The sequence below is a fragment of the Oryctolagus cuniculus genome, chromosome 19 (genome assembly GCF_051225735.1).
Source record: "Oryctolagus cuniculus isolate XC-2025 breed Fujian yellow rabbit chromosome 19, ASM5122573v1, whole genome shotgun sequence".
NCBI classification, from domain to species: Eukaryota; Metazoa; Chordata; class Mammalia; order Lagomorpha; family Leporidae; genus Oryctolagus; species Oryctolagus cuniculus.
Window position 1 is genome coordinate 43,026,423 of NC_142885.1, and position 50,574 is coordinate 43,076,996.

The window sequence follows — 50,574 nt, forward strand, 5'->3', positions numbered from 1 at the left end:
GATTGAATGCTAGTGGCGGACACGTAAGCTACGCTGTGTTACTCGCGGAAGCCGCCGCGTGCAGAGAGAGCACGGGGCGTGAATAGATAGGGAACGGGGCTGGCGAGGCCGTGGTTCAGACGCGAAAGGGTTAAGTGCAAGACCGCGGAGCGCGCGAAGCCAAGCCGCGCAAAGCCAAGCTGCGCAGACGAGGCGCGGGCTGAAGCGGCGCAGAGCCGGGAACCCGCCGGCAGGGCGAGGCGCCGGGAAGCTGCGGGGATAAGAGAAACAGAAGTTTGGAAGTGGAGTGAGAGAAATGGGAATGTTGGCAGACAGAAGTAAAATGGGAGAAATAGGAATGCCCGGAGATAGAGAAATAGAGAAATAGAAAGGCCTCCCTACAACACTGCAATGTGAGAGCTTGGATTCGGTCTGCCCGATTAGTGAGGCGATGAGCACCTGGGCGGCTAGCAGCTTATGCGCCGCAGGTCACCGAAGACAGGCACGAATTAACATCAGTAAGGCTTCCCCACAATACAACCATTAGGAGGCTTGGATTCGGTCTGCCTAATTAAGGCGGTAAGCGCCAGCAAGCAGCTCGACCAGAGTATGAGCTGCAGGTCACCGAAGATAGGCACAAACCAACACTAATAAGTCTCCCCCACAATACGGCAATGAGAAGGCTTGGATTCGGTTTGCCTGATAGGTCTTGTAAGTCCCCTGCAGGCAGAGCAGAGCATGCGCTGCAGGGCACCGAACACAGGCACGCATCAGCGCCTAAAAACCTCCTCACAACATGGCGAAGAGAGGACCCGGATTCGGTTTGCCTGATAGGACTTGTAAGAGCCTGTGGCAACTCTAGCAAGTAGAGCAGAGTGTGTGCCGCGGGACACCGAAGACAGGCGCGTATCAACGCTAAAAAATAAAAAGAAAGGGGGATCTGTGGGGAGCAATCCGGACTAGACTAAGTTACTCGAATTAAGACTTATTCTATGCATCTGCTCTCCCACAATATGGCGCTGGGAGAGGAGAAAACAGCTTCTACGCAGCTGCCTCCAGTTCAACCAATAAACTGTAGGACCTACTCCTGATTGGAGGAGAGCAGCGTACTCGGCGTGTGGGCAGCCGAGTTAGGATTGGCGGAGGAGGACTATAAAGGAGGAGAGAAATGGCATGCACCGGGAACATCTATGGGGAACATCTAAGGGAACCCGTGCAGCCCCCGAGAGACCCGGCCGGCGGTGTGCCGCTCCCCTGCGGAAGTGGGGAATGCGGCCAGGGGGAACTGCCCTTCCACGGAGGTGGAAGGGATAGTAGCCAACCCGGGAAGAACCAGCAGCAAACCCGGGGAGGGCCGAGCAGACGAAAGAACAGCGCAGGGTCCTGTGTTGCTCCTCCACGAAGAGGGGGAGCGACAGCGATCCATCGGATCGGCTCAGTTCTGGCCATTGCGGCCATGTGGGGAGTGAAGCAGTGGATGAAGACTTCTCTCTCTCTCTCTCTCTCTCTCTCTCTCTCTCTCTCTCTCCCTTGCCACACTGAATAAATAAAATAAATTAATCAAAAGCTTCTGGTGAGCATGCCTCAAGCTTGTCCTGCCCCTCCTGGCCTTGGCACTCAGCCAAGTGGACCCCACCTTGTCATCCGTAAGCTTTACGAGAGCGACAGACCCTGCCCAACACCTGATGCCAAGAGGTTGACCTTGTTTGCTCAGGAGGTGAGCTTCACTTGATAAAGTGTAGGAGGGGCCGGCGCCCCAGCTCACTAGGCTAATCCTCCACCTAGTGGCGCCGGCACACTGGGTTCTAGTCCCGGTTTTCCCTCTTCCAGGCCAGCTCTCTGCTGTGGCCTGGGAGTGCAGTGGAGGAAGGCCCAAGTGCTTGGGCCCTGCACCCCATGGGAGACCAGGAGAAGCACCTGGCTCCTGCCTTGGGATCAGCGCCATTGGAGGGTGAACCAACGAAAAAGGAAAACATTTCTCTCTGTCTCTCTCTCACTGTCCACTCTGCCTGTCAAAAAAAAAAAAAAAAAAAAAAAAAAAAGCAGGAGGGAGGGCTAGGAGCTGGAATAAAAGTTCTGGAAGGTTCTAAGGGGTTACCTTGCACCTGAAGCTCCCAGGTGAGAGGTGTTAGGGATTCCTGGGTCTGCCTTTGAGGGGGTGGGGATTCAGATCTGATCTGGTCTGGGGAAGGGGATGCCTGGATTGAGTGGCAGGGAGTGTTAGTGAAGTGGGCACCTGGGTTGAAGCTATCTTAGGTGCAGAGATGTGTCAGCTGTCAGTTGAAGGACTAGGAACCTGGGACACTCAGGTGACTGGGAAAGGCCAGGCGTGTGTCGGTGGACAAAGAATCGTGACAAAGATCCCATCTGCTGGTTCACTCCCCCACATGGCCGCAATGGCCAGAGCTGGGCCAATCTGAGCCAGGAGCCTGGAGCTTCTTCCAGGTCTCCCAAGGGGGTGCAGGGGCTCAAGTGCTTGGGCCATCTTCCACCGCCTTCCCAGGGCACTAGCAGAGAGCTGGACCTTGCTGGAGCAGACCAAGGAACACCAGGTCTGGAGGATGCACTGCAGGCTGTGGACAGTGCTGTGCACCTTGAGCCTGGGTCTGGCTAGGTGGGAGCTGAAGGGTCAGGCCACCCGGAGGCCAGAGGGAAAGGGGGAAACCTCCCCCTCTGCTCTCTTCTTCCCCCCTGCAGCCTCACGATGTGGACCTTCATGCTCCTGGGCCTTCTCTGTGCCTCGGCCTCTGCCAGTGCCAGTAAGTGAGCCGCTGGGACTCTGGGGGCGGGGTGGCAGGAAGGGGCCCCTGCTCGGCTGGTGGCCAAGGCTTGCAGGGCTGCCCCTGAGCGGTGGGAACTGGGAGGTCCTTGCCTCCAAGACCCCCTTTCTTTCCACTGCAGTCCAGGCCAGGTCCTCCTCCTACAGTGGCGAGTACGGATGTGGAAGAGGGGAGCCATTCTCCCACTCCAGCCTCCAGCTGGAAGGGCCCATCACAGCCATCCGTGTCCGGGTTGACAGCTTCAATATCGAGGGGTAAGGCTCCTCCGCATTCCTCAAGCTCTTACTAACTCAGGAAGTGCTCTTTCACTCTGGGCCACCTGTGCCTCAACCAACAGGTCCCTAGTGAGGCAGGATATGGGGATAGCTGTGAGAGGACTCGGCTTCCAGAACCGTACCCTTTGGACTCCTCCCTCCCCGAATATGCCTGGTGGTGGCAAATCATTAATAACCACTAACTCTCAGGGGCCTGGAATCGACCAGCCAAGTCCACCCGCCTTCTGCGGTTTAAAGTTTCTTTCCAATATCCCTGCTGGGTGCCCTGCAACTTTGCTCAACGCCTCTCTTGAGCAGTCCCCACTCCATTGCCAGTTGGAAAATTCTATCACGTGCAGAGCCAAAGTGTGTCCCCTGATCCTGGATCTGCCTCCTGGGACAGCAGGGACAAGCCTCTTCCCTCTCCCACAAGGGAGCCACTCAGCTGTTAGAAAATCCCTTTGCTTCCACAAGTGCGGGAATGGGGGAGGGGCATCATAGGAGGCTGGACTCCAAATTCAAGGCCTGCCATGTGCTGTGTGTGGGCGACTCTGGGCAAGCTGCCTTCCTTCTCTGCACCTGCTGTCAGCCAGGCCAGGAGCTGAAGTTCTTTGTGTGGTCCTCCAGGGCTCACCCGGCCTACACTTTTGGGGCAACTAGCAGGGACTGCTCATGCTAGTGTCCAGTTTGGAGGACTCCACGTGCAGGCCAAACGGTCCTGAACTCTGATGACCTAATCAGTGTCCCCGTTCCTGCCCTCCCACCCGTCCCAGTCTCCAGGTGCGCTATGGCCAGGTGTGGAGCGACTACGTGGGTGGCAAGCTGGGAGACCTGGAGGAGATCTTTATTCACCCAGGGGAGTCAGTGATCGCGGTGTCTGGGTCATACGGTGACAATCTGAAGACCCTGACCTTTTTCACCAACTACGGTCGCATCCTTTCCTTTGCGAAAGGCAGAGGCGTAATCTTCCATGCTGTCCCTTTGCACGTGGACGCCGTGCTCCGATTCATCAGTGGCCGAGCTGGCTTATTCGTCAACGCCATTGGCCTGCACTGGGACACCATCCCAGAAACTGCCCCAGCGACTGCTGAGCCCGCCTCCTCCGTGGCAGGGCCCCGTGGTGGGGTGTGACAACTCCCTGATCACCATTCCCATACAAATGGCTCAATAAAAGGACATGGCTAAAGCTGGTGTGCATGTGGGTGTGTGCAGGCGGGACCCACTCTTGGAGGGCGGTGTGACTCTCAGCTCTGGCTACCTGCTGCTAAGAGTGGGAGCACGAGGGAGACAGGTGTTGAGAATCCTGGGCTCTTCCGTACGTCGCAAGGAGAGGAGACGCTGGTTTGAGCCAACTCTTTTCGGGGTTAGCTCTTGAGAATGTCTGTCCAAACAGGAGTTCTGAAGGGAAGGCTCAGCGGGGGCACACCGCCGAGCCCCAGGTGTGCCTCTCTGGCGCCCTCCCCGCTGAGAAGGGGCTTCTCTGACCAAAGGCTGTCCCCTCTCCCTGGAGGTCAGCTGCAGGTGGGTGGCCTGCACCTCTGTCCTCCCATCTGTCCCAGATGCGATCTCCCTGCTGAAGTTTCGCCCCAGTTTGTGCTTAAGGACTCCACCCCATTCCCCAGGCCAGTTCTTCCTCGTCTTTACCCCTAACCTGGTGCTCTTGCTTAGCCCTCTGGGAACTGGCGCTCAGGCAGATGAGAAGCCCGTGGCTGAGACACACCCATGTCCCGTATTAGAGCGAGTGGGTTTCATTCCTGACTCCACCTTCCTGCTGACGTGGCTGCTGGGAGGCAGCAGGGACGGTTCAGGATGGTTCAAGTGCCACCCACACGGAGCGCTGGTTGAGTTCTTCTCCAGCTTCTGCCCCCACTCCCACCTCTCTAACAAACAGAAAATAAAAATGGAGCCTGCGCCGTGGCTCAATAGGCTAATCCTCCGCCTTGCGGCGCTGGCACCCTGAGTTCTAGTCCCGGTTGGGGCGCCGGATTCTGTCCCGGTTGCCCCTCTTCCAGGCCAGCTCACTGCTGTGGCCAGGGAGTGCAGTGGAGGATGGCCCAAGACCTTGGGCCCTGCACCCCATCGTAGATCAGGAGAAACAGCATGCTCCTGATTTGGATCAGTGTGTTGTGCCGGCCGCAGTGCACTGGCCTCGACTGCCTTTGGAGGGTGAACCAACGGCAAAGGAAGACCTTTTTGTCTGTCTCTCTCTCTCACTGTCCACTCTGACTGTAAAAAACAAAAACAAAAACAAAAAAAAACCAAAACAACAACAACAACAACAACAAAACACCACCACCAACAACGGAGAGTCGTTCCTTAGGGACCCACCATTTCAACAGTGTGAACTTGGCCAACACCACAGCCAAAGTGGAAATTCTGGGGCAGGCACTTAGTATGGTGGTTAAGTTGCCACTAGGGGCTGCGTCCCATATCTGAGTTCCTGAGTTCAAGGCCTGGCTCTACTTTCGTTTTTTAAGACTTTTTCAAAAAATATATTTATTTGAGAGTTACAGAGAGGCAGAGGCAGAGAGAGAGAGAGGTCTTGACATCTGCTGGTTCACTCCCAGATGGCTACAACGGCCGGAGCTGGGCCGATCTAAAGCCAGGAGCTTCTTCTGGGTCTCCCACGTGGATACAGGACCCAAGGACTTGGAGCATCTTCTACTGCTTTCCCAGGCCACAACAGAGTGCTGGATCACAAGTGGAGTAGCCGGGACTCGAACCGGCGCCCATACAGAATGCCGGTGCTGCAGGCGGCAGCTTTACCCACTACTCCACAGCCTGGCTCCACTTTTGAGTCCAGCGTCCTATTAATGCCAACCTTGTGGGAGGCCTGCATTGAGTTCTGGGCTCCTGGCTTCAGTCTGGCCCAGCCTGCCTGTCGTGGACATTTAGGGAGTGAACCAATGGATGGGACATCTCTGTCTGCGTTTCATAGAGCATGAAAATAAAGTTTTTACAGTAGTAAATTCCAAAGTAGAGACATTTTCATCTTTGATTGCCCCAAGCACAAGGGGTTAGTTACAATTCAGGGGAAGCATTAGGATGGCTGGATAGAGTCAGTGAGGACACAAAGTGGCTTTGGGAAGAATTTCGAGGACTCTAAAATACTGGCAGTTTTGGTTTTGGTGGTAGTGGTGGGCAGTAACATATTGCTTCCCATAGATTTCTTTGTGTCATAGGGAATGTCAAAGACATAATTCTTCCCAAGTAGACAAAGAGAAGTTACAGACATGTAATTTTGTAAACAATAAAAATAAAAAAACCCAAACACTATAAAAAGAAGCCCACCACTAGCATGTTTTCATAACAATTCCGTGGGTGCCAGATGTTGCTGTGGATCCATTCTGAGAGGAGGATGGTGGTGGGGGCAAGAGGCGTGGAGTCACCACACAGACCCCAGGTGTGGGTGAAAGCAAGCCAGATGCGAGCAGCTGGAAGACTCATTTATTTCAGTTGGCACAGCATCTTATAGAGCCAAGGCAGCCAATCTGGTCAAGGGGTGGTCTATGCCCTAACCAATCACAGCCTGTTGCCAGGCAGTTTCCAAAGCCATCCAATCACAGCCTGTTGCCAGGCAGTTTCCAAAGCCATCCAATCACAGCGTGTTGCCAGGCAGTTTCCGTTGCCTGTGGCCATCTTGGCATGGCCTTCTCATTCCACCACAAATTCCATCACAGAATATTATGCCATTGGAATTCTTTTTGAGCTATAAATATCATAGATCTTACCCTTTTCAAGTGTGCAAGTGATTTTTAGTATATTTGTAAGGTTTGTAAAGCCTTCATCGCCAATTCCAGAATACCTAAGTAAAAAAAAAAAAAAAAAAAAAAAAAAAACCCGAGGCCATGAGTTGTCTCCCCAGCCTCCCTTGAGCCCAGCAGAGTCATGTTCTCATGTGTGAACCTGAGGAAGAATTAAATCAGGCTGATAACAAAGCCATTGCCTTACATACTCATTTGTGGTGAGAACATTTACGATCTACTTTTAGCAATTCTGACGAAAGTCACCATTCCATGAGATCTAGTGATCACTAAAGGCTGCTTCTTCCTTTCACCTGAAACTTTGTATGCTCTGATCAACATCTTGCCTCTCTCCATCCAGTGTTCCACCAAACCTCTCATGACTACCACTTTTTTTTTTTTTTGGTAAAGATTATTTATTTGAAAGGCAGAATGACAGAGAGGGAGAGACAGGGAGAGATCTTCCATCCACTGATTTACATCCCATACAGCTGCAATTGCTGGGGCTGGTCCAGGCTGTAATCAGGAGCCTAGAATCTCATCTAGGCCTCTCATGTGGGTAGCAGGGACCCAAGCAGTTAGGCCACCCTCCATTGCTTCCCCAGGTGCATCAGCAGGAAGCTGGATCAGAACTGGAGCAGCTGGGACTCAGATCAGCCTCTGATACGGGAAGCCGCTTAGCCCACTGTGTCATTACTCTGGCCCCTGCTGACGGCCACCCTGCTCTCAAATTCTGAGTTGGTATTTCTTAGATTCTACACGTAAGTGGGATGTGGTATGTATTTGTTTCTCTGTGCCTGATTTCCCTTAGCATAATGCCCTTCAGGTTCACCCCTGGGGTTACAAAGAACAAGGTTTGGGAATACAGCTGACTCAGAGGTCATTAGAACATAAATAGTGAAGTTCATGTGCTACAGTGAAGTTCATGTGCTGGGTGTGGAAGAAACCATTCAGGAAAGCAACAGGTATAGAAAAGGAGAAAGGCAGGACTAAGCGAACTGGGAAACACCAGTGTTGGTTGGTACAAAGAGGAGGCAGTTACAGAACTATAGAATGGAGGTTAATGTTGTGGCACAGCAGGTTAAGGCACCACACTGCATCCCATACTGCGGTGCCCATTGGAGACCTGGCTACACTCCTTCTGGTCCAGCTCCCTGCCTCTGATAATGGCTCAAGTGATTGAGTTCCTGCTACCCATCTTGGATGGAGCTCCTGGCTCCTGGCTTTATGCTGGCCCAGCCCCAGCTGTTGTAGGCATCTGGGGAGTGAACCAATGGATGGAAGATCTCTCGCCTTCTCTGTCTGCATTTCAAATCAATAAATAGGGAAAAAAGAACTAGAGAATGGAGTGGTATGGGAGGCAAGGAGAAGGCAAGAGAGAAATTCCAAGCAGTGGCTAAGGCCAGGAGAAATGGAGAAAAGGAAAGATCTCCGTTTCTTCCATGGTGGCCGTGAGGAGGTCATCCATTATCTTGACAAGCACAGCTTCAGTGGCCTGCAGGAATTGGCTGAAGCAGGCTGCAATTTGCTAAGGAATGAATGGGAGGTGAGGATTCCCAGAGGCGAGGGCTATTTCAAGAAGTATGTCTCCAGAAAGACAAAAATAAGCTGGTAGTCATAGCTGGGGACTGTGATGTTGCGGTGGATTTATTCTGAGAGGAGGAGCGTGGTAGGGGAAGAGGCATGGAGTCACCACACAGACCCCAGGTGTCAGGTGAAAGCAAGCCAGAGGTGAGCAGCCCACAGACTCGTTTACTTCAGTTGGTAGAGCAGCTTAAATAGCCAAGGCAGTCAATCTGGTCAAAGGGCGGTCTATGTCCTAACCAATCACAGCCTGTTGCCAGGCAGTTTCCAAAGCCATCCAATCACAGCTTGTTGCCAGGCAGGCTCCATTGCCATGTGGTTCCCGAAGCCATCCAATCACAGCCTGTTGCTAGGCAGTTTCCGTTGTTAGCGGCCATCTTGGCATGACCTTCTCTTTCCACCGCATTTCTTCCATTTCATTTATTTTTGAGCAACAGGAGGCATGATTCTTGGCCAGACCCCGTTTCCATGTGGTCTCTGCACATGGCTGTTCCTGTCTTAGGTTGTCTCCCAGGGGATCTTACCCATCATTGACTAACCAGTGCTCTAAAAGGGAGGCCACAGGAGTGCTTGCTCAGATAGGGATTGAATGAGGAACAATGGTAATCAGGAATGGCGTGACCGCACACAGGTATGGAGACCCATGAGCCGGCCATGGGCCCACATGCTAAGGCTTCGCTTGCTGACCATTGGCATTAGTTACTGTTGTGTGGATGCTTATGGTTTCCGTGGAGCTGTGATATCGGGACCGTTTCATAAGTCCAGGCTAGAGTCCAAACAACTGTGGCCTTGGGGCTTCCCATACTTCTTTTCCCACTGACCAAGGCTGAGAAAACACCAGGTGGAAGCTTGTTGTTAGCACCCGAGTTGCCTGCTACGTGACCAGGAGCTTGATTGGATGAAGGCGCGTGATCACCTTTATAGTTGGACCAGGAGCGCATGGACTGTGCGTGATCAGGCACCCGACTGGAGCACCGCCGCATGGACTAAGCTTGCTTACATGCTTCTGCAATGATACACTATATAAGCCGTTTCTGACATGGTACGGGAGCTTCCCCTTGCTTTCAGAGCTCCCCTTGCTCAAGGGTTTCTTTTTCTATCCTGTTTAAATAAAAGTCTACTGAAGACCGATAAGCTGCGAGCAACATCGTTCCTTTATGGGCAAGGGAGCGACACACAGGCTGTGGGCCGTTTCAGTGGCTGACCAGAGCTAGTGGGGTATAAAGCAGTAGCAGATGTGGCTATGGGCACTTTCTCAGGGTAGGATGATAGGGCAGGTGCATCCGCTAACAAGGCAGACTCTCAGTCGTGTTCAGCTGGTTCTGGTTGGCTGAGAGTTGCAGGCTTGATGTTTCCGGCTGGTACCCAAATGGGCTGTCCCACATTCTCCGGAAAGACACAAGCATATCCTCGGCCCTAGGTTAGCAGAAGCCTTTTTACAGGCGTTGGAATCCAGGGCCTGAATTCTGTGTTCACTTCGAGATTAATGGCAAACAAGCGGGTGGGATGAGGTCTAGCTGCTGTCCTGAGAGCCTGGGTGCCTGGGGACTGCCACAAACGTGGGGATCCTCACTGGGTGCAGATGGGATGACCTCGCATTGGTTACTGCCTGGAGATCGTCTAAGTTCATCCCACGGATATTTGGGGGTGGTCAACAAGGCATTGCTGCGTTGTTTGCTACATTGTCGTTTTCACTGTTGGATCTCTCTCTCCCTAAGTTTCAACTGTTGCCTGTGAGGCAGCAGCCTGAAGTGACAGGCTCTTATCACTCACAGACTCACTATATTTCTCCTGTGCTTAGTGGGGGACTTCCTTGATTCATTAGGTCAAGGCCGCATGCCCACACGGTGTCTCCGGAGCGTCACCTCTCTCGAGTGAGGGACAATGACATGCTTCCGAATTCTGGCATGATCAGTCCTTATGTGAATTCGCCGGGCGAACCGACAGTAAAAGGAGGAGCTGAGAAGCGGCATTAGGCTTCAGGGTGGTGTGTGCCTGCCTAACCTGGGGTGACTTAGACCGAGGACAAGGACCAGGAAAGGGGCGTAGGAGGGGGTCCACAGGAACACCTGTCCTATTTTATACACGCAAGTGTTCAGCCTGATTCTAGAATCACAGACAAAAGCCAGTTAGGATCTTTTTGATTAAACTTGTTGTATTTAGTCTTTGACAGGTGAAGGAGGCTCAGTCCCACCATGGGGTCTGGATTGCACCAAGACTCGAAAAGAGGGCAAAGGCTGCTTTGTTGTTTTCGGGGCCACACAGGAGGGGAGGATAAGGCAGGACCCAGTGACTTGGAAGCCATGGCCTCCCTTTTCTGCTGTCACTTTTGCGAAGTCCTGAGAAGAACTCCCTGGAACTCCTTGTCACACGTGACAAGTTCAGGTTGCTCTGAGCTAGGTAGCTCCACTGCCCTCTTGGTCAAAACACAACCTGTGTTGCTGGTCCTTTGAGAGAGGAGCTGTGTCATTGGCTCAAAGGAGGCAGGAGCATGTGACGGTTCCTAGCTGCTTCCCCCATGGTGTGGGGGTGCAGGGGGGCATTTTATAGATGACGTAGCTGACAGCTGGTGTGTGGAGATGCAGGTTGGGCAAGTTCTCATTGGAGGAGCTTGGAAACAGGCTAGCATGGCACTGGCTCCTGCATACAGCTGCTTTGCCAAGCAAAACACTGAAAACACAAAGACCTTTGGACTTTCATAGCCTGTAGCACTGGGGCTGGGTGAAGTTTAAGGCAACGTCCTTGACATTTTCAGGGGCAGTAGGCCGGGCCCCTGGGTTAAATGGAAAACAGGGGGCAGGGGTTCGGGGCAACGGATTAAGCCACCGCTTGGGATGCCTGCATCCCACATCAGAGTTCCCGGTTGGACTCCCAGCTGCTCCACTTCCACTCCAGCTCCCCTAATGCATCCTGGGAGGCAGCATATGATGCACAAGTGCTTGGGCCCTGCTGCTCATGTGGGAGCCCAGATAGAGTCCCTGGCTTGTGGCTTCAGCCTGGCCTAGGCCTGGCTGTGCGGGCACGTGGAGAGCGAAACCGTGGATGGAAGATCCCCATCTCTCTCTCTCTCCCTGTCACTCTACCTTTCAAGGAGAAGAAAATGATAAACACGTTTTTAAATTGCCAAAAAAGAGGACCGGCATTGTGGCACAGCGGGTTAAACTGCCTACCTGCTACACCAGCATCCTATAAATTTTTTTATTTTTACTTTTATTATTTTTTAGAGGAAGATTTTATTTAATAAATATAAATTTCAAAAGTAGAACTTTTGGATTCTAGCAGTGCATCCTGTAAGTTGAAGTGCTGGTTCGAGTCCTAGCTACCTGCTTCCCATCTAATTCCCTCGAACACGCCTCGGAAGGTAGCAGACAAGGGAACAAATATTTGGGACCCTGTCACCCATGTCCGAGACCCTAAGAGAGAAGCCTGGCTCCTGGCTTTGGGCTGTCCCATCCTCAATGTGGTAGCTCTTAAAAATATATTTATGTCTTATTTGAAAGAGTGGCAGAGAGAAAAGAGAGAAAGAGAGAAAGATCTTCCATTCCTGGCTTCACTTCCCAGATGACCACAACGGACAGGCCTGGACCAGGCCAAAGCCAGGAACCAGGAGCTTCATCCGGGTCTCCCACATGGGAACAGGGGTCCAGGCACTTGGGCCATTCTCTGCCTCTTTCCCAGGCGCATTAGTAGGGAGCTGGGTTGGAAATGGAGCAGCCGGGACACGAACTGGTGCCCATACACGGGGTGCTGGCATTGCCGCCAGCAGCTTTACCCACAACGCCACAACACTGGCCCCCTAAATAAATAGTGTTACAAATTCTAGTGTGAACAGATGGACAGGTGGAGCATGGTGTTCCACCGCCTTCCCGCTCTGCGCTGGTGCTTCAGTCACTACATGGGCAAATGTGGACTCCTGGAAAGGACGGGCGGGGCCCTGGGACCCCTTCAGGGCCTCTGTCTTAAGGGTCCTGGGCGTTTCCTGCAGGCATCAAGGGAGAGAATCAGCAGTGAAAGGCAGACAGAGGACAAGGGACAAGGCCAAGCCGAGTGGCTGGGTGAGGTGACAGTTCCGTCAAAGGTTACCTGAAGGCCAAGGAGAAGAGAGGAGACACCTTGGCATTCCCGGCCTGGGTGTACCTGTGCTCCCGGAAGTGCGCCGCCCTACTTCCGGCTCTGGAGGGCGGGACTCCCTTTGCCATTTGGGCTGAGCCCCCAGTGCCAGATGATGAGCCAGCTGGAGGGGAGGGAGTGGGATGCCCTGAGCGACGGGTCAGGAGCCACTGATAAGCGATGCTACTTACTCCAGACCCTCCATGGCCTCCATGCTTCTGTCTTCTTGGAAGACCTGCTGACTCAGAGGGGTCACAGGGGCCAGTCCTGGAGACGCCAGACAACAGGTCTTGGGGCTTGAGGTGGCCGAAAGATCCACCCTTGCGGGGCCGAAGGAGTCTGACACCCACTCTGAAGTCTCAGACCCGAGGGTGGGGGAGGGCTCCAGGACCTTTCTGCCATGGTGGCTGAGAGTCTGGGGCAGGGGCCCAGCCCCACCCTGCCCCAAGGAGGACCTGCACCCCCTCAGCCCCTCAGCTTCCCTCATGCTCGCTGGAATGACGTCTCTTGGGAGGGGGGCAACTTGCAGCCCAAGTCACCCTTCTCAGAGACAGAGATGGTTTGAGAAGGGGCTGGCAGGTTGAGGCTGGCTGGCTGGCTAGCCTTGCTAATGTACAAGATAGTCCCCATGATGTGATAGAATCCATAAAGTGGTATATGGTTGTACGGGTGTTTGCCATGCCATTCTTTAAACTTTACTGCCTGCTTGTTCTTCGTTTTTTTTTTCTTTTTTTTTTCTTTTTGTATCAAAATATCAGGAAAGAGGGGGAAAATTCTTTTTTTAAAGATTTATTTATTGGGCCGGCGCTGCGGCTCACTAGGCTAATCCTCCGTCTTGCGGCGCCAGCACACCAGGTTCTAGTCCCGGTCGGGGCGCCGGATTCTGTCCCGGTTGCCCCTCTTCTAGGCCAGCTCTCTGCTGTGGCCAGGGAGTGCAGTGGAGGATGGCCCAGGTGCTTGGGCCCTGCACCCGCATGGGAGACCAGGAAAAGCACCTGGCTCCTGGCTCCTGCCATTGGATCAGCGAGGTGCGCCGGCCGCAGCGCGCCGGCCGCGGCGGCCATTGGACGGTGAACCAACGGCAAAGGAAGACCTTTCTCTCTGTGTCTCTCTCTCACTGTCCACTCTGCCTGTCAAAAAATAAAAAAAAAATATAAAAAAATAAAAAAAATAAAGATTTATTTATTTATTTGGAGGTCAGAGTTACACAGACAGAGAAGACGCAGAGAGAGAGAGAGAGAGATAAAGAGAGGTCGGTGGGGATTCAGATCTGATCTGGTCTGGGGAAGGGGATGCCTGGATTGAGTGGCAGGGAGTGTTAGTGAAGTGGGCACCTGAGTTGAAACTATCTTGGTGCAGAGATGTGTCAGCTGTCAGTTGAAGGACTAGGAACCTGGGACACTCAGGTGACTGGGAAAGGCCAGGCGTGTGTCGGTGGACAAAGAATCGTGACAAAGATCCCATCTGCTGGTTCACTCCCCCACATGGCCACAATGGCCAGAAATGGGTCAATCCAAAGCCAGGAGCTTGAGCTTCTTCCAGGTCTCCCAAGGGGGTGCAGGGCCTCAAGTGCTTGGGCCATCTTCCACTGCCTTCCCAGGGCACTAGCAGAGAGCTGGATCGGAAGTGGAGCAGACGGGACTTGAACCAGTGCCCATATGGGTTGGCGGCTCCAGGGGCGGAGGACTCACCTACTGCACTCCAGCGGCCAGCTTGTCGGTGTTGGCTCTGATGCTGGGTTCAGGAAATTCAGCCGTCTCCAGGCTGAGGCCTATACTCCATCCTAATTCAGAAAGTCCCCGTCCTGGCTGTGTCAGGAGACAGCGCTCGCCAAGAGTGAGCGCTGACCTTCTGCTTGGAGGGGAAAAGGAGGGCGTGGCTACAGCCAGACCAAGGGTGGGCCAGAGACAGTTGGACCCTGGAACATCAGGTCTGGAGGATGTACTGCAGGCTGTGGACAGTGCTGTGCACCTTGAGCCTGGGTCTGGCTAGGTGGGAGCTGAAGGGTCAGGCCACCCGGAGGCCAGAGGGAAAGGGGGAAACCTCCCCCTCTGCTCTCTTCTTCCCCCTGCAGCCTCACGATGTGGACCTTCATGCTCCTGGGCCTTCTCTGTGCCTCGGCCTCTGCCAGTGCCAGTAAGTGAGCCGCTGGGACTCTGGGGGCGGGTGGCGGGAAGGGGCCCCTGCTCGGCTGGTGGCCAAGGCTTGCAGGGCCGCCCCTGAGCGGTGGGAACTGGGAGGTCCTTGCCTCCAAGCCCCCCTTTCTTTCCACTGCAGTCCAGGCCAGGTCCTCCTCCTACAGTGGCGAGTACAGGAGGAGAGCCATTCTCCCACTCCGGCCTCCAGCTGGAAGGGCCCATCACAGCCATCCGTGTCCGGGTCAACAGCCGCTATATTGTGGGGTAAGGCTCTTCCGCGTTCCTCAAGCTCTTACTAGCTCAGGAAGTGCTCTTTCACTCTGGGCCACCTGTGCCTCAACCAACAGGTCCCTAGTGAGGCAGGATATGGGGATAGCTGTGAGAGGACTCGGCTTCCAGAACCGTACCCTTTGGACTCCTCCCTCCCCAAATATGCCTGGTGGTGGTAAATCATTAATAACCACTAACTCTCAGGGGCCTGGAAGTCGACCAGCCCTGCCCACCCGCCTTCTGTGGTTTAAATTTTCTTTCCAATATCCCTGCTGGGTGCCCTGCAACTTTGCTCAACGCCTCTCTTGAGCAGTCCCCACTCCATTGCTAGTTGGAAAATTCTATCACGTGCAGAGCCAAAGTGTGTCCCCTGATCCTGGATCTGCCTCCTGGGACAGCAGGGACAAGCCTCTTCCCTCTCCCACAAGGGAGCCACTCAGCTGTTAGAAAATCCCTTTGCTTCCGCAAGTGGGGGAATAGGGTGGGGCATCATAGGAAGCTGGACTCCAAATTCAAGGCCTGCCATTTGCGGTATGTGGGAGACTCTGGGCAAGCTGCCTTCCTTCTCTGCACCTGCTGTCAGCCAGGCCAGGAGCTGAAGTTCTTTGTGTGGTCCTCCAGGGCTCACCCGGCCTACACTTTTGGGGCAACTAGCAGGGACTGCTCATGCTAGCGTCCAGTTTGGAGGACTCCACGTGCAGGTCAAAAGGTCCTGAACTCTGATGACCTAATCAGTGTCCCCGTTCCTGCCCTCCCACCCGCCCCAGTCTCCAGGTGCGCTATGGCCAGGTGTGGAGCGACTACGTGGGTGGCAAGCTGGGAGACCTGGAGGAGATCTTTATTCACCCAGGGGAGTCGGTGATCGCGGTGTCTGGGTCATACAGCAACTACCTGAAGACGCTGAACTTTGTGACTGACGAGGGTCGCTTCCTTTCCTTTGGGAAAGACACAGGCATAATGTTGTATGCTGTCCCCTTGGACCCAAACACCGTGCTCTGATTCATCAATGGCCGAGCTGGCTTATTCGTCACCGCCATTGGCCTGCACTGGGACAACTACCCCAGAAACTACCTCAGCGACTGCTGAGCCCGCCTCCTCCGTGGCAGGGCCCCGTGGTGGGGTGTGACAACTCCCTGATCACCATTCCCATACAAATGGCTCAATAAAAGGACATGGCTAAAGCTGGTGTGCATGTGGGTGTGTGCAGGCAGGACCCACTCTTGGAGGGCGGTGTGACTCTCAGCTCTGGCTACCTGCTGCTAAGAGTGGGAGCACGAGGGAGACAGGTGTTGAGAATCCTGGGCTCTTCCGAACGTCGCAAGGAGAGTGACGCTGGTTTGAACCAACTCTTTTCGGGGTTAGCTCTTGAGAATGTCTGTCCAAACAGGAGTTCTGAAGGGAAGGCTCAGCGGGGGCACACCGCCGAGCCCCAGGTGAGCCTCTCTGGTGCCCTCCCCCCTGAGAAGGGGCTGGCTTCTCTGACCAAGGGCTGTCCCCTCTCCCTGGAGCTCAGCTGCAGGTGGGTGGCCTGCACCTCTGTCCTCCCATCTGTCCCAGATGCGATCTCCCTGCTGAAGTTTCGCCCCAGTTTGTGCTTAAGGACTCCACCCCATTCCCCAGGCCAGTTCTTCCTCGTCTTTACCCCTAACCTGGTGCTCTTGCTTAGCCCTCTGGGAACTGGCGCTCAGGCAGATGAGAAGCCCGTGGCTGAGACACACCCATGTCCCGTATTAGAGCGAGTGGGTTTCATTCCTGACTCCACCTTCCTGCTGACGTGGCTCCTGGGAGGCAGCAGGGACGGTTCAGGATGGTTCAAGTGCCACCCACACGGAGCGCTGGTTGAGTTCTCCTCCAGCTTCTGCCCCCACTCCCACCTCTCTAACAAACAGAAAATAAAAACGGAGCCGGCGCCGTGGGTCATAGGCTAATACTCCGCTTATGGCGCCAGCACACCGAGTTCTAGTCCCAGTTGGGGCGCCGGATTCTGTCCCGGTTGCCCCTCTTCCAGGCCAGCTCTCTGCTGTGGCCAGGGAGTGCAGTGGAGGATGGCCCAAGTGCTTGGGCCCTGCACCCCATGGGAGACCAGGAGAAGTACTTGGCTCCTGCCTTCGGATCAGTGTGGTGCGCCGACCGCAGTGCACCGGCCTCGGCTGCAATTGGAGGGTGAACCAATGGCAAAAGAAGACCTTTCTCTCTGTCTCTCTCCCTCACTGTCCACTCTGCCTGTCAAAAAAATAAGACAAAACAAAACAAAACAAAACAAACAAACAAAACCCAAAAACACGGTGCAAGGAGAAGCATCAAGATTACAGAAGTTATTGCGCCAAGGAGAAGAAATAGCCAGGATTTCCATGACCAGATGTCAGGCCACAAATCCCAGCCCTGCTTGGCCTGGTCCTGGAGCTGCTTGGCTTTGTCCAGGAAAAGTACGAATTTGGATTTGTACCTGTCCAGTCTGATTGACCCAGAGACAACATTCTTCCTAGAACATGGCACAGACACCCCCCAGAACAGCACTTAGCATGTCCAATTTCTTTCTTTCATAACCTTTTGTGACTTCCACACACCCTCTTCAACTTACTTGAAACATGCCATCATTTCCATTCCAGTCTAGAGTAAACTAGCCATCAGGATTCTTACAACCATGTCCTTTCCTTATTTAAAAAGCTCTTTCCTTTTTAACCCTTCTTGCCAAGAACACTCTTTCCTTCTAAACCTTACTTACCAAGCACACATTTTTATCCTTGTGATGTTTTCCATAGAGCCTGGTTGGCTCTTTCTACCTTACCAGAAGTCTGAGGTCTCCATGCAGAGTGAAGGTGCCTTACAAATCCCCTGTGTGATCTAGAGCTCTGGTTAAGGCAATCAGTTTGCTAACTGAGCAAAAGTTCCTGGGGGCAGAGCACGCTTCAGTAACGTGCCATGCCGTAACTGTTGCATACCCGGAGAAGCAGGTCCCATCTGACAAAGCTGCTTCCATCTTGAACCAAACTTCATGTGTGTTAGTCAGGGGGCTGTCTTTTAGGTCCCTTCTGCTGGCATAGATCAAGTCTATAGTCTCAGCAGAGGAGTGGAGGGGACCACTTTCCCCCTGGGTTAGAGTAGAGCAATGCCTTATTTTTACCTGAGGGTTTTTTAGAAGGAGGACCTGATATTTTAGTATTCTGCGATCTGTGAGCCAGTGAGAGCCCTTTTGCTCTAATAGAGAATTTATTTGGTGTGGGGTATAAAGGGCGATGTCTTGTCCCACTGTAATTCTAGATACCTCCTCTGTCAGCAAGGCAGCCACTGCCATTGTCTTTAGGCAGTGAGGCTATCCTTGTGCAACCATGTCTAAGGTTTTAGAAAAGTAGCCCACAGGTTGCTTAACAGGTCCCAGATCCTGAGTTAACCCTCCTAAGGTGCCTCCCTTCCTCCCAGTGATGTGCAGCTAGGAGGGTCTCTCTGGATTTGGCAGTCCTAGCACAGGGGCTTTAGTCATAGCATCCTTTAGTTGAGCAAAGGCTGTGGTTTGCTCTTTCCCCCAAAGGAGGGGTCTCTGCTTTGGCTGCCTGTCAAGAGCCTGGTTTAGGAACTGTGCTGTTTTCCTGTATCTGGGAACCTGATAGAGAAAACTGGGACTGCCTGAAGTTTGCAGGAGTAGGAATTTGCTGCATGGCCCATATCCTCTCTGGGGCAGGTTTTCTCTCCCCAGGGGTGAGGATAAGGGTTAAATAATTAACACTCTAAGGGACTAGCAATGCTTTGTTTTCCTCTGGATACCTAGTAGCTAGTTTTGCTAGGAAGTTAAACCAATGTACAAGACTAGAGTCTCAGGCTGGGAAAGGAGACAGACTAACAAATCATTTACATCTAACCATCTACATTATGGATTATTGTGCACCCCCTTAAGAGATAGGCCCTTTAAGTCCTCAGTGAGGACCTGTCCAAATAGGTGCAGGACTATCTGAGTTAGCTGTTACTGAAAGCCCTGTGTTTAGGAACTGGCAGGGAGGGCTTTCTAAGCTTAATGCTATTGGATAGACTTTTAAGGCCTTGCTGGGTGTGTGAGGCCCAGACCTATCCATGGGGTGCTGGAAGAGAATTGCAAGAGATGCAAATCTCCTTTAAGGGAGGCACCCTGTTGACTTGGATTACATGGCTGGACTAGGAGGAGAGCTGAATAGGAGGCTCATAGAAATAGGCAACTTGCATGTCACTGACCCTAGGCCATCCCCTCAATAGCAGTGGCTGGAGCTGGAAGCTGGGCGGAGGCTGGGCAGAGCCAAAGGCTTTTTAGCTCAGGGCCACAGGGTCTGCGGTTCTGAACCAGGAGTCCTTCGACACCCAGGGCAGTTCCGTGTCCAGTGGCCTTGCTCTTGGCAGAGCTGACAGAAGGCATTTGCTGTCATGACACCTGCTTGTCCAATGCCCTGGCTCCTCATATCAGCAACAGGTGCTGTTTGGGGTGCACTGGCCTTGCTGGGTCTCCTTGACGGCAGATCACTGTGTAAAGCAGCCATGGATGGGCCTGTTGCCCATCCTCTGCTGCTTGCTTGCTCCTCGTTCTCCTGGTCTCTAATAAAGTAGACCAAATAGGCAGCCTCTATGATGTCAGTCAAGGGGGTGCTCAACCCATCCCTGATTTTTGGAGATTTCTTTAATATCAGGGTGAGCTAAAAAACTGTGGTCATGGGCAAATTCTGACACTTAGTATTTTCCTGCGAGTTGAGACCACGCCCATGAGGAGAACTATGACCCTTTAGGTAAGATCCACTGTGGTGACCTGCTTGCATACTTTGAGGTCATCAGTGCAACTTCCTATCTATCCCTCAGTTTGGTTTAAAAGGGGAGTTCTGCCCATTTACCGCGTACACCGAAAAACCGATCTAGCTGTCACATCAGTTCATAGTTTAACCTCTTTTTCTGGCTATGCTGTTTGGGGGCCCTATACTGTGGCCAGGCATTATTACAGAAAAGGTCAGTCATCTCTTACATCAGGTCTGGGGATCAAACCGTACATCACAGTGGAGAGTCCTGCAGAACAGTAGTAACTTCCCTTCTGGAAGAGAAAAGAGGAGAAGTGAGGCAGCGAGTCGGGTCTCTAGCCTGACTTCCTGGGCTTTCAGATTTAACTGGCATTTGACCAGTGCTTACTGCATAGCCTGACTTAGAGAGGAGAAATGGTGGCAGAGGTCTCTGCCATCCCTTGGCTTCTGGATATTTACCATGTAGCCAGTGGGCTATGGGCCTGGGTTTCCAGGTTTAACTAGTCTTACCGTGTAACCCATAAGTTTAGGTTTTGGGCTTCCGGGCTTTCACCGTGTAGCTGTGGACACTAGAGTTTTCTTGGGCTCCTGGAACCCAGTGCTCTAGCATCTGCCGCATAACCATCCCCTGTTGGCTCTAAGTCTCTTTTGGAACACTTTCTCCCTTTTGGCTAGACCTCTGTTTGATCCACATTTGAACTAGCAATGCCTGGTTGTTCAACGTTAGCTGGACGGAGACTATCTCAGTCCCTCTTTAAAGGATCTGGCTTCTGAGCCAGAGACTGGAGCAGCTAGAAAGAAACACATTTATTGTCGCTCCCCCTCTTCACGGAGGAACGACACAGGACCCCGCGCTGTTCTCTTGTCTGCTCGGCCCTCCCCGGGTTTGCTGCCATCCCTCTACCTCCATTGAGGGGCGGGCCCCCCTGCCACTTTCCCCACTTCTGTGGGGGAGCGGCACACCGCTGGCCAGCTCGGGGGCTGCTCAGATGTTCCTCAGGTGTTCCTGGTGCATGTTGGCTCTCTCCTCCTTTATAGTCCTCTTCCACCAATCCCAACTCTGCTACCCACACGCCGAGTACGCTGCTCTCCTCCAATCAGGAGCAGGATCAGCTCCTGCAGGTTATTGGTCGAACAGGAGGCAGCTGTGTAAAAGTTGTTTACTCCTCTCCCAGCGCCATATTGTGGGAGAGCAGATGCATAGAATAAGTCTTAATTCCAGTAACTTAGTCTAGTCCAAGTTGCTCCCCACAATTTATAACTGAAGTTTAGCATCATTTCACATCTTGGCACCACTTTTAATCTAAACAGCCTGATTGGTTATTATCTCTGCAAGATGAGAGATCTATCTTTTGACATCTCCAGGGGCCCCTCTGGAGATACCACAAGTCCAGAGAATTTAGAACTTTGATTTTCAGAAAGTCTGTTAAAGGTGCCAAGAGAACTTAGAGTATCTGGTCAAAATAGAATTCCTTAATTCCTGAAATGACAGCCATTCATTAGTCAGGGTGATTTTAACACTTTTAGACCAGACCTGATCATAATGATATGTAACAATGCTTTTCATCAATCTGAACTTAACAGAGAAGGTAGAGTACACAATAGATTACTTTGGCAGAACATGAATTCTAGGTCTCTTGTTGTCGAATAAACCAGAAATAAAAAAAACCTTGAACATAAGAGTTAGCACACAAAGTCATCACATAACTCAGAATTTTTTAACAGAGTCAAAAAGAGCTTACACGACCTAACTTTAGAAATGGCAGAGCAACCGATTAAGCAGACATTGTTAAAAAGAGACGTTACAGTTTTTGCAAAAACAGATTTAAGATTTACGATTGAAACCATTTCCAGATATTTACCAACATTAGTGCACATTTTTTAAAAACCCCATTGTTATAACAGAAGATCAGACTTCAACTTTAGGTCAGTGTAATTTTGGCATTAGCACTCAACTTAAAGAAAACTCGTAAACAATATTTTAAAATCGTAAACATTTGAAAACTTTTCATGACTTGCTCACACCTTCTGAAACTTTACACCGGTAGTTACTTTTACATAGTCTTGAATTGTCATGTATGGACAACCTTTGAGAATACATGCTAACAAACTCAGTCTCTCTTATCGAATTTGAGATGCTAAAAGTACACGTAATACATTTTCCCAAGTTTTACTTAGCACCGATGCCTAGATGACTTAAAACACTGAGTTATTAATGACTACCACACCATTATCTGAATTAAAGTCAAAACTCCATTTCCCATGCCTTTAAGTAACATAAGGGTAACACCTGAGCAGCAACAGGGACACTAGTGCATGTTTACAACTTTGAAAAGAAACAAGTTTAAAGCATATCAAGGACATGTAAAACTGAGCAAGGGAGCCACCGGGCAAACCCAAGGGCTTGTGCATTAACTCAATTCTCTGAACCAAACTGTACTGGCTTACTTTAGTTAACGACATAAAGGCCTGTATACACAGAATTTACTCTCATTTTCATAAGACCACTCTAGCTGGAAAGCAAAAACATGAATACAGCATAGGTCTGACACTGTTTACAACATTTTAATACATTTCACATAACCTGAATTGACTCAAGCAGCTGTTACTTTAACAAATTTTAGAGTCTCATCCTTTGAGAGTTCCAGGGATCCGACTGGAAGCCCAAAGTTGGAAGACTCGGTTTAGATTTTTTTTCTTTTTTTTTGACAGGCAGAGTGGACAGTGAGAGAGAGAGACAGAGAGAAAGGTCTTCCTTTTGCCGTTGGTTCACCCTCCAATGGCCGCCGCGGCCGGCACACTGCACTGATCCGATGGCAGGAGCCAGGTGCTTCTCCTGGTCTCCCATGGGGTGCAGGGCCCAAGCACCTGGGCCATCCTCCACTGCACTCCCGGGCCACAGCAGAGAGCTGGCCTGGAAGAGGGGCAACCGGGACACCCGGTGTGCCGGCGCCGCAAGGCGCAAGGCGGAGGATTAGCCTAGTGAGCCAGGGCGCCAGCCTTTGGTTTAGAATTTAAGCTGTCAGAGTCAAACAGTTTAACGTAAACAACTTCCCGTTGCAGTTTTCCCAATCAAGACTCATAATGGCAATAAAACGCGAAAACTTCAAGACAGGTGAACGCTCTCAGATAAGTCAGGGACAGCAGCACAGAAAAGAACTCGTCATCAGCGTATGAGCCCATTGCTTAGGCGTCCATAACTGCAAAGAGAAAAACCCATCAGGTTGGAAAGGTTGATGGATTAAGGGTCTCGCTCCCTTAGGTGAGGCCAGCAGTGGTACTGAATTGGAACTTCCTCCCGGGGAGGAAAAAAGCTGCCCTGGGGGCGCGCTCCCTAGAGATATCTGGCTATGCCTGCCTGGGTGCGGCAGGCCACGAGGACTGGAATAAAGTGCAGAGAAAGGCTGTGGTCCCCCATTTACAGGGAAGACTGCGCACACTGGGGCCTGGCAGGACTAGCCGTGGGGTTGGGTAGGTGCGCCATTTTACCAAGAGTGCTGGGAACCTCCTATAATTCAACCAAAGCCAGATCAATTAGGACTACTGCAGACACTCAGTCAATTACAACAGATAGTAAACTTTAGCTCTTTTCCAGATTTAGTCCTCAGGCAATCAAAGCTTAGCAACAGGAATAGTTCACAAAAACTTTAAGACGCACCAGAGCTACCATAAGCTGCAAAGACGGAAAACCTTCTACCAGGTTGGAAAGGGTTAACAGGTAACAGCTTTTCCCTTAGGTGGAGAGACCTGTGGAATTTCCCTCTCCCTTTCTCCTGGCCAGTGGTATAGGAATGGAGATGAGGAGAGCAAAAGAGTGGGGGAAGGAGCCCCCGGGAGGAGGAGGAAGGCAGAAAGCAATGGAGGACAAGATGTGCCCTCACCTTCCGCTATGAATCTCAGCTGGAGGAGATCATAGGGAAAGGCCCTCCTGTCTGGGGGCTGAGTGGGGTTCGAAACCTCCTATCGCTCAAGGTTACTCACTACCTAGTTGTCTGAGTTTACCTGGAGGGCCAATATTAGCCTCGACCGAAGCTAAGCCCTGCTCGCGTAGCAGTAGGCAGCGTGACCAGGCGTCCCTCCGAGAGAGACCTGGTCCTCGGGTCGCAGTCCGGCTGCCGGGAAGCTGAAGAGAGCTCAGGAGGTCTCCAGGCTCCCAGCCAACTGCCCTTCCTAATTTCCCTCCCATTCCTTACAATCCCTCTGGAGTTTCGGCCGTAGCTAAGCCGTGTCCGGGGGGACTCCGCATTCTCGGAGAGCTGAGGGGTGCCGGACACTCAATGGTCACTTCCACAGATCCGTTCCCGCTTGAGGGAAGGAATACTGACCTCCGATGTCCTCAAAATCCCTTCGTGGTTGCCAAAAATGTTACCGGAGAAATTGCAGGGTTCTTGTCTTCGCGCAAGAAAGAATTCAGGCGTGAGACAGAGAGTAGTGGGAGGTAAAAGTAGCAAAGTTTATTAGGGAAGGGACATCCGTAAGAACGGATGGGCACCTCTCCAGACAGGACCTGAGAGAGAGTGCCCAGTCGCTCGGACTCGGGGGGGGGGGGAAGGGGGGGGGGAAGGAGCGAGGTTACATAGTTGAGTGCAGAGATTATGCCTGGCCAGACCAGGCAGGCGACTCAGCAGAGAGGCAGAGGGCTGAGCACGCAGTCGGGTTGGGGCCTGGGGTTTTTAAGGAGATGGGTCTTGCTTCCCCACCTCTGTTCCCCTTGGAACAAAGGGCTTTTTGGATGTAAATAGAAAAACTTCTACCTGAGTTTTCTCTTGAAGGTCTGAAACAAAGGACTTTATGGATGCAAATATTATCAGCCAGGAGGAAGGGTGGGCAGGACCCCCTAGAGAATGGGGATCTGGAGCAGGGTGTTTGAAATGCAGATACTGGGCTGCACCTGAGAGATATCAGGTGGAAGGGGTCAGGCAGGGCAGGATGTGAATACCGGGCTGCCCCTGAAACACCATCAGGATGACTTTGAGATGCAGCATATGCTGGTCATAGAGGTCTTCTCTTTAGGCCTTTATGTCGCACACACATAAGCTCATAACTGACTTCCTACCTAACAGCCACATTGCCACCATTCCAGAAGGATCTTTTGTACAACACTTCCGGTCCAAGGGTCACCCCATTGGTGTCTCCTGGAAGCACACTGCAGTGCAGTCGCAGGCTCCCCAAGACTGCAGAGTTGGAACGTTTAGCTCATCAGGCAACTCAGCTGAAATGCAGGGCACTGGCCCCCTGTTCTCAGCATCGGGAGCCCCCCGGGAGCTTTTAGGAGTGCCAGATGGCTTGGCTGAGCCGCCATCTGTGGGACCATGGCCAAACGTCTGTAAGTCAGAGTACCCCCGGTTGGAAGGGCATGGCAACACAGGGAGGTTTGCTCAGCCTTGACCGGCACCATCCTGGAGGGCAGAGCGTGGCACACGGTGTGTCCTGCAGTGTACCAGGGCCCGGTCAGGTGCCAAGACAGGGGACAGGGCTGCAGGGTCGGGGAGGGGAGAGCTGCCCCTCATCCTTCATGCAATACACATTGATGGGCAACCTTGTGCTAAACTATTCTTTAAAAAACAAAGATTTATTTTGTTTGTTTGAAGGAGTCACAGAGAGAGGTAGACAGAGAGATCTTCCATTCGCTGGTTCACTCCTCAGATGGCAGCTTTACCCACCATGTCATGGTGTCAGCCCCCAAAACCCAACTTTCCAGACTTAACTTTATTACATGTGCCCTAATCTCACAATGAGACAAAGCCATAGCTCCCTGACTGACCTATGTATGTACTTATTTATCCATTCATCTGACCATCCACCCATCCATCCATCTGTCCATTGGTCCATCCGTCTGTCTGTCCTGGGCCACCTGTCTGTGCGTCCATCTGTCTGTCCAGAGTCCTGTGACTACATCCCTGTGTTAGCTGCAGCGTCATTCACAATAACCAAGCTTTTAAATCAACCTGAACGCCCATTGGCAGATGAACGGAGAGAGAAAAACATGGTGTTTCTACACAGTGAGATCCTGTTCACCCACGAAAAGAAGGAAGTCCTGGCCCTCGAGACATCCAGGACGAACAAACCTGGAGGACAGTGTGGCCAGACACAGAAGCACAAACACCCAGGGCCTCACTCACTCAGATGGGGGAATCTCAAAAATGCTGACATCATAGTGGTCAGTTGTAGAACAGTGGTTGGGAGAGATGGGGGAGGGGTGGAAGAGGGAGGTGAGGGGGAGGATGCCAGCAGCTACAAAGGGACACTAAGAGAAGAGGGGTGTGGCCTGGTAGGGTGACCTGGTTAACAAGAAGGTGTTGGATATTACAGCTGGAAGAAGGTTTGAGTGCTTCCACCAGGGAGTGATAATAAATCTATGAGGTGATACGCTAACCACTCTCATTCGATCCACATACGGTGCATACATATATTGAAACACCAAAAAGTGCCCCATAAATATGTACTCAAAGAGAGTCTGTTTATTACTTTCTTGCAAGATGTGTTGATTTAAAAGGCAGAGTGGCCAGAGGGAGGAAGAGAGAGAGAGTGATCATCCATCCTCTGGTTCATCCCCCTACATGGCCGCAACAGCTGGGCCTGGGGCCAGGCTGAAGCCAGGAGCCAGGAATTCCATCTGGGGCTCCCATGTGGGCCACAGGGGCCCGAGCACTTGGGCCATCCTCTGCTGCCTTCCTAGGTGCATTAGCAGGGGGCTGGATTGGAAGCAGAACAGCAGGGAGAGTCCATGTTGTGAATCCAGTGCTTTGGCTCTCTACCAGGTGCTGGGATCCACAGCCTTGGCCCTTGACGTTGGAACACCTTCTGTCTGGTTCACTTTGACTATTCCAACAGGGCTCAGCTGAAGCATCATCCCCGTGGAAACCTGGGATCTCTGCAGACGGACAGATGGAATTGTTTCAGGAGGGGGGGTACAGAAGGCACACCTCCCAGGGGGGAGCCATGCTGTCTCTTCACCCAGTGTTCACCCAGCGATTCCCAAAGAATGACTTCACTTCTGGGCTGGGTTTCAAGGACAATGATCAGGCAATACCCAGGATGGGTTGGCCTAGATTTCTAGATGCGACAGCCAAGCCAAGCTCACCGGCAGATTCAGCGTGCTCAAGGCGAGCTGAAATTCTCAAGAAGAGAAGCCAGTGGGGGTCAGAGTGTGGAAGTGTGTGTTCCCACATCTGTGTGTGCTGGCCCCAGCAGATGATGAGTTAAAGTCCTCGAGCCCCTGCCCCCCATGGGGGGAGACCCAGATTGAATTCCTAGCTTCCAGGGCCGGCACTGTGGCCTACTAGTGCAGCGATATTAGGCGCACGAGGCAATCCAAAGATGGCGCCCAAAGGAAGTAAGGTGGGTGGAACCCGAGGTTGTTTACCACCAAAGCTGATTGGCCGTGCAGCATCAGGAGAGATGACAACGACTGATGACAAGTCTACAGACATATGGCTGGTTCCGTAAAAAATCGCCCCATAAAATGACCTTTTAAGCAATTGGTTGGTCCTTATGCTCTGACCCAATAATCGTGCAGTTTTGTGCTTTAAAAGGTTTTACTACGCGTGCAATAAACGAGTTCCTGCTTGACTCGACTTCCCGCTGCGTCCGATTGTCTCCGGGATCGGGAGGCTGGGGAACGGGTGAGTGGCGCACTTGCCTTTCCTGGGACCCAGTCCATCCGCGTTTGGGTGGACTCAGACCCTGCACACTAGGTTAAGCCTCTGCCTGCAGTGCTGACATCCCATATAGGTACCAGTTCAAGTCCCGTCTGCTCCCCTTCCAATCCAGCTCCCTGCTAATGGCCTGGGAAAGCAGTGGAAGATGGCCCAAGTGTCTGGGCACCTGCACCCATGTGGGAGACCCAGAAGAAGCTCCTGGCTCCTGGCTTCAGCTCAGCCCAGCTTCAGCCATTCTGGTTACTTGGGGAGAGAACTATTGGATGGAAGAACTTTCTCTCTTCCTGGCTCCCAGCTTCAGCCTGGTCCAGCCCAGCTGTTGCAAGAAGGTGTCAGAGTCGACCACCCGAAAAATGTCACCAAGAGACACGTCTCTTATGCAAACAGCACGGGGAAGTTTTATTGATTATCCAGCATGCTGGGGCTGTCTGATCATCATGAACAGAGCAGCCCCGAATAACCAAAGGTTAGGGTTTATAAAGGCAAAAACCGCAAAACCGGGAGAGGGGGGGAAAATACACAGTTGCTAAGCGGTTGCTAATATCTTACAATCAGCAATTATGATTTGAAGACATAGACAAATCACATCTTCATTATTAGCCCAGGTAACCCAGGTGCAACCTTTCTACTTTTAAGCTTGAGCAATCATGCTAGGGGGTTTTTGTGCGTTGCCAAGGGTGATGTAGTGCACTGCTATTGTCCGACTAGTTGAGATCATAGTTTCAGACCAGAGTCTCACGGTGGGGGGGGGGTGCTTTCCCAGAATGCAGTCTCAAGGGCTCCAAAATGGAGTCCCTACTGTCAAGGTGCTACTTTACTCTGTCTTATTTTCACAGCTGCACCAGGAAGGTTTAAACCTGTAAGCTTGGGCCGGTGCCGCGGCTCACTAGGCTAATCCTCCGCCTAGCGGCGCCGGCACACCGGGTTCTAGTCCCGGTCGGGGCGCCGGATTCTGTCCCGGTTGCCCCTCTTCCAGGCCAGCTCTCTGCTGTGGCCAGGGAGTGCAGTGGAGGATGGCCCAAGTGCTTGGGCCCTGCACCCCGTGGGAGACCAGGATAAGTACCTGGCTCCTGGCTTCGGATCAGCACGGTGCGCCAGCCGCAGTGCGCCAGCCGTGGCGGCCATTGGAGGGTGAACCAATGGCAAGGGAAGACCTTTCTCTCTGTCTCTCTCTCTCACTGTCCACTCTGCTTGTCAAAAATAAATAAATAAATAAAAAATTAAAAAAAAAAAACAAAAAACCTGTAAGCTTAAGCTTAACTTTTTACATCCGCACATACACAATTTTAACTCTTCAAAGGTAGGGAGTAAACCAGCAGATTGGAGCTCTCACTCCCTTTCTTTCTGCCTCTCAAATAAAGAACACATTAAAAAAAAAAAAAAAAGGCAAGACAAACATACATTGTCCGCGCTGAAGTGAATTTAGGACATTTTGGCTACCAATGAAACTATAACTCCAAGCCCCATTTACTGAGTATCTGTACGCCAGGACTCGACCGGCAGTCTTCATGGGGCCTGCTCTTAGGAAGTTAACTTAAGGAGGACGGACAAGCAAACAAGCCTCACAGACCAGCAATGAGAGCCGGCAGCCCGCGCAGCCCAAGCCCCTGCTGTTCTCAGCGTGTGTTCTCTGTGTGTGGAATTCTTGGGGAGGCTTCCAGAATAAGTCTCCCTGATGGGTGTGGGGAGAGGGGAGACGGGGGAGGGGGTGGACTCAGGCCTTTCTAGTCGGACAGCTTCATGGAGGGCATGGGAACCCCCAAGGTCACGGTTCTGGGCTATGTTGTCTAACCAGAGGCCCAGAGGAGGCTAGGCCCAGTGGACATGGTCCCCAAGGGACAGGAAGCTCAGTGAAAAATCTCCTGGTTTCTCCCTGAATGCCTCCACAATTGCTACTCTTGTTTTGTTTATTTTCTCTTTGTTTCCAGAACACAGGACAATCAAACACCCTAAGGCAGGGATCCCTATCTGTAGGAGTTGTCAGCATCAGCCTTATCCAGTTCCTCTACCCTGAATAAGGTGCTCTCCAAGTGGCCGTGGGGTGAATTCCTTCCATCAGGGGGCGCTGTCGTTGCTTTGTGTCAGGGAGAATTCCTCTAACAACCCCAGCAGATTTGGTTTATTTTCTCCATCAGGAGGCTTCATCCTTGGTAGATCACCTGAGTTCTGTTTTTTATTGCTTAATAAAATATCTGAGCCCGGGTCCTTTGTAAAGCAGAGGAGATTTCTCCAGCTCACGGTTTTGCAGCTGAAAATCCAAGACCTGGCAACCCCCCTGACTCCCCCCCTGGTGAGGGCCTTGGTCTGCATCTCGCCTTGGCATCATGGTGGGAGTGTGTGCAGGGGGAGAAGGCAGTCATGTGGGGATACAGAAAGCCAGAGAAACTCAGGAGCTGTGCTGTGTGTGTGGTTTTTTTTTTTTTTTTTTTTTTTTTTTTTTTTTTTTTTTGACAGGCAGAGTGGACAGTGAGAGAGACAGAGAGAAAGGTCTTCCTTTGCCGTTGGTTCACCCTCCAATGGCCGCCGCGGCCGGCGCACCGCACTGATCCGATGGCAGGAGCCAGGTGCTTATCCTGGTCTCTCATGGGGTGCAGGGCCCAACCACTTGGGCCATCCTCCACTGCACTCCCAGGCCACAGCAGAGAGCTGGCCTGGAAGAGGGCAACAGGGACAGAATCCGGCACCCCGACTGGGACTAGAACCCAGTGTGCTGGCGCTGCAAGGCGGAGGATTAGCTTAGTGAGCCGCGGCACCGGCCCTGTTTTTGTTTTTCTAACGTGAGGTGCAGAGAGAGAGAGAGAGAGAGAGAGAGAGAGAGAGAGAAACACTCTCATTCACTGGTTCACACACCCAAATGCTTGTAAAAGGATTTCGCACTCTGCCCTCAGAGCGTAGTGAGTTCCCAGGGTTTGTGCTGCCGTGGCGTCCAGGCTGCTCACCCCAGGAGCAGGGGCCCGGTTACCAGCCCTTCACCTGGTGGGACAGCTGGATGCAACCCACATGACTGACTCCACTGACCCCACTCCACACGGGCTGTGCACAGGGGCCGCGGTGCCCATCTGTCCTTCACAGCGTGGCCTCCAGGAACCATGCCTGCTGGAGCTAAACCTTCCAATTAGATCGCCCCACGGGAAACCTGCTTGGAGAATGCCCTGGCCCAATGACAGCTTTGGTCCTCTCTCTCTCTCTCTCTCTCTCTCTCTCGTTCTGCAGTCCCTCCCTGCTAACCTTCCCACTGGCCATACAAGTCATGTTACCTTCCCCCTCTGGAATCTTCAAGTATAATAATAAAAAAGCCCTTGTTTCTGTTATTTCATGCGTTTCCTTCAGCTGCCTCCTCCGTCTGACCCGACAGATGCCCCCTGGCCCCACGAACAGAAGCCTTGTCCTGCTTGAGGCTCTCCCGGGGAGTGGCTGTCTTGGCTGATGGCCACTCTCCAAAAACAGACTTCCAGACCACGATAGCGGGCGAAGCTGGTGGACATTCAAATCTGCCACCCACCCCAGGCCAGCCTGTTTCCTGTTAGTAAATACGGGACGACACCTGTGTCATGTTATTTTAGGGGATGAAATGACATACAATAATATGACTGGGCAATTCTCGGAGACAGGTGTTTGATTGTCCTGTGTTCTGGAAACAAAGAGAAAATAAACTAAACAAGAGTAGCAATTCTGGAGACGCCAGACAAGAGGACTCGGGGCTTGAGGTGGCGAGAGATCCACCCTCAGAGGGCCGAATGAGTCTGACACCCACTCCGAGGTTCCAGACCCAAGGGTGGGCTACGGCTCCAGGATCTTTCTGCCATGGTGTCTGAGAGTCCAGGGCAGGGGGGCACCTAAAGCCCAGCCCCACCCTGCCCCAAGGAGGACCTGCACCCCCTCAGCGCCTCAGCTTGCCTCATGCTCCCTGGAAGGACATCTCTTGGGAGGGGGGCAACTTGCAGCCCAAGTCACCCTTCTCAGAGACAGAGATGGTTTGAGAAGCGGCTGGCAGGTTGAGGCTGGCTGGCTGGCTAGACTTGCTAATGTACAAGATAGTCCCCATGATGTGATAGAATCCATAAAGTGGTATATGGTTGTACGGGCGTTTGCCATGCCATTCTTTAAACTTTACTGCCTGCTTGGGGTGTTTTTGCCTTTTTTATTTTTTGTATCAAAATATCAGAAAAGAGAGGGAAAAATTCTTTTTTTTTAAAGATTTATTTATTTGAAGGTCAGAGTTACACAGAGAAGAAGAGGCAGAGAAAGAGAGAGAGAGAGAGAGAGAGAGAGAGAGACAGAGAGAGAGAGGTCTTCCATGTGATGGTTCACTCTCCAGATGGGGGAACATCCATAGCAATCCATCGGATCGGCTCAGTTCTGGCCATTGCGGCCATGTGGGGAGTGAACCAGTGGATGAAGACTTCTCTGTCTCTCTCTCTCTCTCTCTCCCTTGCCACACTGAATAAATAAAATAAATTAATCAAAAGCTTCTGGTGACCATGCCTCAAGCTTGTCCTGCCCCTCCTGGCCTTGGCACTCAGCCAAGTGGACCCCACCTTGTCATCCGTAAGCTTTACGAGAGGGACAGACCCTGCCCAACACCTGATGCCAAGAGGTTGACCTTGTTTGCTCAGGAGGTGAGCTTCACTTGATAAAGAGTAGGAGGGGCCGGCGCCCCAGCTCACTAGGCTAATCCTCCACCTAGCGGCGCCGGCACACTGGGTTCTAGTCCCGGTTTTCCCTCTTCCAGGCCAGCTCTCTGCTGTGGCCTGGGAGTGCAGTGGAGGAAGGCCCAAGTGCTTGGGCCCTGCACCCCATGGGAGACCAGGAGAAGCACCTGGCTCCTGCCTTGGGATCAGCGCCATTGGAGGGTGAACCAACGGCAAAGGAAAACATTTCTCTCTGTCTCTCTCTCACTGTCCACTCTGCCTGTCAAAAAAAAAAAAAAAAAAAAAAAAAAAAAAAAAAAAAGAGCAGGAGGGAGGGCTAGGAGCTGGTATAAAAGTTCTGGAAGGTTCTAAGGGGTTACCTTGCACCTGAAGCTCCCAGGTGAGAGGTGTTAGGGATTCCTGGGTCTGCCTTTGAGGGGGTGGGGATTCAGATCTGATCTGGTCTGGGGAAGGGGATGCCTGGATTGAGTGGCAGGGAGTGTTAGTGAAGTGGGCACCTGGGTTGAAGCTATCTTGGTGCAGAGATGTGTCAGCTGTCAGTTGAAGGACTAGGAACCTGGGACACTCAGGTGACTGGGAAAGGCCAGGCGTGTGTCGGTGGACAAAGAATCGTGACAAAGATCCCATCTGCTGGATCACTCCCCCACATGGCCGCAATGGCCAGAGCTGGGCCAATCTGAGCCAGGAGCCTGGAGCTTCCTCCAGGTCTCCCAAGGGGGTGCAGGGGCTCAAGTGCTTGGGCCATCTTCCACCGCCTTCCCAGGGCACTAGCAGAGAGCTGGACCTTGCTGGAGCAGACCAAGGAACACCAGGTCTGGAGGATGCACTGCAGGCTGTGGACAGTGCTGTGCACCTTGAGCCTGGGTCTGGCTAGGTGGGAGCTGAAGGGTCAGGCCACCCGGAGGCCAGAGGGAAAGGGGGAAACCTCCCCCTCTGCTCTCTTCTTCCCCCTGCAGCCTCACGATGTGGACCTTCATGCTCCTGGGCCTTCTCTGTGCATCGGCCTCTGCCAGTGCCAGTAAGTGAGCCGCTGGGACTCTGGGGGCGGGTGGCGGGAAGGGGCCCCTGCTTGGCTGGTGGCCAAGGCTTGCAGGGCCGCCCCTGAGCGGTGGGAACTGGGAGGTCCTTGCCTCCAAGCCCCCCTTTCTTTCACTGCAGTCCAGGCCAGGTCCTCCTCCTACAGTGGCGAGTACGGAAGGGGAGGAGGAGAGCCATTCTCCCACTCCGGCCTCCAGCTGGAAGGGCCCATCACAGCCCTCCGTGTCCGGGTCAACAGCTGCTATATTGTGGGGTAAGGCTCTTCCGCGTTCCTCAAGCTCTTACTAGCTCAGGAAGTGCTCTTTCACTCTGGGCCACCTGTGCCTCAACCAACAGGTCCCTAGTGAGGCAGGATATGGGGATAGCTGTGAGAGGACTCGGCTTCCAGAACCGTACCCTTTGGACTCCTCCCTCCCCAAATATGCCTGGTGGTGGCAAATCATTAATAACCACTAACTCTCAGGGGCCTGGAAGTCGACCAGCCCTGCCCACCCCGCCTTCTGCGGTTTAAATTTTCTTTCCAATATCCCTGCTGGGTGCCCTGCAACTTTGCTCAACGCCTCTCTTGAGCAGTCCCCACTCCATTGCTAGTCGGAAAATTCTATCACGTGCAGAGCCAAAGTGTGTCCCCTGATCCTGGATCTGCCTCCTGGGACAGCAGGGACAAGCCTCTTCCCTCTCCCACAAGGGAGCCACTCAGCTGTTAGAAAATCCCTTTGCTTCCACAAGTGCGGGAATGGGGGAGGGGCATCGTAGGAGGCTGGACTCCAAATTCAAGGCCTGCCATGTGCTGTGTGTGGGTGACTCTGGGCAAGCTGCCTTCCTTCTCTGCACCTGCTGTCAGCCAGGTCAGGAGCTGAAGTTCTTTGTGTGGTCCTCCAGGGCTCACCCGGCCTACACTTTTGGGGCAACTAGCAGGGACTGCTCATGCTAGTGTCCAGTTTGGAGGACTCCACGTGCAGGCCAAATGGTCCTGAACTCTGATGACCTAATCAGTGTCCCGTTCCTGCCCTCCTACCCGTCCCAGTCTCCAGGTGCGCTATGGCCAGGTGTGGAGCGACTACGTGGGTGGCAACCTGGGAGACCTGGAGGAGATCTTTCTGCACCCAGGGGAGTCAGTGATCGAGGTTTTTGGGTCATACGGTAACTATCTGAAGACCCTGGACTTTTTCACCAACTACGGTCGCATCCTATCCTTTGGGAGAGACACAGGCGTGAGCTTCAACGCTGTCCCCTTGGACATCGACGCCGTGCTCCGATTCATCAGTGGCCGAGCTGGCTTATTCATCAACGCCATTGGCCTGCACTGGGACACCATCCCAGAAACTGCCTCAGCGACTGCTGAGCCCGCCTCCTCCGTGGCAGGGCCCCGTGGTGGGGTGTGACAACTCCCTGATCACCATTCCCATACAAATGGCTCAATAAAAGGACATGGCTAAAGCTGGTGTGCATGTGGGTGTGTGCAGGCGGGACCCACTCTTGGAGGGCGGTGTGACTCTCAGCTCTGGCTACCTGCTGCTAAGAGTGGGAGCACGAGGGAGACAGGTGTTGAGAATCCTGGGCTCTTCCGTACGTCGCAAGGAGAGGAGACGCTGGTTTGAACCAACTCTTTTCGGGGTTAGCTCTTGAGAATGTCTGTCCAAACAGGAGTTCTGAAGGGAAGGCTCAGTGGGGGCACACCGCCGAGCCCCAGGTGAGCCTCTCTGGCGCCCTCCCCCCTGAGAAGGGGCTTCTCTGACCAAAGGCTGTCCCCTCTCCCTGGAGCTCAGCTGCAGGTGGGTGGCCTGCACCTCTGTCCTCCCATCTGTCCCAGATGCGATCTCCCTGCTGAAGTTTCGCCCCAGTTTGTGCTTAAGGACTCCACCCCATTCCCCAGGCCAGTTCTTCCTCGTCTTTACCCCTAACCTGGTGCTCTTGCTTAGCCCTCTGGGAACTGGCGCTCAGGCAGATGAGAAGCCCGTGGCTGAGACACACCCATGTCCCGTATTAGAGCGAGTGGGTTTCATTCCTGACTCCACCTTCCTGCTGACGTGGCTCCTGGGAGGCAGCAGGGACGGTTCAGGATGGGTCAAGTGCCACCCACACGGGAGAGCCGGTTGAGTTCTCCTCCAGCTTCTGCCCCCACTCCCACCTCTCTAACAAACAGAAAATAAAAACGGAGCCGGCGCCGTGGCTCATAGGCTAATGCTCCGCTTATGGCGCCGGCACACCGAGTTCTAGTCCCGGTTGGGGCGCTGGATTCTATACCGGTTGCCCCTCTTCCAGGCCAGCTCTCTGCTGTGGCCAGGGAGTACAATAGAGGATGGCCCAAGACCTTGGGCCCTGCACCCCATGGGAGACCAGGAGAAGTACCTGACTCCTGCCTTCGGATCAGTGTGGTGCGCCGACCGCAGTGCACCGGCCTCGGCTGCAATTGGGGGGTGAACCAATGGCAAAAGAAGACCTTTCTCTTTGTCTCTCTCCCTCACTGTCCACTCTGCCTGTCAAAAAAAAAGACAAAACAAAACAAAACAAAACAAACAAACAAACAAACAAAAACCGAAAACATGGTGCAAGGAGAAGCATCGAGATTACAGAAGTTATTGCGCCAAGGAGAAGAAATAGCCAGGATTTCCATGAACAGATGTCAGGCCACAAATCCCAGCCCTGCTTGGCCTGGTCCTGGAGCTGCTTGGCTTTGTCCAGGAAAAGTACGAATTTGGATTTGTACCTGTCCAGTCTGATTGACCCAGAGACAACATTCTTCCTAGAACATGGCACAGACACCCCCCAGAACAGCACTTAGCATGTCCAATTTCTTTCTTTCATAACCTTTTGTGACTTCCACACACCCTCTTCAACTTACTTGAAACATGCCATCATTTCCATTCCAGTCTAGAGTAAACTAGCCATCAGGATTCTTACAACCATGTCCTTTCCTTATTTAAAAAGCTCTTTCCTTTTTAACCCTTCTTGCCAAGAACACTCTTTCCTTCTAAACCTTACTTACCAAGCACACATTTTTATCCTTGTGATGTTTTCCATAGAGCCTGCTTGGCTCTTTCTACCTTACCAGAAGTCTGAGGTCTCCATGCAGAGTGAAGGTGCCTTACAAATCCCCTGTGTGATCTAGAGCTCTGGTTAAGGCAATCAGTTCTGCTAACTGAGCAAAAGTTCCTGGGGGCAGAGCACGCTTCAGTAACGTGCCATGCCGTAACTGTTGCATACCCTGAGAAGCAGGTCCTGTTTGACAAAGCTGCTTCCATCTATGAACCAAACTTCATGTGTGTTAGTCAGGGGGCTGTCTTTTAGGTCCCTTCTGCTGGCATAGATCAAGTCTATAGTCTCAGCAGAGGAGTGGAGGGGACCACTTTCCCCCTGGGTTAGAGTAGAGCAATGCCTTATTTTTACCTGAGGGTTTTTTAGAAGGAGGACCTGATATTTTAGTATTCTGCGATCTGTGAGCCAGTGAGAGCCCTTTTGCTCTAATAGAGAATTTATTTGGTGTGGGGTATAAAGGGCGATGTCTTGTCCCACTGTAATTCTAGATACCTCCTCTGTCAGCAAGGCAGCCGCTGCCATTGCCTTTAGGCAGTGAGGCTATCCTTGTGCAACCATGTCTAAGGTTTTAGAAAAGTAGCCCACAGGTTGCTTATGTTAGAGTCGACTGCCCGAAAAACGTCACCAAGAGACATCTCTTATACAAACAGCAAGGGGAAGCTTTATTGATTATCCAGCATGCTGGGGCTGTCTGATCATACATGAACAGAGCAGCCCCGAATAACCAAAGGTTAGGGTTTATAAAGGCAAAAACCGCAAAACCGGGAAGGGGAAGAGAATACACGGTTGTTAAGTGGTTGCTAAAGTCTTACAATCAGCAATTATGATCTTAAGACATAGACAAATTATATCTTTATTATTAGCCCAGGTAACCCAGGTGCAACCTTTTTACTTTTAAGCTTGAGCAATCATGCTAGGGGGTTTTTGTGCGTTGCCAAGGGTGATGTAGTGCACTGCTATTGTCCGACTAGTTGAGATCATAGTTTCAGACCAGAGTCTCACGGTGGGGGGGGGGGTGCTTTCCCAGAATGCAGTCTCAAGTGCTCCAAAATGGAGTCCCTACTGTCAAGGTGCTACTTCACTCTGTCTTATTTTCACGGCTGCACCAGGAAGGTTTAAACCTGTAAGCTTAAGCTTAACTTTTTACACCCGCACATATACAATTTTAACTCTTCACTTAACAGGTCCCAGATCCTGAGTTAACCCTCCTAAGGTGCCTCCCTGCCTCCCAGTGAAGTACAGCTGGGAGGGTCTCTCTGGGTTTGGCAGTGCTAGCACAGGGCTTTAGTCATAGCATCCTTTAGTTGAGCAAAGGCTGTGGTTTGCTCTTTCCCCCAAAGGAGGGGTCTCTGCTTTGGCTGCCTGTCGAGAGCCTGGTTTAGGAACTGTGCTGTTTTCCTGTATCTGGGAACCTGATAGAGAAAACTGGGACTGCCTGAAGTTTGCAGAAGTAGGAATTTGCTGCATGGCCCATATCCTCTCTGGGGCAGGTTTTCTCTCCCCAGGGGTGAGGATAAGGGTTAAATAATTAACACTCTAAGGGACTAGCAATGCTTTGTTTTCCTCTGGATACCCAGTAGCCAGTTTTGCTAGGAAGTTAAGCCAATGTACAAGACTAGAGTCTCAGGCTGGGAAAGGAGACAGACTAACAAATCATTTACATTTAACCATCTACATTATGGACTATTGTGCACCCCCCTTAAGAGATAGGCCCTTTAAGTCCTCAGTGAGGACCTGTCCAAATAGGTGCAGGACTATCTGAGTTAGCTGTTACTGAAAGCCCTGTGTTTAGGAACTGGCAGGGAGGGCTTTCTAAGCTTAATGCTATTGGATAGACTTTTAAGGCCTGGCTGGGTGTGTGAGGCCCAGACCTATCCATGGGGTGCTGGAAGAGAATTGCAAGAGATGCAAATCCCCTTTAAGGGAGGCCCCCTGCTGACTTGCATTACATGGCTGGACTAGGAGGAGAGCTGAATAGGAGGCTCATAGAAATAGGCAACTTGCATGTCACTGACCCTAGGCCATCCCCAATAGCAGTGGCTGGAGCTGGAAGCTGGGCGGAGGCTGGGCAGAGCCAAAGGCTTTTTTTTAGCTCAGGGCCACAGGGTCTGTGGTTCTGAACCAGGAGTCCTTCGACACCCAGGGCAGTTCCGTGTCCAGTGGCTGTGCTCTTGGCAGTGCTGACAGAAGGCATTTGCTGTTATGACAGCTGCTTGCCCAATGCCCTGGCTCCTCATATCAGCAACAGGTGCTGTTTGGGGTGCACTGGCCTTGCTGGGTCTCCTTGACGGCAGATCACTGTGTAAAGCAGCCATGGATTGGCCTGTTGCCCATCCTCTGCTGCTTGCTTGCTCCTCGTTCTCCTGGTCTCTAATAAAGTAGACCAAATAGGCAGCCTCTATGATGTCAGTCAAGGGGGTGCTCAACCCATCCCTGATTTTTGAAGATTTCTTTAATGTCAGGGTGAGCTAAAAAACTATGGTCATGGGCAAATTCTGACACTTAGTATTTTCCTGCGAGTTAAGACCGCGCCCATGAGGAGAACTATGACCCTTTAGGTAAGATCCACTGTGGTGACCTGCTTGCATACTTTGAGGTCATCAGTGCAACTTCCTATCTATCCCTCAGTTTGGTTTAAAAGGGGAGTTCTGCCCATTTACCGCGTACACCGAAAAATCGATCTAGCTGTCACATTAGTTCATAGTTTAACCTCTTTTTCTGGCTATGCTGTTTGGGGGCCCTATACTGTGGCCAGGCATTATTACAGAAAAGGTCAGTCATCCCTTACATCAGGTCTGGGGATCAAACCGTACATCACAGTGGAGAGTCCTGCAGAACAGTAGTAACTTCCCTTCTGGAAGAGAAAAGAGGAGAAGTGAGGCAGCGAGTCGGGTCTCTAGCCTGACTTCCTGGGCTTTCAGATTTAACTGGCATTTGACCAGTGCTTACTGCATAGCCTGACTTAGAGAGGAGAAATGGTGGCAGAGGTCTCTGCCATCCCTTGGCTTCTGGATATTTACCATGTAGCCAGTGGCCTATGGGCCTGGGTTTCCGGGTTTAACTAGTCTTACCGTGTAACCCATAAGTTTAGGTTTTGGGCTTCCGGGCTTTCACCGTGTAGCTGTGGACACTAGAGTTTTCTTGGGCTCCTGGAACCCAGTGCTCTAGCATCTGCCGCATAACCATCCCCTGTTGGCTCTAAGTCTCTTTTGGAACACTTTCTCCCTTTTGGCTAGACCTCTGTTTGATCCACATTTGAACTAGCAATGCCTGGTTGTTCAGTGTTAGCTGGACGGAGACTATGTCCGTCCCTCTTTAAAGGATCTGGCTTCTGAGCCAGAGACTGGAGCAGCTAGAAAGAAACACATTTATTGTCGCTCCCCCTCTTCGCGGAGGAACGACACAGGACCCCGCGCTGTTCTCTTGTCTGCTCGGCCCTCCCCGGGTTTGCTGCCGTCCCTCTACCTCCATTGAGGGGAGGCCCCCCTGCCACTTTCCCCACTTCCGCGGGGGAGCGGCACACCGCTGGCCAGCTCGGGGGCTGCTCAGATGTTCCTCAGGTGTTCCTGGTGCATGTTGGCTCTCTCCTCCTTTATAGTCCTCTTCCACCAATCCCAACTCTGCTACCCACAAGCCGAGTACGCTGCTCTCCTCCAATCAGGAGCAGGATCAGCTCCTGCAGGTTATTGGTCGAACTGGAGGCAGCTGTGTAAAAGTTGTTTACTCCTCTCCCAGCGCCATATTGTGGGAGAGCAGATGCATAGAATAAGTCTTAATTCCAGTAACTTAGTCTAGTCCGAGTTGCTCCCCACAATTTATAACTGAAGTTTAGCATCATTTCACATCTTGGCACCACTTTTAATCTAAACAGCCTGATTGGTTATTATCTCTGCAAGATGAGAGATCTATCTTTTGACATCTCTAGGAGCCCTCTGGAGATACCACAAGTCCAGAGAATTTAGAACTTTGATTTTCAGAAAGTCTGTTAAAGGTGCCAAGAGAACTTAGAGTATCTGGTCAAAACAGAATTCCTTAACATCCTGAAATGACAGCCATTCATTAGTCAGGGTGATTTTAACACTTTTAGACCAGACCTGATCATAATGATATGTAACAATGCTTTTCATCAATCTGAACTTAACAGAGACGGTAGAGTACACAATAGATTACTTTGGCAGAACATGAATTCTAGGTCTCTTGTTGTCGAATAAACCAGAAATAAAAAAAAAAAAAACCTTGAACATAAGAGTTAGCACACAAAGTCATCACATAACTCAGAATTATTTAACAGAGTCAAAAAGAGCTTACACGACCTAACTTTAGAAATGGCAGAGCAACCGATTAAGCAGACATTGTTAAAAAGAGATGTTACAGTTTTTCAAAAACAGATTTAAGATTTACGATTGAGACCATTTCCAGATATTTACCAACATTAGTGCACATTTTTTAAAAACCCCATTGTTATAACAGAAGATCAGACTTCAACTTTAGGTCAGTGTAATTTTGGCATTAGCACTCAACTTGAAGAAAACTCGTAAACAATATTTTAAAATCGTAAACACTTGAAAACTTTTCATGACTTGCTCACTCACACCTTCTGAAACTTTACACCGGTAGTTACTTTTACATAGTCTTGAATTGTCATGTATGGACAACCTTTGAGAATACATGCTAACAAACTCAGTCTCTCTTATCGAATTGGAGATGCTAAAAGTACACGTAATACATTTTCCCAAGTTTTACTTAGCACCGATGCCTAGATGACTTAAAACACTGAGTTATTAATGACTACCACACCATTATCTGAATTAAAGTCAAAACTCCATTCCCCATGCCTTTAAGTAACATGAGGGTAACACCTGAGCAGCAACAGGGACACTAGTGCATGTTTACAACTTTGAAAAGAAACAAGTTTAAAGCATATCAAGGACATGTACAACTGAGCAAGGGAGCCACCGGGCAAACCCAAGGGCTTGTGCATTAACTCAATTCTCTGAACCAAACTGTACTGGCTTACTTTAGTTAACAACATAAAGGCCTGTATACACAGAATTTACTCTCATTTTCATAAGACCACTCTAGCTGGAAAGCAAAAACATGAATACAGCATAGGTCTGACACCGTTTACAACATTTTAATACATTTCACATAACCTGAATTGACTCAAGCAGCTGTTACTTTAACAAATTTTAGAGTCTCATCCTTTGAGAGTTCCAGGGATCCGACTGGAAGCCCAAAGTTGGAAGACTCGGTTTAGATTTTTTTTTTTTTTTTGACAGGCAGAGTGGACAGTGAGAGAGAGAGACAGAGAGAAAGGTCTTCCTTTTGCCGTTGGTTCACCCTCCAATGGCCGCCGCGGCCGGCACACTGCGCTGATCCGATGGCAGGAGCCAGGTGCTTCTCCTGGTCTCCCATGGGGTGCAGGGCCCAAGCACTTGGGCCATCCTCCACTGCACTCCCGGGCCACAGCAGAGAGCTGGCCTGGAAGAGGGGCAACCGGGACACCCGGTGTGCCGGCGCCACAAGGCGCAAGGCGGAGGATTAGCCTAGTGAGCCAGGGCGTCAGCCTTCGGTTTAGAATTTAAGCTGTCAGAGTCAAACGGTTTAACGTAAACAACTTCCCGTTGCAGTTTTCCCAATCAAGACTCATAATGGCAATAAAACGCGAAAACTTCAAGACGGGTGAACGCTCTCAGATAAGTCAGGGACAGCAGCACAGAAAAGAACTCGTCATCAGCGTATGAGCCCATTGCTTAGGCGTCCATAACTGCAAAGAGAAAAACCCATCAGGTTGGAAAGGTTGATGGATTAAGGGTCTTGCTCCCTTAGGTAAGGCCAGCAGTGGTACTGAGTTGGAAATTCCTCCCGGGGAGGAAAAAAGCTGCCCTGGGGGCGCGCTCCCTAGAGATATCTGGCTATGCCTGCCTGGGTGCGGCAGGCCACGAGGACTGGAATAAAGTGCAGAGAAAGGCTGTGGTCCCCCATTTACAGGGAAGACTGCGCACACCGGGGCCTGGCAGGACTAGCCGTGGGGTTGGGTAGGTGCGCCATTTTACCAAGAGTGCTGGGAACCTCCTATAATTCAACCAAAGCCAGATCAATTAGGACTACTGCAGACACTCAGTCAATTACAACAGATAGTAAACTTTAGCTCTTTTCCAGATTTAGTCCTCAGGCAATCAAAGCTTAGCAACAGGAATAGTTCACAAAAACTTTAAGACGCACCAGAGCTACCATAAGCTGCAAAGATGGAAAACTTTCTACCAGGTTGGGAAGGGTTAACAGGTAACAGGTAACAGCTTTTCCCTTAGGTGGAGAGACCAGTGGAATTTCCCTCTCCCTTTCTCCTGGCCAGTGGTATAGGAATGGAGATGAGGAGAGCAAAAGAGTGGGGGAGGGAGCCCCCGGGAGGAGGAGGAAGGCAGAAAGCAATGGAGGACTAGACGTGCCCTCACCTTCCGCTATGAATCTCAGCTGGAGGAGAGCATAGGGAAAGGCCCTCCTGTCTGGGGGCTGAGTGGGGTTTGAAATCTCCTATCGCTCAAGGTTACCCACTACCTAGTTGTCTGAGTTTACCTGGAGGGCCAATATTAGCCTCGACCGAAGCTAAGCCCTGCTCGCGTAGCAGTAGGCAGCGTGACCAGGCATCCCTCCGAGAGAGAGACCTGGTCCTCGGGTCACAGTCCGGCTGCCGGGAAGCTGAAGAGAGCTCAGGGGGTCTCCAGGCTCTCAGCCAACTGCCCTTCCTAATTTCCCTCCTGTTCCTTACAATCCCTCTGGAGTTTCGGCCGTAGCTAAGCCGTGGCCGGGGGGACTCCGCGTTCTCGGAGAGCTGTGGGGTGCCGGACACTCAATGGTCACTTCCACAGATCCGTTCCCGCTTGAGGGAAGGAATACTGACCTCCGATGTCCTCAAAATCCCTTCGTGGTTGCCAAAAATGTTACCGGAGAAATTGCAGGGTTCTTGTCTTCGCGCAAGAAAGAATTCAGGCGTGAGACAGAGAGTAGTGGGAGGTAAAAGTAGCAAAGTTTATTAGGGAAGGGACATCCGTAAGAACGGATGGGCACCTCTCCAGACAGGACCTGAGAGAGAGTGCCCAGTCGCTCGGACTCGGGGGGGGGGGGCGAGGTTACATAGTTGAGTGCAGAGATTACGCCTGGCCAGACCAGGCAGGCGACTCAGCAGAGAGGCAGAGGGCTGAGCACGCAGTCCGGTTGAGGCCAGGGGTTTTTAAGGAGATGGGTCTTGCTTCCCCACCTCTGTTCCCCTTGGAACAAAGGGATTTTTGGATGTAAATAGAAAAACTTCTATCTGAGTTTTCTCTTGAAGGTCTGAAACAAAGGACTTCATGGAAGCAAATGTTATCAGCCAGGAGGAAGGGTGGGCAGGACCCCCTAGAGGATTGGGATCTGGAGCAGGGTGTTTGAAATGCAGATACTGGGCTGCACCTGAGAGATATCAGGTGGAAGGGGTCAGGCAGGGCAGGATGTGAATACCGGGCTGCCCCTGAAACACCATCAGGATGACTTTGAGATGCAGCATATGCTGGTCATAGAGGTCTTCTCTTTAGGCCTTTATGTCGCACACACATAAGCTCATAACTGACTTCCTACCTAACAGCCACATTGCCACCATTCCAGAAGGATCTGTTGTACAACACTTCCGGTCCAAGGGTCACCCCATTGGTGTCTCCTGGAAGCACACTGCAGTGCAGTCGCAGGCTCCCCAAGACTGCAGAGTTGGAACGTTTAGCTCATCAGGCAACTCAGCTGAAATGCAGGACACTGGCCCCCTGTTCTCAGCATCGGGAGCCCCCCGGGAGCTTTTAGGAGTGCCAGATGGCTTGGCTGAGCCGCCATCTGTGGGACCATGGCCAAACGTCTGTAAGTCAGAGTACCCCCGGTTGGAAGGGCATGGCAACACAGGGAGGTTTGCTCAGCCTTGACCGGCACCATCCTGGAGGGCAGAGCATGGCACATGGTGTGTCCTGCAGTGTACCAGGGCCCGGTCAGGTGCCAAGACAGGGGACAGGGCTGCAGGGTTGGGGAGGGGAGAGCTGCCCCTCATCCTTCATGCAATACGCATTGATGGGCAACCTTGTGCTAAACTATTCTTTAAAAAACAAAGATTTATTTTGTTTGTTTGAAGGAGTCACAGAGAGAGGTAGACAGAGAGATCTTCCATTCGCTGGTTCACTCCTCAGATGGCAGCTTTCCCCACCATGTCATGGTGTCAGCCCCCAAAACCCAACTTTCCAGACTTAACTTTATTACATGTGCCCTAATCTCACAATGAGACAAAGCCATAGCTCCCTGACTGACCTATGTATGTACTTATTTATCCATTCATCTGACCATCCACCCATCCATCCATCTGTCCATTGGTCCATCCGTCTGTCTGTCCTGGGCCACCTGTCTGTGCGTCCATCTGTCTGTCCAGAGTCCTGTGACTACATCCCTGTGTTAGCTGCAGCGTCATTCACAATAACCAAGCTTTTAAATCAACCTGAACGCCCATCGGCAGATGAACGGAGAGAGAAAAACATGGTGTTTCTACACAGTGAGATCCCGTTCACCCACGAAAAGAAGGAAGTCCTGGCCCTCGAGACATCCAGGACGAACAAACCTGGAGGACAGTGTGGCCAGACACAGAAGCACAAACACTCAGGGCCTCACTCAGATGGGGGAATCTCAAAAATGCTGACATCATAGTGGTCAGTTGTAGAACAGTGGTTGGGAGAGATGGGGGAGGGGTGGAAGAGGGAGGTGAGGGGGAGGATGCCAGCAGCTACAAAGGGACACTAAGAGAAGAGGGGTGTGGCCTGGTAGGGTGACCTGGTTAACAAGAAGGTGTTGGATATTACAGCTAGAAGAAGGTTTGAGTGCTTCCACCAGGGAGTGATAATAAATCTATGAGGTGATACGCTAACCACTCTCATTCGATCCACATACGGTGCATACATATATTGAAACACCAAAAAGTGCCCCATAAATATGTACTCAAAGAGAGTCTGTTTATTACTTTCTTGCAAGATGTGTTGATTTAAAAGGCAGAGTGGCCAGAGGGAGGAAGAGAGAGAGAGTGATCATCCATCCTCTGGTTCATCCCCCTACATGGCCGCAACAGCTGGGCCTGGGGCCAGGCTGAAGCCAGGAGCCAGGAATTCCATCTGGGGCTCCCATGTGGGCCACAGGGGCCCGAGCACTTGGGCCATCCTCTGCTGCCTTCCTGGGTGCATTAGCAGGGGGCTGGATTGGAAGCAGAACAGCTGGGAGAGTCCATGTTGTGAATCCAGTGCTTTGGCTCTCTACCAGGTGCTGGGATCCACAGCCTTGGCCCTTGACGTTGGAACACCTTCTGTCTGGTTCACTCTGACTATTCCAACAGGGCTCAGCTGAAGCATCATCCCCGTGGAAACCTGGGATCTCTGCAGACGGACAGATGGAACTGTTTCAGGAGGGGGGGTACAGAAGGCACACCTCCCAGGGGGGAGCCATGCTGTCTCTTCACCCAGTGTTCACCCAGCGATTCCCAAAGAATGACTTCACTTCTGGGCTGGGTTTCAAGGACAATGATCAGGCAATACCCAGGATGGGTTGGCCTAGATTTCTGGACGCGACAGCCAAGCCAAGCTCACCGGCAGATTCAGCGTGCTCAAGGCGAGCTGAAATTCTCAGGAAGAGAAGCCAGTGGGGGTCAGAGTGTGGAAGTGTGTGTTCCCACATCTGTGTGTGCTGGCCCCAGCAGATGATGATTTAAAGTCCTCGAGCCCCTGCCCCCCATGGGGGGAGACCCAGATTGAATTCCTAGTGTTACAGTCGAATTAGAGTTGAATTGCTCTTGCCACCCCAAAAACGCTCCAAGAGACCTTCTCTCATGTAATTAACAAAGGGTAAAGTTTATTGATGTTCCGACATGTCGGGGGCCCCCGTCCCAGTACAGGCGAGCGGCCTCGAATAGTCTTGGGTTGGGGTTTTTATACACGTTTAAACAAAGAAAATCAATCATTGCGTAGAGCAGACAGTGGTATAGAGTAAACAATTGATACAAGTTAAGTGATTTTACAATCAGTTGATTTATGAACACAGGGAGTATCAAAAAGCCTCCTATTGCCAAAAGGGAGGGCCACACAAGATTGCAGGAACTGCCTTGGTGATACCTAGGAATGCAGCCGAATGGCGATAAGGGACACCTGGTGGAGTCAGGGGTCCAGGAGGCAGAGATATATGGTGACTTCTTCTATCTCACTTAGGTGAAACTGAGGTTACGCTCACATTGGGGTAATTTACTGACTAATGGCTATGCAGAGCAAGTGTAACAAGTCAGGAAAGTTCACCAGAGGAGGTTGGGGGGGGAGCAGCTTTTAACTTTTTAACCCTTCATTCCCCACTCCTCTTAGGCCAGGGTCTCTAATCTTAGAGACCATCTGTTTCCCCTTTCCCATGTGTTACATATTGTTGACGAATTACCATGAGTTTAACATTTTTAGCTAGGGAGACTTAGTGAACCACGACTCAAACCATCCCTGTTGCTGAAGTCTGTCCCACTGTCTTTCCTCTAAGCGTTTACGTAGTTGAGCCATGTTGTCCCTCGCCACCCCTGTCTTGTCTACATAGAAGCAGCATTCCTCCTTAAGGGCTGCGCATAACCCCCCCCTCCTCTATGAAAATGAGATTCAACCCCCGCCTGTTCTGCAATACTGAAATGCAGATACTGGGCTGTATCTGGGAGGTTGTGGAAGATTTGTCAGGCAGAAGGGGTGGGGATCTCCACCTGGCAGGTTATCAGGTAGAAGGGGGCAGGGCAGGATGCAAAGGCCGGGCTTCCAGTGAAACATTGTCAGGATGACTGAGGTGCAGATGCATATGCTGGACACATTAGGCCTTTATGTCACACACACATAAGCTCATAACTGACCTTCTGTCTAATATTTTCCCCTCAAGAGGTAATACCCAAAATTCTTCTTTGGGATTATGGATGGAGTTCCGTTTTCTGTAACTTCTTCGAAGCTGGCATGTGGGCGTCGAGGGGGGGTTTGGGTATTTCCTCTTGCTACCTGTCTTATGGTGTGCAACAGTGGCCTTGGAAAGACGGTGCCGCTCGGTCCAGAGGGCTGTTCAGGTAGTCCAGTGGAATGGGCTGGAAGCCTTGCCTGATGACCATTTGGAGTTTAACAGCTTTTAGTCTGTTAGAGACAAAACGAACAAGGGCATTAAAAACACACAGTGCAAAGAGAAGCATCAAGATTGCAGAAGTTATTGGGCCAATGAGAGGAAACAGCCAGGATTTCCGTGACCAGATATCAGGCCAGAAATCCCAGCCCTGCTTTGCCTGGTCCTGGAGCTGTTTGGCTTTTTCCAGGAAAATTTGGATTTGTACCTGTCTAGTCTGATTGACCCAGAGACAACATTTTTCCTAGAACATGGCACAGACACCCCCCAGAACAGCACTTAGCATGTCTAATTTTTTTTATAACCTTTTGTGACTTCACACACCCTCTTTAACTTACTTGTGTGGGGAGCAGCTCGGACTGGACTGAGTTACTGGAATTAAGACTTATTCTATGCATCTGCTCTCCCACAATATGGCGCTGGGAGAGAAGTAAACAGCTTCTGCACAGCTGCCTCCAGTTCAACCAATAAACTGTAGGACCTGCTACTGATTGGAGAGCAGCGTACTCGGCGTGTGGGCAGCCGAGTTGGGACTGGCAGAGGAGGACTATAAAGGAGGAGAGAGACGGCATGCACCAGGAACATCTAAGGGGAACATCTAGCTGAAGGAACACCTGTGCAGCCCCCGAGAAGAGCCGGCCGGCGGTGTGCCGCTCCCCTGAGGAAGTGGGGAATGTGGCCAGGGGGAACTGCCCTTCCACGGAGGTGGAAGGGACAGTAGCCAACCCGGGAAGAACCAGCAGCAAACCCGGGGAGGGCCGAGCAGACGAAAGAGCAGCACAGGGTCTTGTGTCGTTCCCCCACGAAGACGGGGAGCGACATAATGGTGCCGTGACTCGGATAGGAAACCTAGGACGGATATGAAACTTAGGAGGGAAGAAACGGGAAGAACTGGGAAAATACCGGAGAGAGAGACTAGCAAATAGCCTAGGGAAAAGCCGGACGAAAAGGGTGCCGGAAGAAGCTATTGAAAGCCTAGGCATAGACTCGGATACGGACTACGGGGGGAAGCTGGGAGAAATCTCTAAGGTCGAAAGCAAAAGTGAAAGCTAGAACAAACAGACTCGGACGCGGACTGTGGGGAGAGGCCAGGAGAAATGAGGGAGGAATATTGTTGGAAGAAAACTTAGGGAAACATACCGGGTAGAGAAAAGTGTTAGGGAAATTGAAGCCGTGGGGGGCAGGCCGAGGCGGATACGAAAGCCACTTTGGGATTCTCAAGTTAGCCCGGGAATAGGGGGCGAAAAGTTAAAACCAGAAGCTGAAACGTAAGCCTCGTTGGGATCCGTCTGATTAGCCCGGGGAGCAAAGGATGGGAAGCCAAACCGTGGGGCGGAGACGTATGCTGGGTTGAATTCGCCAGGCTAGCCCGGGGAACTTAGATTGAATGCTAGTGGCGGACACGTAAGCTACGCTGTGTGACTCGCGGAGGCTGCCGCGCGCAGACAGAGCGTGCGGGGCTCAAGTACATAGGGAACGCTGGGCTAAGTGTGAGACCGCGGAGTGTGCGCGCAAAGCCGAGCCGCGCGGATGAGAGAGGCTGAAGCGGCTCAGAGCCGGTGAGGTGCCGAGAAGCAGCCTCGGGGCGGAGCCCGCTGGCGGGGCGAGGCGCCGGGAAGCTGCGCGGAGCCGTGAAGCTGCCGGCAGGGCGAGGCGCCGGGAAGCCGTGGGGATAAGAGAAACAGAAGTTTAGAAGTAAAAGAGAAATAGGAATGTTGGCAGACAGAAGTAAAATGGGAGAGATAGGAATGCCCGGAGATAGAGAAATAGAGAAAGAGAAAGGCTTCCCCACAACACAGCAATGTGAGAGCTTGGATTCAGTCTGCCTGATTAAGGCGGTAAGCACCAGCAAGCAGCTCGACCAGAGTATGAGCTGCAGGTCACCGAAGATAGGCACGAATCAACACTAATAAGTCTCCCCCACAATACGGCAATGAGAAAGCTTGGATTCGGTCTGCCTGATTAAGGCGGTAAGCGCCAGCAGGCGGCTCGACCAAAGTATGAGCCGCAGGTCACCGAACACAGGCACGCATCAGCGCCTAAAAACCTCCTCACAACATGGCGAAGAGAGGACCCGGATTCGGTTTGCCTGATTGATAGGACTTGTAAGAACCTGTGGCAACTCTAGCAAGTAGAGCAGAGTGTGTGCCGCGGGACACCGAAGACAGGCGCGTATCAACGCCAAAAATAAAAAGAAAGGGGGATCTGTGGGGAGCAGCTCGGACTGGACTGAGTTACTGGAATTAAGACTTATTCTATGCATCTGCTCTCCCACAATATGGCGCTGGGAGAGAAGTAAACAGCTTCCGCACAGCTGCCTCCAGTTCAACCAATAAACTGTAGGACCTGCTACTGATTGGAGAGCAGCGTACTCGGCGTGTGGGCAGCCGAGTTGGGACTGGCAGAGGAGGACTATAAAGGAGGAGAGAGACGGCATGCACCGGGGAACATCTAAGGGGAACATCTAGCTGAAGGAACACCTGTGCAGCCCCCGAGAAGAGCCGGCCGGCGGTGTGCCGCTCCCCTGCGGAAGTGGGGAATGTGGCCAGGGGGAACTGCCCTTCCACGGAGGTGGAAGGGACAGTAGCCAACCCGGGAAGAACCAGCAGCAAACCCGGGGAGGGCCGAGCAGACGAAAGAGCAGCGCAGGGTCTTGTGTCGTTCCCCCACGAAGACGGGGAGCGACAACTTGAAACATTTTATCATTTTTATTTTAGTTTAGAGTAAACTAGCCACCAGGATTCTTACAAACCATGTCCTTTTCTTATTTAAAAAGCTCTTTTCTTTTTAACCCTTTTTACCAAGAACACTCTTTCCTTCTAAACCTTACTTACCAAGTACTTATTTTTATCCTTGTGATAGAGCCTGGTTGGCTCTTTCTGCCTTACCGGAAGACTGAGGTCTCCATGCAGAGTGAAGGTGCCTTACAAATCCCTTGTGTGATCTAGAGCTCTGGTTAAGGCAATCAGTTCTGCTAAATGAACAAAAGTTCCTGGGGGCAGAGCATGCTGTAACTGTTGCATACCCTGAGAAGCAGGTCCCGTCTGACAAAGCTGCTTCCATGTATGAACCAAACTTTATCTGTGTTAGTCAGGGGGCTATCTTTTAGGTCCCTTCTGCTGGTATAGATCAAGTCTATAGTCTCAGTACAGGAGTGGAGGGGACCACTTTCCCCTGGAACTGGCAGGGAGGGCTTTTTAAGTTTATTTTTAAGGCCTGGCTGGGTGTGTGAGGCCCAGACCTATCCATGGGGTGCTATTAAGAGAATTGTAAGAGATGCAAATCTCCCTTAAGGGAGGCACCCTGTTGACTTGCATTACGTGGCTGGACTAGGAGGAGAGCTGAATAGGAGGCTGATAGAAATAGGCAACTTGCATTTTACTGACCCTAGGCCATCCCCAATAGC

At 51.8% G+C, this 50,574-nt stretch overlaps 1 protein-coding gene across 1 annotated transcript; it reads left to right on the top strand.

Annotated features, from left to right (window-relative positions):
• Nucleotides 1-2,683: 2,683 nt before the first annotated feature.
• LOC138847122 (uncharacterized) lies at nt 2,684-34,342 on the top strand. Its single transcript, XM_089320811.1, has 10 exons — nt 2,684-2,738; nt 2,881-3,013; nt 3,787-4,133; nt 4,636-4,754; nt 14,525-14,586; nt 15,626-15,820; nt 16,246-16,377; nt 32,876-32,937; nt 33,078-33,210; nt 33,985-34,342. The coding sequence occupies exons 1-10, from the start codon at nt 2,684-2,686 to the stop codon at nt 34,340-34,342; spliced, it is 1,596 nt and encodes a 531-aa protein (XP_089176937.1).
• Nucleotides 34,343-50,574: the final 16,232 nt, after the last annotated feature.

Bases quoted from the DNA above. Each gene is read 5' to 3' on its own strand.
- LOC138847122 (XM_089320811.1), top strand. From the start codon at position 2,684: ATGTGGACCTTCATGCTCCTGGGCCTTCTCTGTGCCTCGGCCTCTGCC. The intron at 14,587-15,625 runs GTAAGTGAGCCG...CACCCGCCCCAG, and splicing joins CTCGGCCTCTGCCAGTGCCA to TCTCCAGGTGCGCTATGGCC. The intron at 15,821-16,245 runs GTATGCTGTCCC...CTGTCCAAACAG, and splicing joins AAAGACACAGGCATAATGTT to GAGTTCTGAAGGGAAGGCTC.